The sequence below is a fragment of the Pteropus medius genome, unplaced genomic scaffold (assembly GCF_902729225.1).
Source record: "Pteropus medius unplaced genomic scaffold, Ma_sr-lr_union100, whole genome shotgun sequence".
Lineage (NCBI taxonomy): Eukaryota > Metazoa > Chordata > Mammalia > Chiroptera > Pteropodidae > Pteropus > Pteropus medius.
Window position 1 is genome coordinate 19,602,264 of NW_024342467.1, and position 72,089 is coordinate 19,674,352.

The 72,089-nt window shown below is 46.4% G+C and overlaps 2 pseudogenes; both read right to left on the reverse strand.

The window, feature by feature from the left end:
• Nucleotides 1-27,441: 27,441 nt before the first annotated feature.
• Nucleotides 27,442-27,557, reverse strand: LOC120602665 (uncharacterized; annotated as a pseudogene).
• A 40,297-nt stretch (nucleotides 27,558-67,854) lies between these two features.
• LOC120602518 (uncharacterized) lies at nucleotides 67,855-67,972 on the reverse strand (annotated as a pseudogene).
• Between the last annotated feature and the right edge of the window lie 4,117 nt (nucleotides 67,973-72,089).

The window sequence follows — 72,089 nt, forward strand, 5'->3', positions numbered from 1 at the left end:
TCTGCTTCCTGGAAAGTGAAGGGTTGGGCCGTATTCTTTCCAGTCGCCTCTTGCGTGAGCAGTTTCTAATTCTCAACCAGGAGGAAAATAATCTCATCCTGGTTTTGTGCTTATGTTGACTCGGGGCACAAGTGCTTGGACTGCCCCTCTCTGAAAATTCTCAAGAATTTTTAAATGTGCGTTATGTCTCCAGAGATTTCTCAGCAAAGTCACATCCAGCGGAAGCCAATTCCTAAGTCCTGGAATTACAGGTAACATGGCGTCTGGGTCTTTAGAAGAAATGCAGGTGTAGGGGGTCATAGTAGCCTTGCTGACGCCTCCCCACAGACAGGTTAGGCCCAGGAAGTGGGTCCTCCCAGCCACCATCAGGCTCTGATTTGCAGCCTGAAATCACTCCGGAGCTGTGACTTGACCCCTGGACTTTCCTGCATCTGATCAAGAGAAGGAAACAGCACTAAAGGAATAAACTCCATTTTCTGCGGAGGAAAAATCGTCCTGACAGCTTTAGGCTGCTAAAAACCCCAAGCTGATCGTGCGCCTGGGGAATGAGTTGTGGGGGCTGATGGCCCGAGGTGTGAGGGGGGTGGGCTCACGCCCGGCGACTAGAGCGAAAGTTTCAACACGGTCTTGGCTCAATGGGACAACTGCCTGTGTGACCTTGGACAAGCCATTTAACCTCACTGCGGCCTGTTTTTTCATCCATGAAGAAAGGAATTTGATCGAGCTCAGGAGGACAAATAGGTGTCATCATCACTGCGCTGACCGGAAGTGGCTTCCGGAGGGGCTTATGTGGAGGAAGCTCCCACGGTGCCAGGACAGTGCCCTGCGACGGGAGGCTCCCTGGACCCAGAGACGCCTGGGTTCAAATCCCAGAGCCTCCACTTAGTAAATTCGCACTCCTTGAAAACCCCGTTACATTTTTGAAACTGCCTTTCTCTATGCAAAGTCAGACTCATGGGCTTTTCTGCGGAAACTCGATGGTGAATTCAATGAGACAATATGGAAAAGCTTGTCGACCCAGAGCCAGGCACACCGTCAGTCTCCCAGAAAGGTTCATTGAATCCGAAACCTGAGCACCATGAGGATGCATAGTGACAGACAGGGAAGCCTTTAGTTACCTAAATAAGTCTTGTCAAATGTAGCAAAATCCGTACTTGAATTAGTCTGTGCCATTTGAGATCAATGCTAAGGGCTGTCGTTAACGCTGCAGGCATGCTAAAATCCAGAAAACATAAGTGCTCTCTTCTCATTAAAAAATGGGAATGATATCTACCCGTAAGATGAGTAAAAGTGAGTATTAAACAGGGTAAGATTTACCAAACGCCTGGTACGGGCTGAGGACCTGATAATATGGGTATGCGAGCGCCTTCGGCTGGAATCCTTATCTCATTCAACACTGGAGCACCGAGAAAAAGGCCACGCCACATCCCCACGAGAAAGAAAGCCTTAGGCTCCTCCTTTACGCTTCACCAAAAATCGCGTCTACCAAAATTCTGTCAATGTAACGGGAGGTGTCCGGACTCTAAATCTGGGGTCTGATGATATTGTGGCCTAATATTTGGGCGACAGCTTCTCAAATGTAGACCATTAAATGCTCGAGGGAACGGGCCTTCTTCCCGGCGCTGCTACAACGATGATGATCGGAAATCGCGCAGTGACCGGGCGCCGGGCACCGTGCGGCGCACCGCGGACACTCGTGAGCTCAGATAATCCTCCCGGTAACCCAGGGAGGCAGGTGCTCTAACCGCCCCTCCCCCAGGCCGGCTCGTGCGCTGCAGAACTGAGCCCATCGCCCTGAGCCTGCGTGCCTCTGAGTGACGGATCCCGCCCCTGTGGCTTTTTCAGGGAAATGACACCGGGTGGGGAAACTAGCCGGGCAGTTCTCTTATTATCCTCATGATCTTGGGCAAGAGACTGAGTCATATTTTCAAGACTGGGTCTCCTCATCATTAAGCGGGGACACTGATCATGGTAACGCCCGTCTGATTCCGTTACGCATGGTGCGCGGAGCAGGTTGAGCGCCGCGCCTGGCGCACAGAAGGTGCTTAATTATTGTCAGTCTCGTCTTTAGACGGTACGTCACTGAATTTTCACCCACGTCGAAATGATCGCAACGGACCTGGGAACTAAGGAGGCCTCGGAAATGGAAGCCAGTGTCTGTCATCCTCACAAACCTCTGTTCAGTGCTTAATGACATGGATGCAGGGGTTTTGTACATTTCTTTGTCACAAAAATATGATTTTCTAATCACAGAAAAGCCTCACCTCATGCTTGGGGTTTAGTGTTGAGGTGAAAAAAATAAATAAATAAATAAAGTTAAAATGATCCAGGAAGTAAACTGTTAAGATTTATACAAACATATAAGTAACACCCACAATTTAAGACCCAGTATTATTTTTTTTTCTTCATTGTCTGTGGGTTTATCTGTTAGTCTCCCCAAACTGCCTTTTCTTTTCATTAGACAACACTCTGCAAATTATTTCTAACTTAGGGTGATTTGCTGACCCCCGCTGACTAGGGGATCCCCATCCCCCCTCCTGTAACGCTCTGCTTCCATAACCAAATGGCCCCCCAGAGCAAGGCACCCCCACCTTCCATTCGGGATGATCTCTTTATCAATAATCCGACCCCTGGAAGGCGGGCGGGCAGCTCTTTAGTGCCCCGACAGCAGTGCAGATGGGGGCTGCGGATCCCCAGTGTAATCCCGGCCCGAAATGTTACCAGGAGCCCCACGGCTCTTCAATTACCTCCCTTGGCCTGTCAGGACCACAGCATCTCAAATTCAGTTAGCTGGTCTTTGGGTCTCAGCCAAGGCCCAGCCTCTGCTCCTAATGACAGCCAGCTGAGGGGACACTGAGAGGGGCTAAATTCAATTTGCAGCCCTTCTAATGAGATTAGGGGAGCAGGGTTTTTTATTTTCTCCAAAGTTTGCCATGGGCAGGATGAATGATGGCTCAGGGATGAGCTGTCAACATCAACAAAGGCTCTGTGCTGGGAGCAGGGGGATGGGCGACACGGGCGAGAGAGAACGAGAGATTTTCCAGACAGAGCCAAGGAGCCCTGAGTGAGTTGCCCAGCAGGTGACAATGTCTGGTTGGCAGAGCGTCACTCCGTAGACAGGATGCAAAGTCAGGAATGAATCTGAGGAAAGGCAAATGTCAATTGTAAGCAATATTTCTAAGTAGAACGTCCTTTTTTTTTTTTTTTGATCTGCTTCTGAATTCTTTCCCACCTCTTTTGACTTTCTAAGAGTCATTAAGCAGACTGTATTTCTTCAAATAAGTCAACTCAGAAGTATCTTCTCAAATAAAGAAGCCAGGCTCCGACTGGTCTACTGATTGGAACAGCCCAGGCCAGCACTGCTCGTGGCTGAATGGACCTGTGGGTCTCCAAGTCGAGAGTTCCCGCCGAGCTGGTATCGGGAGTCAGAGGCCCACGCTGTGTCGTGACTGGTGCTGAGGGGCTGGAAAGTACTTTATCAGATACAGAGTAACTTTGGGGTGGGGCGTGACGTGCAAAACCTGTCTAATGAGTGTTTCAGTTAGCACCTGCCTCTGAGTGGTTTCAGCTCAGACACAGGAATAGAAGAAACACAGCAGTACAGAGACGAAGGGAAAGCTCTTCGGGGAATCGGAAAAGGATGCGGCCTCTGTGGTGGGGAGAGACGGGAATCTTCATTTTTAGGAAGTGGCCCTGAGCTGTGCTCCGAAACAGGATGGGATCTAGAAAGGCCGAGACAAGGGACCCAGACTCCTGTGACTGAAGATCTCCATGCTTCTACATGCAGGCCCAGCTGTGCTCTGTCCCAGGGTCACTCCTGGTGGGAACTGCAATAGTCCTGCCACCCCAGGCCTGGATCTCATGCTCTGAGCACCGATTTGTCCCTGGCTCGTCAGGGATGATGCACGCATGCAGAGCTCCTGCCCGGCTGCCTGTCCCACCTCAGACTCTCCATCGATGTGGTGACGCTGCACTCCACCTGGGCAGTGGCCCTGACCTCTTGAGTTGCCTGCTCTTAGCAGTTCTTCTCTAGATGGTGGGACATGAGACTCACACACGTTGTCTCTTGTCCCCTAGCCACTGCCTGAAGTCCTGTTCCTAGTAGATGATAACCAGGGACCGTCACGTTACTGCCCTTTCTGTACTTTCTTTGAATGTGGAAACCAACCCAGATCAAGAGATTTACTCAGCTTTAGAAGAGGTCAACATGAGCCAAAACACCTGTGGGCCGCAGTAGACACTTATTAAGTATTTATCAGCTGAAAGGGCTCGCAGGGAAGGGAAATGTGCCTGGATTTGAGCACAGGAGCGGTGAGACTAGTGGCTGTAAGTGGGAAGGCACTCTCCGTGACGGGAAAGCTCAGAACCAGAATCGTGTCGTTTCATGTTCAGAGAGCAATAATTTCTCTCCTCTGATGCACAGTTGGTGGCTGAGTTTTGACCCCTATAGTCTACCAATCCCATGGCCAGCGCTTCAGGGCCTCCGGCCACTTGGAGCCCCAGCGACAGACTCCTCAGTTTACCCACTCACAGGGAGGTGCTGCTGATGTCCACAGACCAGGAGGACTATCCTGCTGGTACCACAGTCTGCTGTTGGCCATCAGCCGGACCTAGACAAATCCTATGAATCCCAGAACCCAGAACATCTCAGGAATGTCGTGGCAAGAACTCTCAGAGAATATCTTTCTAACAAAACAAAACACAGGACCCCTTCAGGGCCTATGAAGGATCATGTTGGGTTATTGGGTCTGAGTTCAGTTGGGTTATTAATCCACGCCAGGATCTCATGAGTCCAACGCTGCTGAGAAACGGCAGACGCTGGGATTTGGAGCCCAAAAGAGCTCAGTTCTATGCAGTCATGGCTGCTTTGTTAGTGTGGCTCCTTTTATGTTGTGAATCATTTCTGCACTTTTTTTCCTTCTTCTATTGACTTTTATTAAAATTCTTTGTGAACAGACTATTCTGTCTTAGGAGATTTTATGCCGTGAAGTGAGAGAGACATCAAGGCAAGACCTTGAACCTCTGCAGCTCTTCCCCACTCCGCCTCGGGAGTGGGGGCCTGTTTAGGTCCCCGTGAGGAAGGATGGTCGTGGGAGGTACCGTCTGGGGCGCTTTGCATGAGCCCTTGGGCTCAGTGCCTGTGGCACCTGAATAAACCTCCAGCCCACGTCCTTCTTTCCCACCTCAGATTATGACAGATGGAGAAATATTCTGGGGAAAGTTAATGGCAAGGATAAAAAACAGTCAGCTACCAATGCGTGACGCTTATTATGAAAAGGAGTTACAGACGGGCAATTTCTCTGGAACCAGAACTCTCCATTGTAAATAGTATTTTCCATCCCGAAGGATTTTCACACCTATTTTCTCATATGAGCCTTATGACAAGCCTGTGAACCTGGTATCCTGATCCCCATTTTAAAGGTGAGGAAATGGAGGCACCCAAACTTAAACGAGTCACCCAAGTCCATGCAAGGGTAAGCATAGGAGGCAAAGCCAGGGCCATCTGGTGAGGATACGCTGCTGTGCCCACCCGCCACCTCATCCTGATACTCGACCCGCGTGCGTAGGATGGACTGTCCCCTGCCCCCGATTTCCTTCCCACGCAGGGCTCCAGGCTCCTCCATCGATCCTCTGATGTAGACCTGTTGGCCCATCCTCAGGGGACAGCGCCCCGGTGCCAGCTTTGTGTTGACAGGGAGAGCACTCACTGCTGTGCTGTCCGCTGGACGCCTGGGATGTGGACACCTGGACTGGGCCCCACGGCCTGCTGTCACCAGCCCCCGCTGGCTCCTTGCCAGTCCTACCATTCCCAGATGTCCCCATCTCTTGAATCGTCGTCACCCAAATCCACATCAGCTGCTCACAGATCCGTTTTGCTCTCTTCCTTTCCGGTCCTCCCTACCTGCCGCACAGAGTTCAGTTACACTCTGGTGTGTCATTAGCTTTTCCAATGCAAAAGCCTCAGCCCCAGTGCCTGCTGGCTTTGCTAAGAACACCCCTCCGGCCGCCCCGCCCAGGGCAATGCCAGACCAGAGGATGGAGCCCTGGGTCTCTTCACTTTGCGCCACATTATCACAGAAAGGTGGATTAAGAGTTATCTCCGCTCTGCTTTCTCTCAGAGGTCCCTGGCAACGCAGCCACCTCGATATAAATACACACCAGAAACGTGCACAGATTCATACTCGGAGTCAAGGCTCTCAGAGTCCTGAGGGCAGACACTGCCAGAGAGCAAGGACATCCGGAGGTCCCCAGGATGCAAAGGAGTGCCAGCCTCGCCGCTTCAAGGTCAAATATGGCACCCATCAAATAAAACGCCTCTGATTCCTGATAGTTCTCTGGCGCCCCATCCCAAATGCTAGAGATCCTTCATCTCTATGGGTAGCCAAATGTTTCACAGTTGAAGGTTTTCATTCTTTACAATTAAAAACGGCCTAATTACCTCCTGCCTTTGTTTTTCTAACGCTTTTTTCTCCTTAGTATTGCTAATGTAGCTCAATTTGTTTGAAATTCTGTTGTTTCTGATCACTGGTCAATGAGATTAAAATCAAACGCAACGAAGTTGTGCTTCTGCGTGTAAGAATGGGCATCGTTTTAGGACTGAACCAATGTCAGGACCATAAGCACGTTCCTAGCAAATCGTTTTACTCTGGTGACTAAAATAACTAAATATTCAGGACACCGGCACAAAATTATTTTCATGGTTGGTACAAGTTCTGTAGCACGTCTCTACCTTCCGCTGGCCCTGTTCTGGGTAGGTCCGTAGACAGAACCACTCACAGATGTGATTCAGGCACATGTAGGAGACACATGCATTAGCTTACAAGACTGTGCAGAAGGCCGTCCTGCTTGGCAGCACAGGAATAAAATTCGCCTAAGTGTCTCTCATACATATGATAGTCCTCTTACATTTACTTGTGAGGCTCTGTCAGACATTTTCAAACTACAGAGGGCCTGGAAAGCAAACACAATAAAAAGATCAGAGACCTAAAATGCCAGGCCAAAGAGAAGAACCAGAAGGAACAAGATATATTCATTGTAAATATTTTAAAACTGTATTCTTATCTTGGTTCAGTGCTGTGTCCTGTCTTGTCTCTGATCATTGTAAATATTTAATGTGCTGTGTAGTGGCATCTCCTTACTGATACAGGAAAGATGAGTAAATCCGTACACGCAGGACGTGTGTCTTCACTTGCTGTGCAGACAGCCTGAGAGAGAGCACCCCATGAGGAGTGGCTGTGGATGGTTGCACAGGCTGTGCACTGTACCAGGGAGCCTGGCTGCGGGGCTGAAAAACAAGCCCTGCCCACCCGGCTCAGGGGTCGTGGGGTCAGTTCTGAGCAAAAGGCTTCTTTGTGCACTTAGCTGGGGCTACAGGGTGCTTTTTTATTTTGCAATTCAGTTTGCTGGTGCGAAGGGAATCGAGCAGAGTTGATGGGAAAAGTGCTCCTGTTTATTCAAAAACTCCAGAAATCTTTTAAGTCTCAGTATGATTTTCTCTCCAATAAAAGTATAGAACATTTTATTTCGTTTTCCCTTTTTTATTCTCTTAGCAGCCTAAACCTTGTCTGAGGGCTTGATTTTTCTTGCACACTGACCAAAGGCAGCTTCCAGAAGCAATCATCAACGATGAGGGGAAGGAAGGTGAGACGGTGAGGAGGGGAGGTGGCCTCAGAAGCCGTGGCTCTGTGCAGGGCTTTGTCCTGTCTGTCATCTCATCCCTGACACCTGAGTTCGTTCGCCCCTTCGCCTTTGGCTCCTCCAGACTTCCCATGATTCACCTGTGTGGTTTCTTCACTCCAGGACCCGTGGGTGCTTCAGCTCCACCACCGTGACCAATGTCACCTGCTTTCTCAGGTGCTGGAGGAAAAGCAGACAGAGGAAGCCTTTGAGATTCTAGCTGGACCCGTGGTCAAGAATAACCTCACAACTGAGCATACCGGAGACTCTCACGGGCGGAGAGAATGAGACGCCCTGTTTATGGGATAAAATACGATGAAGCCAAACAGGGTCCCTCGTGAGCTTGTCTGGTTAAAACTCTAGGACAGTCTCCCATGGTCTGATTTTCTAAATACTCTCAGGCATTTCCAAGTATCTCAGTAGCATAAAATATGGAGATACACTGAGACCTGAGGTCTGTCTGTCTGTCTGTCTGTCTATCATCCATCTATTGTTCACAGATTCCTTTGAATTCTCTGTAACAAACACACAGGCACGCAACACAGCAGGTCCATTTATTGGCACGTAGGGCGTGTCCGGACATCATACGGTGTGTTGCGAGCCCCAGGAGGGTGTAACTCACGGCACCAGACAACTATTTTATGTTCCTTTTTGAATTTGAAGGTCCTAAATAATGCATCCCCACAGTTTCCAGCTGTGTTTCTCAAATGGGATGTGGAGAATTATTCTATGGCCTCGGTTGTCTTTTTCTGGGATTTGAAGATCATTTAATAGTTTTCTTGCATCTCATGACATCTTTCTTATATGAGATGGGAGATTTCTCTCCTCTTTACAGTTCTTTCTCTCCTCTCATCCTTGGTCTTTTCTTTCAACCTAAAGATGTGTCATTCATTCACTTGTCACCCATTCAACCCAATGCGTATTAAGATCCTATTAGAAATTGTGCTAGGGACTAGGGGTGTACGCTGAACAAGACAGACACAGCTTCCGCTCTCATTGAGCTCACAGTCTAGTGGGGAGACAGAAAATACGCAAAACTTATGTGGATAATTGTGAGGTGGACGCCACGATGTGCTGTCCGAATCCCACATCGATGGGAGAATTATCGTCCAGCTGCTGGGAGTTCCGCAAGAACAGGGCCCTCAGCGAACACTTTTAGGGATGGCCTTATTCACTGAGGAGAGCTGCCTCACCCAGGGCCGTGCCCCCTCCCCAGGGCATGTCCATTTAAAAACGAGATCTCTATTTCAACTACTGAATTTGAAAACAGTAAAATAATATCTTGCGACATAATCTTTTTGGGCTGCAGTTGGGTTATGTGTCAAAAAGTCTTAATAAATGCGCACTGTTACTGGAATTCCACTTTTAAGAAGTTATTCTAAGGAAATAATCTGACCAATGTGTAACTGTTTAGTTCTGATTATGACTGTCTTTTTAAAAAAATTTATATCCCCAAATTGAGAACAATGTGCTTCTTAGTAACAGGAATCGATAGGGTAAATTATGGGCCTCGTATTTGATGGCCTGTTCACTCTATAATCAATGAAAAATGATGTGGCACACCTCAATTTATTAATCCTGAAAGATGCTGATAATACGTTCATCAAAAAGGACATGTTACGGTATAGACAGTAATATCCCATTCTTGTTTTAAAATACGTAAATGTATACACACGCATAGATATGTACATATTACATACGTATATTCTTCAGATATTTCTATTACCGGTTGGTGAGATTGGGGATTACATTGTTGATCTTTTAAATTTGACACCCTACAATATGTTGTGTTTTTGTTTTTGTTTTTAAAACGCAAGAGAAAGAGAGAACATCAAATAAAACCTATTACGTAGGCATTGGCTACGATAGAGCTTACGTACTTCTACCATTGTATTCTTCCATGCGTACTTTTTTACATCTATCCATTTCCACGTTTATATTGTGCCTCTAGCTATCATTCCCTCGAGGGCGAGGCGCTGCTGTTATCTTTGCGTGCCCAGCACGTGGCCCGGTGTTTTCCATCTTGTGGACATCGCTAAATGTTAGCATTTCGAGGAAAGGAGGAGCAGGGAGTAAATGGAGAGGAAGAAGAGAGGAAGGGAGGAAGAGGGTGAGGGAGGGTGGGGAAAAGGAGGGAGAAAAGAAAGAAGAGAAGAAAGAAGGAGGGAGACGAAAATCGAGGGAGGAAAGAAAGAGGATGGAAGGCGGGAGGGAAAATGGGAGGAAAAAATGTGGAAAGGAAGGAAGGCTGGGGGAAGCGGGGGAAGAAAATGTGGTTACAGGCATCGTTTCTGCATAAACCAACGTTTACCTCTTGGAGACGGTGCTGAAATCCCAACCAGAGCTGCTCCCATGCCCAGTCCACGTTTCTGCCATGTGGCTTTGTTTCAGACGCCCTGTGACGCTGTTGGGTCTACCAGTCTTTCAGGGCTCAGACGGGTGGGATCCGGTCCAAGGAAACCTTTTCCCACAAGGTACGGGTGCCCTTTGCAAATGTTTGCTAACATATCAACAGCTGGAGCATGCATCACACAGTTCCTCAATCATGAGCAGACATTACCTAATTGATAAGGACGTCCCTCTAGGCATAGCAGCCCCGTTCCCAGTTCTGTGCGACACACAATCAAACTCTGTTCCCTTTCCCTGTGACATCAACATTCTTGGCCAGGCCGTTGGAGGGGAACTCCTTTCCCACCCAAGATAAACTGAAATCTTGGGACAGAACCGTTCCCCGAGGATCCCCACAGCCACATTCTCCCACCCACTCCCATCTCCCGGGTCCGCTCAGGGCTCCAGTCCTAGCCACGAAGCTCCTCTTTGGGCCTCACTGACACTGACCCCAGTGCAGCTGCAGCTCTTCTCCAGCTCCCTGTGACAGCAGGAAACAGATTGGCGGAACCAAGCATTTGGTGTCAGTGGACGTCCCCACACGAGGCCCTGAGGTCTCTCCCTCTCCCTTCCTCTGTGCCTCCCCGCCTCTCGCCAACACAGTTGTGCATCGACATTGAAAATGTCCATCTGGTCTCTCCTGGCAATAGGTTCTTGGTGAGAACATATTTTCTTAACGCACTTGAGGATGGCCTGTGAACCCAAGAAGCAATTGGCCCTGGCCACCTATGGCCAACTCGGGGCAGGGCACAGAGGGAAGCACCAAGCAGAGAGCCCCAGTTACAGGGAAGGCCTCTGAAACGCAGCCCTAGACAGGCCCACCCCTGCCACTTATCCTGCCTAGTGTGCCGCGTCCCTCAAGTACTATGATCTCTATCTGGGTCACAAAAGCAATCTTTGCTACTAAATTGGTCCCTGGCCCCTGAAATTAAAGAAAAGACATACAATCAAGAGGAAAGAGAACAACAGAGTTTGATTTGGGAGGGTTTTCTTGGGGCGGGGGAGAGGGGGCTAGTTTAAAGCAATGAAAGGTTGATTTATCTCGTCTTCGTCTTATAGCATAATGGGGAATTTGGAGCCAAATAGACCCAAGTTCAAACACTGGTTCTGCCACTTACTAGCTTTATAACTTGGGGCAAACGTATCTCTCTCAGCTTTAATTTTCTCATGTGGGTCTTATATGGATTCAATGGGAAAACTTATATATATCCTGGCCTGGAGTAAGCGCGAAAGTTTTTTAACCGATGCGCATGAAGAGTTTTGCAGTCGATGCCTTTAAATGCATCCAAGTCTAGATGGCCATTTCCCTCCTCTTGTTGGCGTCCACAGTGAACCACGATGCCGCTAGCAGAGATGTCATAACCAAAAGCAGTGCAAACACTGCCCAGCACTTAAAAGAAACTGCCAGCACGGCCGAGTCTCAAAACGTCTCGCCCAGCGCTGGGCCCTGACGGACGAGGAGCCCGAGGCCTAAGGAGGGAGACTGAGGACACGATCGACGGCAATGGTTTTGACCTCAAGCCTGGTCATGTGTCGTTTGTCCCTGGCAGCACCCTGGGGGGGTGGGGGGAGGTGGGAGTAGTGCGCACAGACCCAAGTCTCTCATAGGGTGACCTTGGGCTCTCATCTGCCAGGCCTCTAGAATCTACATACTGAAAAACCCCTCCCTAATTTCCCCAGTTCCCTGTTGTCTTCACAGCTGGGTCTCCACTGGGGCAAACTTGGGGTTCGGCTAAAAATTTTTGCTAAAATATCTCTCTGTGAAAGCTGGTGTGGGTCCCTCATGTCCTTTGACTTGTAGTGGGTGGCCACACTCTGGAAGGTTGTGGGCCTGGGGGGGCGTGAAACTCAAACCCAGTTGGTGAGCGAACTCAACAGTCACATACCACGCTAGCCCCACGAGAGCACCTAGGGAGAGCCTAGTGAAGCCTGGTCACTGGTGGGGAAGTTGGGGGGTCAGCAGTCACCTCCATCAAGCCGGTCTCTGAACCCCTCGTGCAGTGCAGAGTGACAGGGGGGCCCTGGGCTTGTCCACCTCCTTTGGGCCTGGGAAGCCTTGGCCAATCGTGCTAGGTCTCCGTCTTCCCTTGTAGGTGGAGAAGAAGCGTTGCCTCCTTCAGCTCCGACACTGCGGGGTGCTCACCGTGCTGGCCTTTGCACCCCTCCCTGCTTTGCACAACTGGAGCAGAAAGTACAGGTCCCCTCGGCCCCACGCCCTTTAAGAATCTGCATCTCCAGAGGGGAGGGTAATGTGTAGTGTGTAGAATTTCACTCTCGTTCACCTGAAAACGGACCGCCAACTTTTTCCTGTCGCAGGAACCCATCGGAGACCAAAGCGAACTTCTATTTCCATATCTCATTCTCTCAAAGAGAACGCAGCCGTAACTCCACAGAGTAAACACGCACAGTCTAATCTTTCTTCGTGGTGGGACAGTTTGTTGAAATTGGTGAAATGATGCAGACCCCTCCGAAATGGTTTGATAAGAGCTGTGAGTCCAGCTTTGTGATTATTAAACACAGGGAGTATAACTCGGCTGCTCCTGATAATGTTAAAAAGAATGCTTTCTCCTACCCAAAACTTCCTCCCTACCACGTATGCAAGTGGCTTATACGTAAAAGAGCTCAGTTACCTACCACGGGCACGAGCAGACGTGTACATTCGACCATTCGACTTATTGTTTCCTTGAGAAAAGCGTCTGTGTCTCTAGAGAAAGAGGAAATCCCACTCCGGTTTGATGATCTCTCGTTGGGTTATTAGTGATGCCATGAAAGAAGAACCACAGTCTGATGGTTAATCCTGCACAAGAACCATGCGGAAAAAAAAAGTAATTAATGAAGTTTGGGGTATCGAAGTTTTCCTTTCTTAGAGCAGGCGTCAGCAAACTACATACCACAGGCCAAATCCGGCCCGGGCCTATTTTTGTGTGGCTACGAATTTACACTTATATTTTCGAATGGTTGATAAATTAAGAAAGATAACATTTCATGACACATGAAAATTATATGAAATTCAAATGTCAGTATTTATAAATAAAGTTTTATCAGAACACCGCCTCATCCATTCATTTAAGAATGGGCTGTGGCTGCTTCGGACAGACTCGAGCCTGCTAACCGAAATATTGACAATCTGGAACTTCATAGAAGATGTTAGCAGACCCCTGACCTAGAGAACTTTTACAAGTCTTTTTTTTTTTTTTTTAACAAATATATTTTTTCATAACAATTCACAGATGGATGAGCTGGGAATCTGAGTGAGAACAGGGCTTTAAAGAATGTTCTCGACATGACCGAGTCCAAAGAGAAGCCGATTTGTCACGAGGTGGGTCCCCTTCTAATCCCTCCACCACACACTGTCTCCTTCAGAAGCTTTCCCCCCACGGAGGGGCTGTTGAAATGCCCATTAAGAAAAATTGATTCCGAAGTGTGACATCATGTCCTCGAAGATACACGCTATCATGACAAGACGTGATATAACGTCCTGTGCAAAAATAAACTGCGTTGTCAGAGCCCCAGTTGCTTCAAGAGAAAAGATATGACTGTGAAAAGAAAATCGTGATTTATGGACCTGTGCTGTTCGGGGAAGGAACGTGCCGGCCGAGGGCGCGTCTCTACAGCAAACCTCGAATCTCGTGTTAGATGCTCCACGAAGGCTTGCTTGCCTCTTTTGTCCTTTTACTGGTGACATCTCCTAAAAACTGAGTTTCCCATGGTTACTTTATTTTTAGGCTTTTGCTTTCATTCACTCTGGGATATTTCTCAGGAAGGTCACTTTCGAATTCAACTTTGTACATACAATTAAAGCCACACCAGGTTGAGAATTCCCAGAACGTTTTTTTTTTTTGAAATCCATTTTTAATGAAAACACTGGAGGATTATGAAATCATCTAATTCATTTAAGTGCTGTAGGAAGTTTCAGAGAAAATAATGTGCAGCCATGTTCTATACATCACAGTATATGCAGCCTAAGAAAAGTCGGGGGGGAGAAATAGTTTGCCCCTTCTGGGGGTGAAATGTATAAATTCTATTATAGTTCGTAAATGATGTTTGTCCCAGATCCAAATTATGCGTGCTGTGTCCAGATAAGACCCTAATATTGACCTCAAGTGTCTCTTCCCGGCTCAGAAGCAGCCTGAAGAAAATGGAAATCAGAAACACACAGGCCAGTCAGAGACACACAGGTGCCTTCTCTTCTGACTGATTTTGGGTGACGACGCCAAGGGCAAAGACAGAGCAACCACAGAGAGGTGGGGACGTGGGGGCCGAACGACCTGGATCTGTGTTGGCTGAGGGAAGTGAGCGGGCACAGGGAGGGTCCATCCACCAGACACTGAGAGCCGTGTGCCTGAGACCCCTAACCTCGGCTCAGCCTCATACCCCCGCAAGTCACCACCCCTCCCAACCATCCAACGTAACTCATACCTCATTTAATATATATTTATGTTAAACACTCGAAAAGAGATTCCAGGTTATGGAAATCTCCTTGACACGGGGCTGCTTACAGCCACTTTTGAGTGACTTCTGTGTCAGCCTCTGCACGGGCGACTCCCCTGGACCTCATTTAATTCTCACTGTAACCCTCGGTGATGAGTGTCATCATCCAGACCTGGCAGATGTGTAAACTGAGGCCCACAGAGGTTAATTATTTGTCCCAAATTGCACCGCCGTAGATTCTAGAAATTCAAGTCTGTCCAGGTCTGCTGTTCCTTGCCACCACCCCCCGACCCAAACACACACTGCTTCTCTAATAAAATAAATCCGACTGAAACTGGGTTTCATGCAAGAGAGAATTTCCCATGAGGACACACAGGGGGACCTTGCAGAGTCGTCTCAGGCAGACTCCGACCTCTTAAGTTAATACCTTAAAATCCTTAACGTTCTGAACCCATCTGGCAGGCTAGGAGCAGACTGAGAATTTCTGGGCTTCTCTATCTTATTGGCCATCCTACCCAAGCGAAAATGCCCGCAAACGGCCAGTGCGCAGTCGCCCTGGACCCAGCTTATCCGGACCCGGAGGCTCCACGGGAAAAGTCTAACGGAAAACCGAAGCGCTGGGCCCGCTCGGCTTGACACTTCACACTTGCTCTCTCTCCCTCTCTCCCACGTTAATGGCCGATTTCCCCCAGGTTCTCTTTTCACCTCTTAACCACGTGTCTGTCACCTCAGCTTGTTAATGGCTTCTGGGCGTCTTGTGGTCCAGCGTATCGCCACGCCGTTCCGCAGAGACTCCCGCCAGCCTTTCTCCTTGGTATGGGGTTGCTTACAACTTGTAAATCAGCATATTACTCACAGCGAAATGTTTCCTGAAAAACTTTCCGAACAGCCTGGGAGCGTGGGTGACAGTGTGGCCTGGTGACATAACGCTTCCAGGACAGCGGCAGAAAGCAGCCGGTGAGCCAGAGCGGAGTCCGACGGCAGCATTTCAAGATGTCATCCTGCAAGGTGAGGTCACTCAGCACTTGGAGCACCGGAAGAGAGCACATTCCTCCGGAAGACAGAGGAAAAATAAGGAAACTTCTGCTGCGGGAACCCCCCTCAGGAGTCCGGGCTGGGGACCCTCTCTCTTACCCTGGGCCTCGAATGCCATTGTGTTTGGAAACCCGTCTGTTCTAGTCTTGGATTTATGCCTAGAGCGTTTTTGTTTTTGTTTTATTTTGTTTTGTTTTGTTTTGTTTTGTTTTGTTTTGTTTTGTTTTGTTTTGTTTTGTTCGAAGACATGGATTTTTCTGTATCGTCCCAGAACACGAGCCCCCTTTCTGCCCTGTGGAATTCCTCCTGCTCTCCAGGGAGACGCAGGCTGACTGTGCAGAAGCTTCGGGTTTTGGAAGGCGACTTCCCCAGCATCTGGGGCCTAGGCCATAGTGTCATCTGGCCCAACAACTGGAGACTGTTCGAAACTGGACTGAGCTGCCTCGTGAAGGGGTGAGCCTCCCGTCGCCAGGAGGGTGTGGCGAAGAGGAACAGCACGGCGTCCTGTCAGAGTTCTGAAAGAGGGAGTCTCTGCGTCGGGCGAGCGACCCGACCTCACAGATGTTCCTCAAGGATCCGCTGTGGAGAATTCCCGGGAAGGCGACGGTCGCTGCAGGCCACTCGCTCGTAGTTCTTCGACTGGTTCGTGCTCGGGTTCCATCATTAAAGAAAGACGCAGCCCGCCGTCTGGAGCCAGACCGGATGTCACGGCCATGTGCTGCAGCCTCAGACCGCGCTCCGGTGAGATGACCACCTCGCTCGCACGCCGCCCACGGAGTCGTTTGGGGAAAATCAAAATAACATAGCCCTGTAGAGAAGGTCCAAAGATGGACAGAACAATTAGATATTATACCAAGTGGCCCCTAATCCTCCCTTTAGAGATTAAAGAAACACCTGTCCCGTTGGCTTTGCAACAAAACAAATTCCATGCTTCACAGCACCAACTTCCATTTGTATAGAGATCAAATTATATTTTCACATCGAGGGGCAAAAAGTTGAGTCCATCCATGAAGCCCCTACCTGCCAGCAACCGGAACTGCAAAGCCTGCGTTTCCACTGCCATGTGTTTCAACAGAGATAGGTATGTAGTAGGTGCTCAGGAAAGACGGTGGAGTACACGGCATAGGTTTCTCTACGAGTTGTAGCGTTGGCACACAGGACTTCAGAACGTGGAGTAGGAGTCATCGTAAGCTTCCTGATGTTTCAGAAGGGCGGGCCTCTCAAACACGCTGCTATGGAGAGCACAGTGGCCTAGGTGGCAGCTTCTGGAGTTCTGTTGATCTTAGACTGAGAGTTCAGGTCCATCCACTCTATTTTGGTTTATTTATGACGATAGTTCACACCGGGACATGTCTGAGGGTATAAAGAGGAGCCATTAATAATGACCCTGGCATGTCAGGTGTAAACGGGCCCTGTCCCGGGCAAAGTGGATATTAGGTCATCTTTCTCCTTGACTGCCACATGTCAATCATAAGAAAGTAAATGGCCCAAGCTGAAAGCAACCTTAGAGGTCATTGTCCTCAACTCTCTTACTTTATAGAAGAGGACATTTGTGCCAGAGAGCTTGAAAGACTGTTCCCGAAGCCATATATACTTTGGTACTGCTGGACTCAGCCTAGGAGCCAGGTCCGCCTGTCCCCAGTCCAGGGCATGTGCGTGCCTGTAGTGTGTCCCTCCGTGTGCACTGCCGGATGCCCACAAGGCAAAGGAAGAGGCGCGACCAGCAAAGTCCTTACCTTGTCACATCAAGCTGAAAATGAGCCCTCATAAGAGTGTGTGGCATGGACTTACTAGGTGATTTTTAGATCAAATATCTAATCCTCCGCATCCTGTTTGTTCTCTCATGTGGAAAGTCAGAAGAAATAACTGGCCACGGCCTTCGACTTTGGGATGTAGTTAGGAGGGATGAGACATACGTCTGTAGGGAAAGGGGAAGTTGCACCCACCCACACAGGGCAGTAGGTATTTTCACACTGTAAAATTATACCCAATACACTGATAGACCAATCACTTAATAGTACTCCTGCGTCCTAAAAATGATAAAGTGACCCCAAATACCTAACTTGTAAAGCAAGGGTGACTTATTGAAGGGAAAGGCATAAGGGGAGACTAGAGAAGGGAGACAAACACGGAGAAGGGAAAAGACTTATTTAATGCCATCCTGCTTTTCCCTGAGCAATAGAAAATTCATGAAGAAACAGACGATATTGTTCATTTCAAAAAATTTACAGAAAAATCGAACACAGTCTTACTATCCCCTTAAACTGCAGTGTGATTCTTTTAACCCAATGGAGAAAAACTCCATGAACTAAAACTTCCAAGATGCTGTTGGTGTGATGAACAATATTGGGCGGTCGTCTCAGCTTAACTCACTTGTCCTCCACATGCCAACCTGACAGTCAGCTGCCGTGGCTCCAAACTGATGGGACATTAGCAAAGGCAGATGGAGTTGCTCCTCAAAGTATGGCGCTTTAAGAACTGATTGCTTCCAGCAAGGACAAGTCCTCTGCAAACTTTCCAGGTATCGCTGTGTGTGACATGTGCACAGCTTTCAAAGTAAGACTTTCATCTGGAGAGTCTCCTGGCTCCTTGCATCCCAGAGGCAGAAGGTTTAAGCATCCCAAGAAAGCCAAGTGTTGGACACATGAAGAGAGATTGGGGTGCCAGCTTCCGCTCCTCGGTGTCAGCGCCATTTTATGGGCGTCTCACGTAAACCTGTGGTGGCGAGTGTGTCTGAGAAGGGCACCAAGGGGACGAGAGCAGTCACAGGCAGGCAGCTGATTCTATTGTCGAGGACAGAAACCGATGATGAATTGTGAACTTGCGATCTTGCACCAAGCTGGAGCCACTTGGGTTGGTGCTCATGTCTCCTTTTTCTTAAGGAGAAGACGATTTGTTAAAAACCAAAAAGCTAAAATACAGGAGCATCACCTCTTGGCTACTTGTGACTTTTAAGAATAAAATAAAATCATTTGAGAAAAGATGCTGTGGATTTTCTTGAACTCAAACGTCTGCCCCCCACCTCCCCCACTCCATCCCCCACCACACACACACAGGTTTAGTTGAGACCAAGAAATGAGGGAACTTTCCATTGCTAGATCTTTAAAAGGCAACAAGAGTGAAGCCATTCTCAAGCCTGTGGAAAAGGAAAATCTTGTGTTCCTTCCAATTTGAAGCTTTTCATGCAGGGAAGAGGGGTTTGGGCAACGAGAACAGAAAAATGCAAGACCATCTTGGGACCAGAATGTCCAACTGATCAGGGTTACGGCTAGCAGTAAAGATGGCGAGGTGGTCGAATCAAGTAAATGGATTTTTGGAGAAGGGATTTCAACAGGCTTAAGGGAGTCATTGAAAAGCCTCCACAGAAGGGAGATCAAGAGATGAACAGGGGCCCGAGACGGCCAGGTATTCTCATGGGAAGAAATTCCACAAAACGCTGGCATTGTGACCGTTTATAAAAATGGATAGATAGATAGATAGATAGATAGATAGATAGATAGATAGATAGTAGATAGATAGATAGATAGATAGATGTAGATAGATAGATAGATAGAGATAGATAGTAGATAGATTTGTTGATAGATAGATAGATAGATACATAGATACATAGATAGATGATAGGGAAAAAAAAAAGAAAAAAATGGATATGGAAGGTAAAAGGAAGTCTAGTTGGGCATACCCTGGGCTTTACAAGAATACACACTGAAGTGGCCCAGAAATTATAAAATAGAATCATTCCCAGGGAGGACAACAAAGAAATTAGAAACGCCTGTTTAAGGAAGTCAGGAAATCCGAAGCAGTATCTGAGATGTAACTTTTCAAGAGGCATAAGAGGAGAGGAAAAGGGAAATGCCATCCCTTCAGTAGATGGGAGAAGAAAAGAAGGAATGGCCACTGCCCCTCTCTAGATGCTGGCATCTGGACGGCTCGTTGAGCCCGTGATGTCCCCCGAACATGAGAATGAGTGTCTTCTCGTGTCATCTCATTTGAGCCACCTCACAAGTCAGTGGAAAGGTTTGGAAGGTAGGTTACCCAGAGGGAGAAAAGGCATGAGCAAGCTGGATGCCAGCGCGTCTCTCGGTTCATGAATGCCATTTGATTTGCACGATCAGAAGACCTGTGCCACGGGCCCCCAGGGGAACTGCCCAGGGACCTGCCAGGTGGGAAGCACAGCCAACCACGGCAGGATGGTGAGGCTCTTTAACCTCAGTCTCTACGCTAGAAAACTCCCAGCAAGGCAAAAATAATGCTAAATTACTTTGTGATTCAGCACTCAGAAGTAATCAGGGGATGGAGTAACATTTCTCACTCATGTATTCATTCATTCAACAAATATTTATTGAGGATCCTATTATTTGCGAGACACTGTCCTAAATATGAAGATGACCAACAAAGTGTCATCAAAGCAAGCCTCTGTCAGACCAATCTAATCAAACTTCGTATGCCAGGCTTGATATTTGGGTTAGATTCATCCCTGAGATTGCTCGTGATTTGACAAGTTTTCCGGTGGTGCCTCGCAGATAGTAACCCGCCCATAAATGGACAAAAATCACGTGTGCTCACGCCCGGAGAATGTTCGTGCGTAACGAACGCATCAACCCACACAGCGAAAAGGGTCAGACCGTGCGTCTCGTTTGCTCCTGCAACCACTCTGTTAAGCAGGCAGGACAGGAGGAGTTCGACAGATGAGGAGACCGGGATTCTGAGAGGTCATGTACGATGCCCGCAGGCCCGCAGCTGGGGACCGAAGAAGTCAGACTCGACACCAAGCAACGTGGTGTTGTGAGGTTCTTCCAGAACGGGTTTTATCGCTGTCATAGGGTGGAACGGGAAGACAAACACTAATGTGCAGACCACAAAAGGCCAACGTGAGGAGGTAGACACCCTTGGGATTAAGGCCACTTAATCAAACACAGGATGCGCAGTTCAGTCTGAACTTCCGATATGTCCCACAAATTGCCCTTCTTTGTTTTGTATTGTGTTTTGTGGCTAAATGTGGTACCGCCTTCTGAGATCCACCGGGAAGTTACAAACTGTGTTCCTGGGCCACACACTCCTTTGGGGCCAGGTATCAACGTCCTCTGAGAAGGAAGGTGCTACTCCCTTACATAAACCTTGGGCTTGCTGAGCCGACCTGATGAAGTAGACATAACTGCTTTTCCACAAACGGAGAAACGAGAAGATGAATAAGACTGACAGCTGCCACGTGTAGGACTTGTGCTTCCGTCCTGGGGACTATGCTTCAGGATTAGCTGTGATTTTCTCCATGGTACAGTCCATTACTGAGTGGATAAACTGAGGCCCACACAGAGGGCGTGTGAGGAGCTGGGATTAAAACCCATACAGATGGCACTGTCTGCGCTCTCTCCATCATGCTCCGTAATGAAAGATGTGCGTTCTCCAGAAACTTGCTACTTCTAACAGTGTTTCCTAACGAGGTCCAGCAATGAGGCCTCCACCACAGGCAGAGACGCCTGGAAGAAGGAGGGGCAGCAAAGAGGCCCAGGAGGGCTGTGGAGATTTGACCAGCGATGGAAAGGTGTCCAAATAACAAACGCTGTCTTGCCCCAGGCACCAGAATTGCCCTTTGGGGAACAATGGAATGGATTAAAAGGTTCACCTTCCCGGGCTGGTAGCATCTCCCCCTGGGGATCTTGCTGCCACACTCCCCGGTGGCCTGTCCTCCCCATGGGGTCCCGGGCTTTAAGGTCTCACTCTTCTGCCCAGCTGCCTTTTCGCCAGTTCCCACCAGAGCCCCCAGCAGTCACAGTAAAATAATTTGCCCGAACTCTAGACATTTGACAAGAGATCAAACGGCAAGGGTTTTCTCGAGCGCATGGGGGGCGGGGAGAGACGGGAGGACTGTGGAGGGTCCCAGAGCTTTCTGGTTCCTGTTGCCATCGATAAAAGCAAAGGGTTATGTCCTTTTGATTCTCAGACTTCATTTAAGTCCTTGGCTATCCATCCTGCTTCTTGAAATGCCCACCACAGAGAGGATCCACTTTCGCTTCACCTCTAGCCTTCATGGAATGAGGTGAAGCAAAGGGAGAGAGCGAGAGAATGAGACAGTGCATTCAAAGTCAGACTCATCCCAGGCCGGACCTCCCTTCCGCCCCCCCACGTCTGCCCGCCACTCTCTCTAAAAGGCTTTTTGCATGAGCGATCCATACAAATTCAATTTGGGACTCACAATAGAATGGCCACATAGAACCAATGGATAGGCCGGGTTAAAAATTAAATATATGGATCAACTTCGGTTGACAACATTACTCTCTTGGCCAAGGGTTGAAGGCCAGGACTAACGGTGGCCTCGAATGTTTCAGAGATGTCCTGATCATACCTGAAGACAGTAGGTACATTATGAAAGAACCCAGCAGCAGCTCAGAGGCAGGAATGAATTTGTGACCTTGGGCCAACTCCATAGATATGAAAACATGCCTCCAGAAGAGGAAACAACAATGAGAAATACTTGTCTGTGCGCTAGTCTCCGTTAATGAACCCAACGCATAAATTTTTATATAAAACTATGTCATCGTTCAGTGTTGGGACAGACTTTCAGTTTGCTAAGTCTTGTTATGGAGAACTTGCTACATGTCGAGTTTTGTATGCACGATCTTGTTTAATCCTCACAGCATCCAGAACTTGACACTTTCGTGTGATGCTTTTCCCTGGAAAATGACATGACTGACTCTTTCATTTCATGTGGGTAAGATCAGACTTAAATAAGCATCAAGGACGACTTTGAAAGGAAAAAAGGTCAACTGATAAAAGAAACATTCGGCTTGGTGTGTGTGCACGTGTGTGTGTGTGTGTGTGTGTGTGTGCGCGCACGCATATGTGTAAAGAGAAAGATCGGTCCTCCGTTTGCCTTGATGCTAGTGCTGGCTTATGGAACAAAGTGTGGATATATGTTTTTGTTTGTTTTCTGGAACACATAGAGAGTGAGTAGTTCACAATGTATAAAGCGATTCTGTGCTTTCGTTAGAGCTTGACGATGTGTCTCTTATAGGTGGCCCAGTGCTGCCTACGTCAAAGACGAGGAAACTGAGTTCGGATGGGTTGGAGGACTTGTGAAATATTTTGATCTGCAAAGACAGAGAGGCGTTTGACCCAAACCACCTCTTTCCGGTGCCCCGCAAGGGGGAAAGTGTATGGTCACTGGAGATGCCGGGGGGCGTCTGACGCCCAGCTCCGCAGTTGAACTCATGTGGCCCTGAGCTTGTCCCTCTGTCCCTGTGAGCATCGGTTCTCCTTCTGCCTTGTTGAGAAGATCAGAAATAACGTATACAGAGTGCCTAGCGTGATGTCTAACCTGGTCTTCAATAAAATGTCACAAATCCAGAATCTGTTGCTAACCAACTTACCTGAGGCGAAGGAAAATCTTGTTGGGTATGTTTTCAGATAAGAGGTATTTAAAGTGTGTGGTGACAATGTTCTTGGACTCTAAGACCTGGAGAGAAATGCTCTACTTTGTGAGTTTTCCCTGCGGGGTCCTGCCTGACTTGTCTTTGTGTCAGGGTTCAGCACCCAGCGTGGCTGTGCTTTTCATGGGGCCCCCTGCAACCGCCTCCCACCTCGCAGGCAGCTCCTCCCACCTAGCTGTTCAGCTCACCTTCCTGAAACACCGAAATGTGCCCATTCTTCTCTACTAACATCTTTCTTCCCCTTGATGCTGACATCCTGACCTTGGACCAAGTTCATGTGTTCTCTATACTTTGGTACTTTCCCAGGAGGCTCCTCAGTTCCTCCTGCAAATAGTGCCATCAGGTCTCTCCACCGCCTTGACAAATGCCTTGACAGGTCCAACTGCAAGGCAAGCATGGCTGGCCTCCAGCTGGGACACCCCCCTCCCCACCATGAGGACAGTACGGATTTTCCTTACCACAAACGGTGACACTTCCATCCACTTTCACACTAGCAGTCCGCTCTTTCCCCTCAAAGGAAAGAAGACCCCCGAGTTGGAGGCCATAGTGGGATGGAATTGTACACGTTTTCTATAGCCTGGGGTGGGGACACCTTGATGTATGGTCACCTAGTGCTTTTGGAAATACTTAAATTGTCATTGTTGGATTTAACAACTTGATGTATGGTCTTCTGCACCATTAACTCGCGTTTCTAAAATTCACCACAGCATGCGAAATCACACAATAAAAGCAATAGGATTTTAGGGACTGTCCTGCTTGCACAACACTCGACAACTGATACATTAAAAAAATAGGAACCTAGTAAAAACAATTCAAAGTATATAAAAATACCACAGTAAATATGATGCTTTATCTTGGAAGGGCCTTGAAATTTGCTTGTGGAATGGGCGTGGGAGGGGTCGCAGCTTGTGGAGTTAGTGTGAAGTGATGGACAGAAGACCGCCTGACACTGGGCGGAAAGTTGTCATATTGGATGTGGATGTGTGTGTTTCACACACACGTAGCGAACCCAGGTGGTTGGCAGACGTTTGACACATGTGTGTGTGCCTGATTGTGCATTCCTACACAGTTGGTTTCAGCTGGGTGAGGTTTTCTGCTTTGCCAGGTGTTGGACGAAATCAGGCACACTGTGCTCAGACTGTTGCATTGGAACAAATCTACGTTTTCAGAACAAGTGCCGTAACAGAGCTGACTGTACCATTCGATCAGGCCAAGGTGCCTGCCTTATAATGACGGTTTCCCCGCCCTCCTTATATCTGCACTGTCGTGGATAAGATTTGGAAAGATCATTTAAAAATAGGAAGCATCTGTTTTTAGAAATGTTTTTCCAATTTCACCAGGACTTTGCCATTGCCTCAGAGTCCTCTCCCAAAGGGCACGAGAAAGTCCAGCTTGCTCACAGCCTGCCTCTTTGGGACCCGCTGCTTCATTTCCCTTTACGAATCCTGCTTTCATTCAAGTCCTTGGTTAGTTTTGACATCTGAACTCCATTTCTTCCAAAATGAATTAGCTACGGACTTGAAAAATATAAAGCCAATTCCACATAATCTGGAAGCTGGCAGTTTCTCGTCGATAGTTATCGTCTGCACCGTACTTAGAAAAAGGTGCCCCTTCTGGGTGGGCACGAGCTTGTGGCAGGGTGCACGGTGGATGCATCTCGGCCTCCCTCTAGGTGGCCCCAGGTGAGGTGCCCTTGTGCAGAGGACACAGCGCGGGTAAGCCGATGTGGCTGCCTTGAGCTGAGCTGCTCATGACTGCTGGTTCCACCATAATGAGCGTTGGGCCTGGAGATTCCAGCATAATGAGAGAGGAGGAGGAGGAGGAAAAAGGAGAGCCTGGCCTGAGACCCCGGACAGACGCAAGCAGGACAGTCCCCTGCAGAGACTGATCCACCCAGATCGAGGCCTCGTGTCACGGGCTGAGTCACGGTCTAGGCAAGGGAGGTGGGTACCTGCACCAGTGCTGGCTGCTAGGCTGAGGGAGGAAAGCTGGCAAGCCCAGACGTCGGGGCCAGGCAACCACGTGCCGCTGTGTCCTCTGGCCTTTGGCTCCCAGGCCTGGGAGCGGGGCATCCATTCTCAGCCTCTCTGGGCAGGGCCCTGGGACTGTGATGGGCTTTCAGGCTGAGTGAGAGCTTGTTAGGATCCCCAATTCAGGATCTCCAGGAGGAGGGATGAGAATCTGTGTTTTTAACCAGCCTCTCCAGATTTGTACTGCAGGCAAGCTTGACAAACTCTGATCTAGGCCAGTGATTTGCAGATTATTTTTAACAGAGATGCAGAAGCCTGGGCTGCTCTAGTGAAGTTGGGGAGGGGTCCTCAGCCTCACCCGCCCACGTTCCTTCTCCTCTCTTTCTTCGAAGGACCGACTCGTAGAGAACTTGTCCAATGGTTGAGGCCCAGAAAGGGAAGTGACAGCCACTTTGCGAGCCGGGGGGGCGGGCACTCAGGTCTCCCTCTCTATCTGAAGCTGGGAGGACTTTTACAAATCAGAGAAACAAGCAGAGGAGGAGGGGAGGTCTGGCTCTGAGCCGGGCCCCAGGCAGTGAGCTCAGGTTTTTAATAGAGTTTTTGTAGCAGGGCGACCACATACATGTGACGAGCAGAGACGATGTCAGAACAAAATCTACACGAGGCTTAAAACACCAGGGCCCTTCCCCGAGTGAGAGAAAGGCGGTAGTTCTGTGTTAAAGCGACAGGTGCGTAAGTGGGAAGGGAAGCCACCCAGTTTCACTTGCCCGTGGAGATTTGGGATCGGCGTTTTAAGGAGGAGGCAGAACATGAGGGGGATTCGCTTCGGTTTCTCTGACCCGCCTCGCTCCAGGGGAGAGGTCTCTCTCGCAGCCGGCGTTTGTGCAGACTGGAAACCCGGGGTGTGGCAGGGGGCCCTGGAGCGGGGGTGCAATCTGTTTGCCCAATCTCTCAGGCCTCTTCCCAAATGGGGCCGTTGATACAGGTGGGTCAAGGTTAAGTACCTGAGGATTACTCTGTGTTTTATCTCAGCAGCAAATGGTGCTCAGATGAATGGAGGCCAGGTCAGGAGGCAGCGTGGGGTGGGAGGCGCCCTCGGGGGTCACAGTCCTTTGCCTTCTACCAGTTATTATTGTTTTAAGAGGAGGGAAATCAGATAACAAAACAAGAGAGAATGAGAATGATGTGGGTGGGGAGAGACAAGAAAGAGGAAGAAATTTCTGTTTCCGTGCACGAAGGAAGACAAGAAAACATGATTGAACAACGTGTATTTTGATGTTTACCTGAAGGTTGTTTATTTAGCTCTGTAGTCTCTTTAGAAGGATACAGAAAACCCCACTGACCCTTCGCCACCAACCCTATCCTTCAGAGCCCACTCTCCCCTCCTGTCCGGTTCCCGATGACGCGCGACACGGACAGGCCATGTCTTGGATGGCTGTGCACAAGTCAGGGTCGCCTGGGAATGGCCGCAGCCCACAGGCCTGGAGCAAGTCTTCCGGCCTCCTGAAGGAGGAAGGGACGGGTTCCAACCAGGAGCTGACTCCGCCAGCCTGGGCTTGAGCTCTGAGCTGTGCTGTGGTCCTCTGGGGTTGGTTCCGTGTGTATCTACTCTGGAGATCACTCGAGAAGGGGCTAGAAGGAGTCTGGAGTGGGCCTCGGTACCCGGTCAACATGGTCTGAGGCCACCTCTCCAGGTCTCCCAGGAAGACAGTCACAGGAGCCGGCAGGTAGAAAATGCTCTGCAACACCAACGACCCACAGAGACGGCTGAGATTCGTTGCAGAATGTTTCTACAGGCCCAAGAGAAACCCAGGTTTCACCTAATGCAATAGAGACTGTTAAACACACACACACACACATCACGTCTTCCCCCAGGATCTATTCAGAGATTCAGAAAAGCCAGGTCTAAACCAACCCAAACGTGCTACCAGCATCCTTACCCTCCTCCGTGCATCTGGCAGGCCACCAGAGTCCCATTTCCCTCGCGGCCCTGTCTTATGTGCCACCATATTTCTACGGAATCAGCAGCCCTGGCTGTTCAGTGAAGGAGGGAAGAACCGAGAGTGATCTTCCCACGGTTCAGACCTTGAGTGACACTCGTCACCTTGCCCACAGCAGTGCTTCCTAAATCGTAGCCTATCTATCTATCTATCTATCATCTATCTATCTATCTATCTATCTATCTATCTATCTATCTAGTTTTTATTTGTGCCCTTTTTAGTTTTGGAAACTTCCCATTTGAAACAATTAAAGGAGCCTGCATGACTATGATGAGCAAATGCACGGTTTCCAGTTGGACCCCATAATGCACTTTTATAATGCATCCCCATTATTACTTTCGGGAATTCTTAAAGGAGCAGGATCTACAAATATGAACCTATGGGAGTTAAGCCCAGAGAGAAGGCCTCTCCGTTAGACGCCTTCGTTCTTGCTGATTTCATTATCTGCCACTCTTACGGGATAACAAAAACTGTCATTTTTTTCCCTTCAGTATTTGTTAGACGCTGGGGCTTTACAGACATTATCTCTCACCTTCTTTCTTTATTTTTTCGTGTATCATGCACGTGCAAGAGCCATGCTCATCTTCTCTGTATCATTCCGATTTTAGTACATGTGCTGCTGAAGCGAGCATTCTCTCAACCTCGTTTTAAAACAAACCAAAAAAGCAAGTATCGTGACCACTTTTAGACATGGCGGCTGAGGAGGAGGGCGTCCCCCCGCCTTCACCCCTTCCTGAAATTCACTCCGCTTTCGTCCGTGCTCACGGTGGCTCCCAGCTCTCTCCTTTCCTCAATATCCCGCTCCTTTGTATATTTGGCTTCTTTTGTGCGGAGCCCCATTCCCTCTTGTCAGCAAAGCATTGCTCTCTCTTCGACACTGGGTTCTGCATTTTATGGGGAGCCTTCCTGGACACCTTCACCCCTCTTCTTCCCCTCGGCCTCTCAGCCATTCGTTTCTCCACTAGCTTTCAACGCCATCACTGTAACGAGGCGTATGTTTTAGAGCCTTCTCTTCCACCGCATGTTCCTATGTGCACCCAAGATGTTTTTCAGTTGTGGGTCAATGAAGACTCATTTCGAGAGGCCTTAAGCAAAGCGAACAGAGAGAGAGGAGTTGGGCAGCAGTTGTTTAAGCCGCCGAGTTTGGGTAACTTGCTACACAGCAATCAATAACCAGAACGAGGCCTACCTCAGAAGATGGTTGCAAGGATCTAATGAGATTTCTGTAGAAAATGCTCAGTGATAGTTGGATATAAGAATAGCTCAATTAATATGGCTAGTTAATTAATAATTATTCACATCTTTCTAGCCTGGCTGTTATCTTGGTAATCTCTAACCTGAAAAACAGTGATTTTTGGCATTTTTAGAGGTATACCATTTAGAATGTAGGTCGCTAATCAATCAGATTAAAACGGGAGCTTCCTGCCATCTCCAGCCCCCTTTGGAAACTTGACAACAAACCTCTTAATGTCTATTATTTGGAATCAGATGAAAGTGCTCACGATGCAATCTATGTGTGTAATGCCAGCAAAATCTGAGTTTTTGATGAAGAGTCATCATCACTTGGCCATTCCTGTCCAAAAAAAAGTATAATGGGAAGATGCAAGGCCAAAACTTAGCAAAATGGTCTATCAACATCATCACATTTTAAAAATGTGTTTAAGGTCAAATATTTTATGTTCTTCCTATTAGTTCTTTCCACACCATCTAATCGTCCAGCCCAGCAAAACTCTAGTTTGTGCAAATCACAAAATAATAGGCTTTTCCAAGACAATACAGCAGAGACAATTTGATCAAAGTCACGATCCATTGGTCAATCAAAGATATGCTGTGATTCTCTGAGTCTCATTAGTCAAATTGCTTCCACTGTCCCCTACTCCTAATTGGAAATTAAATGTGACTTTTAAGACATTTACACAAAGGTTTGAAGTGATTAATTCCTGGCTGTATTCTCAGACTTCTGTGCATAAATTTACATACACAATGAATACTGCTTAAATTGAAATAGAGTCAATTTAATTTAACACATTTATTGAATGCCCAATATGTGCTAAGTTCCAGTAATATCGTGGTGACAAAAAGTAGCCCATGAAGTTATCCCAGTTTTCCCATAAATTAAATTGAAAATCTATTTAAGATTCTGAGCAATAATTTATGCTAAGTCTCAATGCTTATGTAATTTGCAAGAAGGTATTTTGAAGACTCTAAAATTTTTAAGTATTTTCAACTATTTCAATAAATATATGTTAAATGAATGAATGAATATTGCCTTTCATGTTCATTAATGGACTAAAATTGATGACAGCATAAATCGTGTTTCTGTTAACACATTTCTGGAATTATACCATTCTTTAACAATGTCACCAAAGCTGAGCTTATGATTGTCGTCTGACTTTGTGGATAGTTAGCACTGCACAATTTCGTTGACTGATAAAACTTTTTCCTGGGACTCACTGATGGATTCTTTTTAACACTCCTTTATTTTGCAAAGAGCCCCGAATAAAGCAGCGAAGTAACTCAATCGTGAGTGTGAGGGCAGAAATATCAACACTACTATAAGCTATTAGCTTCTCGGTCGCGATGGACACACAGCCACTGGTCTATTTATAAACAGACTCCAGTGAGAAATAGACATGATTCAAAGCTGCCACGTAAAATAGAGATCATCTAAAGTTAGCTATTTGCTCTCACTGGTGTGATAGGCTTTTTAAAATACAGGAGTGAGAGATTCACCTGGGAATTTCTGTTCCATGCTGGCAACTGAGCGGAGCTTGAAGCTCCAGCACCCTAGAAGCTGCCGCTCACACAGGGGCGCGTTTCCACACGCCCTCTTCCATGTCACCACGTAGGCCCTGCCTCTTGACCAAGCAGCACACAGCACAAGGAGTGAAGCCTGTCCCTCCCTTTTATACTTTCACTATTTAAAAGTGAAGAATTGTGACAGCCTACGGAAGGAGAATGTTGTCTCTCCTTTTCACAGAGCAGTTGTTTTCCGTGCAACATCTCGAGAGCCTCTGACAGCTGTCGCCACTGCCTGTGGCTTTCTAAATCTGAGTCTGTCTGTCCCCATTGCCCTTCGGAATCCTTCCAGATTTCCTTGGGCTTCTTGGCTCCTTGATGGTCCATCCTGACATCTGCTTACCCTTATCTCAAATCATGTTAGCCGATAGGCATTTCTTGGGAAAAGTTGTCTAACAGATTTTTTTTAAAAAACTCCTCTAACAACTATCTAGTATTCATGAAATTATCTCGGTGGCCTGTGAGATTGACAGTCCCAAGACTTCCAGAAAGAGAATCGCCACGTTCTCACGATGGATTGTCTCCTGCATCAAACAGGGCGTGATCTTTAAACCTTTTATTTCAGCTATAAGGAATCCATTATACAGAAATACAGACTCTGCTGTCTGAGAAACCTGTGTTTGAACTCATTCCTGGCCCTTAATAGTAATATAATTTTTGAAAAGTCACACCTTTCTCATCTGTTTAATAGGGACACCACCAGCAACCTCGGAGGGAGGTGAAGTCCACAGGTGTGCCCTGCCCAGCACATGGCCCCAGGTGGGTTGATCGAGTCCTCCACGGGCACGGAGTCCCTTCCCCCAGCTCTGGTGTCCTGGGAGGTGAGCGGACAGCGCAGGGATGGCCGGGATCGCTCAGTCGCCACCTCGCCCCTGTCACGCTCTGTCTCCGAGGGACTCTTTCCCAGCAGTGCCCTCTCCCTCTCCTCCACTGCTGCTCCTGCGGTTCAGCAGACTGTCATGTGTCTTTACGTGACATGTCCGCAACCCTGACCTCCACCTATGGGGGTCCCTGCAAGGGACCCCGAGGAGAGAGAAACCTAAATCAGCCAATCGAAACCTTCCCAACCCTGGCCGGAGAAGAACAAAGTATAAATGAACGTCAAGCATTCTATAGCGAATGAAAGAATTCAGTCTAAGTTTGAAGATACTGATCTAAATCAAGATATAATCGAATATAACAAAGGTAGAGAGGGTCTTTCAATTCAGATAACTACTTTTAGAATTCTGCAAAAGCGATTTTCTTAAAGAAATTTCAGAAGCAGGAGATACTGCCCGACCTATTAAATAATAAACATGAAGCAGATTAGCAACTTTCATCCTCTAATAAAACGTTGTATTAGAGCAACTCATCTTTTTTTTCATCTTGGTACCTTTTCTGAAAATCTACATTTTAAAACTGAGGAGGACCAGTTCCAGCAAATATGATGACTTCATTCGATGTCCTTTCAAAAATGTGGAAATTAAGTTCTGGCGTGTTGGGAGTAGCTAATGTTTGGTGAATGCTGATAATGCAGAACGCGAATGACTCTGTTCTAAGTGTTTTACGTGCTCTATTTCGCTTTCGCAATAACCATGTGAGGGTTGTAAATATTATTATTAGCCCAGTCTTTTATGGATGAAGGAACTGAGGCACAAAAGGCCAGATAATTTGCTGAAGGCCATGCGAGTTGTAAATAATGGAGCTGGATTTGAAATGAGGAGTCAGGCTCCAGAACCCACAGGCTGAGGCAGGCTGCCGAGGGCAGTGACTCGAGGTGTGCCCTTCACACCTTCCAGGTGCCCGGTCCTTCCCACAGAGCCAGGTGGCCCCCACAAAGACAGTGTGTCTGGGCCTCACCGATAACGCTGCTGCAAAGAATCGAGAGTTGACATCACAAAGGAGCGAATGAGGTGAAGGTGTTCGTCTTTCTGCTGGGACCCAGTTGCTTAGAAAAGGGAAGAAAAGGCCAGGCCTTGGAGATCTTTGAGTTCTCGCTCTCCGGGCGGCATACTTGTTTGAAAAGTGTGGGTTTTATTGTGGAATGCTCTCTGCGGCCACAGGATTGAGTTAACGCTTGGAAAGAAAAACAAAAACCATGATCAAAAACCATGCGGCTGGTTTCTTGATTCCTGGTGAGCTCTACTGAGGAGAACTAATAATAATTGAAAACTAGCTGAGGAAACACTGAGGGGAGAAGGTTTAAAAAAAAAAAAAAACTGCATCAAACTGAATCTAAAATGCTGAAGGGAAGAGTCGAAAACCAAAAGAAAAATAGTCACTATGGTATGTAGGATTTGACAGATTTCTCAAAGCCGGCCAAATAATTGTGAAGGTACTAGTTCAGTTCAACAGCATTTACTGATTACTATGCGTAGGATTGCTGTGCTGGGTGCTGTGACGATAAAGATTAATAACCGACACTTTCCTCAGGTCTCGTAGGGCAGAGGGCACAGTCAACGTGCCAAAAATGCCGGGCCGGCTGCATTTAGTTATGTGTCTGAAAAACAAAAGTGAGATTAAAAACACAAACAGAAAGGAAGCAGAAGTAAATCAAAAGAGGGGGTTAGAGGGGTGAATGATTCTGTCCGTAGTCAGGAAAATATGCCTGGATCCTAGCTAGATTTTGAAGGATAAGTAGGTGTTTCCTAAATAAGCAAAATGGTAGGGACTGAGTGGGGAAAAGCATCACAGAGAAATAAAACAGGGTGCACAGAGCCACAGGGGTGTGGACTAGCGTGGTGCAGAAGGCAAACGATTAAGGTTTCGTATTTGCTGGAAGGGAGAGCATGGAAGGGAGATGCTGGTGAGGAAGATGGAACGCGAGAGTGGATTTGAAGGGTCAACATGGAGGCAGAGAAGTTGGTCAGAGGGTTACGTAACCGCTCTAACAAAAGATAAGGGAAGGTTAGACTAAGCCGGTCTCGGTGACAACGAAAAGAATGTGGAGCAGATTAATTGGAGAGACTATTAGGAACTAATAGTGACAGGATGTGGAAGTAATTGCACGGCTGAGGGAGAAAGGGAGAGTCTTGAGGGTGACATCAGTGGTCTTGTCTGCATGGTGACTACGGAGAAGATGGTGCCTGAAAGGTAGCTGAGCCTGTCTGTGGAGGACAAGGCATGAGAGCTGAGGCTGAGGACCAGGTCTTGCAGAAGGAAGGCCAGGAACAGGTGGGGACTCCACCTAGAAGTGGCTGGTTTCAGGCAGAGACTCTAGGATGAGAGCTTACAATTATCTTTTGCTATTAGAAGACCTGTCAAAAATGCAAAATGCAGAGTACACAGTAGTGGACAGACTTTAAGGTGGATCCCATGACCTCACCTCTCAGTAGTCACTGTATAACTCCCTCCCTTTGAGTGTCAGCAGGACCCGTGACTTACTTCAAACTAATATAAAATGGCAAAGGTGATAGATGTCACTCTCACGACTATGGTGTATTATAAAAAGCTGTCTTGCTAGTGGTGCCCCGTAGCTAGAGGTTCTCCTTGCTCACTTGATGAAGTGGCCGTGTGGAGGAGTTGCAGGCAGCCTCTAGGAGTTGAAGAAGGCCTCCTGCTGACAGCCAGCAGCAAACCAGACCCCTCGGTCCTACAGCTGCAAGGAAATGAATTCTGCCAACAACATGAGTGAGCTTGGAAGTGGATTCTTCCCTAGTCAGGACCTCAGATGAGAACAGAGCCCAGTCAACTTCTCAAAGGCAGTATTATGAAACCTTGAGAAGACAACTAAGCCACGCCCAGACTTCTGCCCACAGCAGGCCCACACTTGTGTCTTTTCTGCTCAGCAGACCCAAGCTTGACCTCCAGTGGTCCCAGGCGCTCCTCCCCATTCTCTTCCAAAGCTGTGTAGTTCATGCATCTACTGGAAAAGGAAACTCTTGTGTTCCAACCCCCTCTTTCCCCTCCCTAATACAATCGTCCACGCTCATCCACGGTTCCACTTTCTGTGGTTTCGGTTACCCACAGTCAACTGTGGTCTGAAAATATGAAATGAAAAACTCCAGAATTAAACAATTCACAAGTTTTAAATTGCACACTGTTCTGAGTAGCGCGATGAAATTTCATGCTACCCAGCTTCTTTTAGCCTAGGCTGTGAATCTCCGTTTGTCCAGTGTCTCGACGCTGTATACACTCCCTGCGCATTTGTCACTTTGTAGCTATCTCGGTTATCACATCATCTGTTGTGGTATCAGAGAGCTTGTGTTCAGTAACCCCTACTCTACCTTATAATGGTAACGCTGACAAATTGGATATGCCAGAAGGAAACCATAAAGTGTATGTATGTATAGAAAAAAATAGTATGTATTACAGACAGATAGACAGAGGATAGACAAATAGATTAACAGATGGATGGGTGGGTGGGTGGGTGGGTGGATGGATGTGACAAACCTCAGCTCAAGAAGAGGAGAAAAATACGTTCAGCTGCTTTTAAATCAAAACTCTTCATTTCTAGCCATGGACTCCTGGGCATCCTAGAACTATGACACGCAAAATGTCAGTCAGGAATATATAGGTTTCCCCTTTATTGTCTCTAGGCACATCTTCCAAAGACATATTTAAAAGTGACGATAGATGACAGATGTTTGTTTTGTTAAGTGCCAATTGAAGAGCTTTCTTAAAATGAGCAAATTAAAAGACAGACATCATTCCTGCCATGTTGAATTTTTCAGATGGGCTGTCACATACTTAGTCCCTGAAAAGACTTCTAGGGAGCTTGAGAAAAGGCACGTTTCAGGAGGTAAGCACAGAATCTTGTCGTGTTCTTGTCCGAATACTAACAAATTAATAAATTAAGCAATCCAGGCCTGCAAAACGCCTAGCTAGACATTCAAATACCATGGCTCCAAGCCTCTCGGTCTTATCTGCATTCTTGAAGTTTAACCAGAGCCACTGGCAAGCTGGCTCCCAAAAGCTGATCCCTTGATGTTAAGATGCCAAACGGGGTAATAAACGCGGGTCGACTCCATGGATGAAGGGTGTGCAGCTCCTCCTGCACACAGCCGTGACCTCATCCCGCTGTGGCCCGTGTCTCCAAAACACAACTCTCAGAAGCCAAAGACGCTGGCAAACGAGGAAGCAGGGGACTCTGTCAGGGAGAAAGGCTGCTTTGTTGTAAAGTCCCTTCGGGCGGGAACATCTGCCAAACTGGCCACATGAAGCTGAGGACATAGACATGGAGGAAGCAAACAATGATATACGAAATGTTTCCACCAGTCTCGATCCGTAGAGAAAGCTGTTTCTAGATGAGGCCTTTCATCGACTTCCTACAGCGAGACCTCAAGGCGCCTAAACCACGCTCTGTACCATATGGACCATCTAACACAAACAGCATCTACTGACACAGATGCTCAGTTTTCCAGGAGCTGTTAATTTAGGCCGTGGGTTAGCCTCTTCCCTTCCACAGTTGGCCTGGCTTGTACCACCCTCAAGCTCTTCCCTGGAGGAGGCTTGAGCAAGGCTCAGCCTGGCTGCCTTTCTCTTGAGATCTGTAGAATTCTAAAAAGTCAGTGTCAGAACAGGCGTTACCCATCAACCCACTTCAATCTTTCGTTTTTCAAACGAGGAAAATGAGGCACAGGTTGGGGAAGTTGGAGGCTGAACCGGACTTCAAATGTAAGTCCCAGGATTTCCAGTCCAGTGTTCTTCCCATCACGCCAAGCCCAAGTTTAAAACGTAATTACGTCAGGAAAGGCTGAAACCGATGGTAAATGAAAAGTCTGGGGACTCGTGTCTTCTTCATTCATCTGTCCTTCGCTCAATGTCTCCCCATTTCGTATATATCCAGTCTAAAGTTGTTGGCCTGGATGGTAACGATAAATAGATTCCATTACGAAGGCCAAACTGAACAACTGTCAGTGCCTGCCCAGATAGCTACATGACAGAATTAGAGTGCCATGGGGGATCGATTGGTGATGTCTTTCTTGGCCAAAGGAAGGGAGAAGGGCCAGTGGCCACCAGCTTGGACATAAAAACCCACCGTGATCTGATTTCATTTTACCCATCTAATCTCATTTTTTCTACCTTCCAAAGAAGGGTCCTGTGCTGGAATCAGAATCTGACATAACCTTTCCCCTGAACCACGTCTATGTCTTTCTTACTTCTGCTTCTGAGCTTCCTTTTTTGGTGCTTTCCTGCCTGGAATATGCTCCATTATTCTCTCCATCCATCAAATCAAGTCTCAAGGCCTATTTCTGCCACAGCCCACATAGACAGCAACTGAATTTGATGGACCACACAACTTAGCATTTAATTACAGTCTTGCTCTGTGCCCGGGTTACCTCCTTGGTGCTCATTTTTTCTCCCCAACTAGGAAAGTTTTCTTGGTACCCACAAGAATAGTGGGAACACAATAGGTTTTCAACAATTGATATTAGAAGTCAATCCGAATAGCAAATTTAGTTTTAATTTTTAGAATATACATGTATATCTTATTACGGATAGAAGAGAGGTAGGACTTGGGGATCCCCTCTCTTTTGCCTACCCCTTTCTCATTCATTCAGCCATGGCCTTCTAAACTCAATCAGAATAAGGTTCAGATGAAAGCAGTATATTCTAAAAACCAAACTCGACTCCATGCCTAAGCAAATTGATTTAACATATGTTCTCGGAACTTCAATAAGTTAAAGAGAGAGATTGTTAAGCCTTCCAAGTACAGTATGAACTCAAGCTAAACAGATGTTAACTTTCATTTATTCTAGAATTCGGTCCTCAGAACTTAGCAAGGAAGTCAGATATAGATAATACCCGTGAAGAGTTTCGCTCTAGCTCTCCATCCAAAAATGTTTGTAATCTCTTCCCCTTAGCAAAATCTTGCAAGCTTGTTCTTACCAAAAACAAAACAAACCAAAAAAAAAAAACCAACAAAAAAAAACGCTCGCGATTATCACTAATATAATTTTTAATAAAAACAATACTGAATTAATATATGATTTATGTAGTAGCCATCTCTAAGAAACTCAGGAATTTGTGATAGGGAGCTGCTTTCGTGGACATCACCCAAGCTCCGCTAGATGAGTAGGAAGCTCCGCTCAAATAAATCATGGTAAATCACCCAGCATCTCCACCCAGCATCCCTGGGTGTGGGAAAGTTCGATTCATGGACATTCAGTTTTTTTACGGTTTGAAACCTTAGAGAGTGGGCCAGTTCAGACTCTCCACGTCATGAGCGTCCAGGGAGAGGAAAGGAGGTCCTCTCCCACTGGGCCAGAACGGAGCAGGGTGACAGAACTTGTCTCCAGCACACCCACCCGCCACAGCCCAGGGACACATGAAGGACCCAGGCTCCCTGGAGGGGGCAGGGCATCTGAAGAAGGGGCCTGGATGGCAGGGCTCTGCGCTCCCCTTGCCTCAATCAGAGTTCGCCGGCCTCACACCACACCGAGGGTCTGCGTGACCTGGTTACATAAGAGATCCTTCCGCTTTTAAGAAATGAGGAAACTACCCATCGAATGGATGCCTCAGAAATTCCATGGTACTGAAAACGCCTATTATCCCGGGAGCAAAAAATATAGAAGATGTACAGACTAGAAGCAAAGCTTATTGCGTTACCTATGCGGGTAACATTTTAAAAACATTGGCTGAGAAGGCTGTTTGACAAGGTGGTTTCATAAGTTTTCAGTCTTCAAAGTCTGATGAAATTTCAGAAATGAATATTTTTGGAATCAATGGAAACTTCTTATCATACCAGGTAAGAGCATTGTAAACACACCGAAGAAAAACCACCGAAAGCAAAACTTCCTCCTAGCTACTGCCACCGTCATGTCGCTCTTTAAAGGGGAATATTTATCGCCAAAAACATGAGAAGGACATGATGTTGGAAGAGAGGACAGTCCTAAATTTAAATGAAAAAAGTTTAGTTCCCTGGAAAATGCAGCTCATGGCCTTATTTTTCTCTTTGGCTATGAACAGGTGAAAACACCAGCAGGGCCTGGCCCTAGTGGGCGGAGTGGATGCAGAGGAAGTAGGGGGCCTTGTTTGGACAGGCCACGTGTGTCCCAGGCCCTTCTTTTTCGCCTGGGACTGGCTGGAGGGCTTCTGAGTGTCTGAACGTCTGGAGACTCACTCGCTCCTTCCGTCAAGTCTGGCTGGAGTCTGGGAGCCAGAGTGGCAATGTTTGTGGAGCCAAAGTGGAGATTGACTCATGGTCTAGAGGTGACCTCTGTCCACCCTTCCTTCAGGCATCCCCCGCCCCTCCTGGCCTCACTCCCCAGCAGCTCACCACCTAGATGTTTTTGTTCTGGACGAGGCCCTTCCTGCCAACACAAGACCCAACGCAGTTCCCCACATACCCACCCTCACCTCCCGACCCCCCACCCTGCCCCCACGGATGCCTTCCCCTCAAATGGACCTGGTCTTTGTTGTCCTAATTAGATTATCTCTGCCTTAGAGACCTAAAGGAGGGTCCCCAGCAGCCCTGGCTGGAAAGGCAGGTCGCATAATCCCTGTTATCAAGAGGCTTGTCATTTAGCATGTAGATCAACTAATTCTTTCGATACCAGGGGAGCAATCGTGCATCTTAATATTGATTTTTTTGGAGATACAATCGCCTGCATTCCTGAGTCAGACTCACTTACCGAAGCTAAAAGGTTCCACTTACTATATTATGAAACTATCCCCACCCCCATCACATGCTCCAGCCCAATTTAATGTTACAAAGCAGGACAAATCTGAAGGGCTTTGTGTTTTTCCACTTGATCCGCTTTCAGAATGAGCCTCCACTTGAGGAAAAACAGAGAAAACGGTTCTGGCTATTTTAAGAGAGTGCGTGTGTTTGTGTTTGGGGTGGGGAGTGCTACTCCCCACCGCCCACCAATCTGACCAACTTCCTCTGTTCCTTAAACTTCTCGGTGCGGTGATAGTGGGCTCTTAATTTAATGAGGCTAGTTGATCAGATTTCTACATTTCATGATGAATTAGGAGGCTAGGCTTTCCAACCAAGCTGGGGTGTTTTCTTACCAAAACCTTTATAGGGCGGTGGGAGGCAGAGGCAATTAGCAACCGAGGTCCCCATGTTCTACCCAGACATTTCAGTGGCCCCCCCTAACCGCGAGGGTGTCCGCTGCAATAAGGCGCATCACCATCCACTGGAATATCCTTCACGATGGCTCTCCACCAACTATTCAGGATCAGCCACAGGTTTGACGCTGCTGCAGAATGTCTGCTAAATCCTTTGTCCCAAGCAGTCTTACACACAGCAAGCCTGTGTGGCACGCTCTGTTAACCATTCCCATCTTACAGATGAAAATACTGAGGCTGAGAGAGAGTCTGTGATTTGCTGGCGTTCTTAAAACCTGTAAGCAGCAGAGACAGATTCCAAGCCCAGGTTCCTCTCTGACTGCTAAACTAACTTGAAAACTGATCTTCACGCTTTGCTGGTTGGTAAGGGGTGAACCTCATCTTCCATTCTCTGTCTATTCCTCTGTTATGATTGCTCATATTCCAAGGTCTAAGAGCCAAGGATAAAAAAGAACACCCCATGCAGGGCAGGAGACAGGCGAAAATAGATAAACACTATTCCATCAAGCAAGGCAATGGCTGCGCCACACAGAGATGACTGGAATGCAGGAGGAATATTGGGGAGGCGTCTTTCTTAAAGATTTCACAGCAGATTTTAGGATATAAGTTTGTTTGTTTTGAAAAAGATGCCTAAGAGAGAGTAGAGTGAAAACAGACTCATTAAAAGTCTGTTGCGTACACAGGCTAAGGGAATCACGCTGCTTCCCTTTGTATTTGCATGAGCTCCTCTCTCCCAGGTTCTAGATGCACATCGATGTACTACTTGCAAAGTGAAACTAAGTCTTTAAGCAGGAGAGCAGATGTAGCGGACTTCAAAACACTCTCAGTGGAAATCTGCTGAGCCTTGGGGACGAGATATTAATACAGGATTTTTTTGTAGTTACTCTGTGTTTAAGAAGGGAGAGTCATTGGCACTTCTTATTGTGTCATTATAATGCAGTGTGTGGTCAAGCACACGTGTAGATTTCTGTCCTAGAACCTCTAAGTTTTATTGCATTGTGTTGCTTACCTATTTCTCTTGTGCGATCGGACTACAGAGGCTTGTGGAACATAACACGAGGGCCCACTTCCGTGTCTGCGGCATAGTAGGCACTCAAGAAAAATGTTTTTAAGATAAAAAAAAAAATGAATGCCTGGGTGAATTAACTAATGCCTGTAAAACTTCTCCTTGAAGCAACTGCTATACCCATTGTACATACCATGAGCATATCGCACTTTTCTGGAACAATCTTTGAACTATTCTGTTCGCTTGTCCCCACCAACCACCAAAATGGCCCATTTTAATATTTGAGTGCCACCTATCAGCTTGCTTCTTATGCCCAGAAACAATTACCAAGATTCTCTGTCGGAATCACGTGCCCCAATTTTCCTGCAGGGAAACAAAGTTACTATAGCAACAGATAAACTATGTTCTTGGGTGAGAAGGTAGACACTATTAGAGGGTGTGAAAATAAGGAGTTAGAAGTACTATCAATAATTTAGGTTCTAATAGTTTTTAGAGTTCTCATTAAGGAACAAGAATACTTTACATGACAACATTTATTCACTTAATAATGAAAACTTATTAAGTGTTTCGAGAATACTGAATGTATATTGATGGCAGGACATCTTACATAATGCTTTGGTGAGAATTTGATTGAAAATATTTGACTTGTCCGCCTTGCTCATCACCATATTTATATTTGTCCAACATGAATTTTTGTCATTTTAGGGGCTTAGATGTTAAGGGAAGCACAGTCTGCTAATAGTAAAGAATGACAGCCCGGTAGTGGACATTTGTCATGTGGTTGCCTGCTCATCAACTTTTAAGTGACCCCCTTTACTAGCTGAAATGTCCTCGTCTTTCAGTGTAGAAGTTATAAAGGAAGTTACTTGCCTCCTTTGCAGCTAGAACACAGCATGTGACCTGGGTGTCCAGCAATCAGGAGCACCGGGGCAAAATTTCCATATGGAAGATCCTGTTGCAGAAATGGCTTCAAAACAGGAGGAAGAAGCTGGTGCAATAAAAAAACAAACTCTGGTGTTTAGTGCTTGGCGGCGGCAGAGGCAGTGGTTTCCACATCAGGACATTTTCTCTGCAGGGTTTGGGCGTTGCTCCTGGGAAAGAGCCCCCAGCTCTTTCTCAAGCCTTCCGCCTGATCCATATCCTTCGATAAATCCTTCTCCTGCATAAACTAGTCAGAATGAATTCTGGTTGCTTCGCAATTAGGAACATGGACTATTATAAAATATGACATCCTAAACATAATCTTGACAGTCACACAGCACATTATCTGAGAAGTCCAGGATCACGAACATACGGCAGATTACCCAGGAACTGCTGAGGTCTGCCAAAGCTAAGTCCACTGCAGTACAACAAAGGGACAAGGTGGGGTTAATTTTCTAAAGCCAACATGTGGGGTAGAGTCAGCTTTCTGGAGCACCTTGCCAGAGACTAAGTTTGTTCAGTTGAAGGGTAAAGTGAGGTATTAATTCCTTGGATGACAGAGTAAGAAAGAGGTGACATGAAGTAGGAGAAAGACTGAAGGATGAAGAACAACATCTTCTCTACTTTTCTTCCCCAAAACTTCGGCTGGTCCCAGGGAGGTACGTACCTGATGGGAGGAGTGAATGTTGGAGAAAGTCTAATGACAGCTTGTGTGTCATCTCCGTCCGAGGAGGGGACTGACCCTCTTTGCTTGTCTCAATGTCGTTAATATTTTTTCAAAAGCCATCCACATTGGTCCTAGGCAAGTGGTCCTTTTCACGTTCAAATAATTAAGAAAATGTCTCGATTGGCATTCCTCGATGTCCACGTAGTGACACAACAGCGTGTCACAATCGATACCCTTTATTTCACTAATGTTAGTAGGGTTGGGATATCTAAATCGATGAGTGGGTGATGTGATTTTGATTTTTATCTTTTTAATTTTTCTTTCTTTTGGGGACTAGAGGCAGGGGAGTGGAGAAAGTATAATTTGAGATTATCTTTGTAAAATGTCATTCTTGGGTAATGTCTGAGGAAATGGTGGCGTTAGTACCTCTGAAAATATTTTCCCCAATCAAATCAATGAGAAAAGTGGCCAAAACTGTCAGTCTAATGAAACCTACAGAGAGAAATGGGGACCCGGGTCTGTCTCTCAGACCTTTAACCTCGATGACATGGGTGACCTGCAGAAGAAGCCAGTGTCTTTCCCCTCAGAGCTGCACATTCCTGTGGCCCAGGGCTCGGAGAAGCTGAAGCAGGGCGTCCCGTGGGAGCCGGAGGCACTGCAGTTCTGGCGGCTGAACCTCTGACAAGGTGAGCCAGCAAGTCATCAACAAGGTGCATGAGCTGCCTCTGGAGTGTAACGACTACCGTGTCGCTGTTACAAACGTCTCCTGTGGCCCACCCTAACCCAGAACCAAAGCGGGAAGGCAATTCTGGGAAATTCTGTACCACACGCAGGCACCCTAGCTGGCCCGGGTTGGGGGCGGTGTCCACTTTTCCTCCTGCCCTTCTCAGGGCCCTGCCCAATTACAATGGATGCAGCTCAGTCGCTTTGTCACCCACCTGTCCCTCACTCTTAAAATACACAGGAGATAATTTAGAGTTTACACTCAGAAGTCCATTCAGGGCTGCTTTTCCAAAACTAAGCTTTCGCTCTGAGAAAACTGCCCATTTTATTCATCAAAAGAAAAAGTCAGTGGATCTTTACTCTCTTATTGTCTGATGGTAAGTGAGAATCAGGATAAATGAATCAGAATTTCTGTCCTGACAAATCCCCCTGTATCTATTCCGATTGCTCCTGTCACCATCTCTGTCCTCGGTGTGTGGAGGAGGGATGCCACGAAACAAAAGCGACAGTTTAAACTTTTAAAACAATCACAATACACTTACCAACTTGCTTCCTAAAAGCTGTCGAAAAAAGTTTGGTGGTTAAAACAACCTAACATTTACCATAAAGAAGAGCAATTATCCAAAATCCTATTTTCACATCTATTGTAAAGGCTAACTATGTGCTTTATCAAGACAATCTGCTTTTATTCATGCGATGACTGGACATGTGTAAATGATAATATGAGTTTATGAGAAAGCTTGGATTTCACACTTCCATTTTATGGTATGGATCCAAATTCATCCAGTTCTAACAAGAGTTGGTTAAACTTACGGTTTCCCTAAAATAACAATGATTTTTTTTTTTTCACAAATAAAACATCACAAAGTCTACTCTTGGAAGTGTATAAATTGTCTTCTTTGCTGTGTACATTTAAGTGGTTTCACTTGTGGACCTGATATATTAACACTCTAGATGACTATTTCGATGAATTAGTACAAGTTTATCAAGGTCTTTGAGTCTTGGAAGAAAAAATAAAGTAATTCAAGGATTCTGTCCAGACTAAAGAGTGTGGCCTAATAGATCAAAAGCCTGCAAGAAACCAAGCTGTGGAAAAGTAATAATGTAAATAAAAATGTGATTTCAATCCCTGCTTGGCAATGTCTTCACTCAGGCCACCAAGGCTCGGTGCCATCAGATGCATTAATGCTGAGACACTGGTCACTCGTGGGGCGGGGGGAGATGGCAAAAGCTTTTTTGCCTGTAGATCTGAGGAAACTGCTTATAAGCCTGAAATGCATTCAGCCGAGGCATCAGACATCAGTTACTGAAGAAGCAGAGGCGATGAACTGCCTTTAGCGTTGACCTGCCCTCAGGGGATAAACGCATGGCAACGTGCTGACTCACTTTACCAATGCAGAGCCAACCAGTGTCAAAATGCCGCAGAGCTACCGGGTGATCCAAGGCTGGGGCCGGGTCCCCATGAGGCTGCCTTAAGGTGGTGTGATTTCTGAAGTGTCTCCAGGGGTGCAGCCCTCTCGACTCCCCAGCCCCACCACTCTCATGGTAGGAAGAGCAGAGTAACCTCTGTCCTGGGTAACAATAATGCATGATCCTCAAAGACCAGTGCATATAAACATGTGGGTGCCACGCAGTGGACTGAAGACACAGCAAGGTATGGGTAATAGCCGAGAAGACGCTGACAGAGAAATCCTGTCTGCTGAGCCATTTTCAACTGCCGAAGCTCCAGAAGGGTTTTGGGTTTTGCCTGGAGAAAAGCATAGGAATGAGGATCTGAAATCGGGGATTCAAAGCCCTTCATTCAGATCCAGAAATCTTCCTGGAGCACAGAATTTTAAGAGCACAGGATTAAGAGCTAGGGCACTACAATCAGACAACCTGCTTTTGGATTCTGATCTGTCACCTAATGGCTGTGCAAAATTGTAAAAGATGCTTAACTTTTGTAACTCGTTTCCTCATCTACAAAGGGAACTTAATAGTAATGTCAACCAGAATAAATTAGGATTAAGTTGGCCTGCAACTACCCGGAAACCTAAGCTAATAATGGTTTTGGAAGTCTTTTTCTCTCTTATGTAAGATGGCAGTCCAGGCCTACTATGGAATCTCCACATGAAGGGGCCAGTATTCCACCCAGCTGCTCCACCATCTTCAGTGCTGGCTTTCATCTTTTGGTCCAAGATGGATGCTGCTGCTCCAGCCCTCACACTCATATTCCATACGGAGGAAGCAGGCAAAGAAAGAAAGGGAATGGCCTTCCCCTTCACTGACATGTCTTACAAATTGCATGGCACTCCTCCTCACTTTCTCTCATCCAGAACTTAATCATGTGGCCATACCTGGCTGCAAGAGAGCCTGGGAAATATCTGAATGACCATGTGTCCAGCAATTTAAAAAGTCATATTACTTAGAGGAAATAATGGTACTGAAGAATGCATAGGATTCTCTGCTACCCGAGCTCTCATGCAATTTTGCAAGAATTCAGATAATGCTTTGCACAAAGGCCAGGCCAGAGGAAGCGCTCGTGAATGGCTGGGATTGCTGTCACCCCTCACTCCAGCCAGAGCACCACCACTCGCTTCTAGGTTGCCAGGAGGGGCCTGGGGGTGCAGAAGTATGGCGGACGCAGAGGGCTATCAGGGAGCAGGGCTGGGAACAGGGTGAGCTGAGTGAGGCCCTTGACTTCAGGTGCCAAATTTGGGAGAGGGTGCCAAAAACTGGAACTCCAAAAAGTAATACTTTTATAAAATATTTTTTAAAAACAAAATTAATGCAAAAAAATCCACGATGAAGAAAATATCAAAAAATATCAAAAAATTTTTAAAAGACGAGCTCCAATCCTGCACTCGAACAACCTACCTCATCTGCTTTCCCCTAACCCCGGCCCTCTTGAGACCCGTCTCTCCCGGCAGCCTTTTCTCAGGCCTGAGAATGGTTAAAGGGAGTTAGTTTAAAACCTGGGAGATTTTCTGCAATAATTAAACAGGATCCAACAAAATATAACACCTCTAAGGCATATGGATATCTTCAATCTATACATTAGCTTGAAAAAAAACAGTACTTTTTTTCATTGAAAGATCCATACCACCTAAATCACAAAGAAAAATTTAAAGCATTTAAAATTGTAACACTAAGAAAGAACGTTAATAAATACTTTAATGTGTATCTTTCCAACATTTAAAGCCACATTTTTTTTCATTTAAAATTGAATCATTCAGTATATAGTATAACTTGCATTTTAATTTAACAATACTTCTGTATCATGACATGTTCTTCTACAATATAATTTCATATATTTTATGTATGTAGGTATGTTCTACACTGTGTAAGTATACCAAATTCAGATCGTTTCTAACTTTTTTGCTTTTACAAATAGCTCTGCACTAAATATCCTTGTAGTTAATTTTCTTTTTTTTTGCAATTATATATTTATTCACTTGGTAAAAAATCCTAGAAGAGGAATGGCCAGTCAACCTTAAGATTGCCAGACAGCCTTCTACAGTTTCTACCAATTTATATTACTTCCAGAGTCACGTAAGAGTACGTGTTTCCCACACCTTTGACAAATGCTGAGTATAATCGATTTTTTTAAATCTCTACTGATTTAGTGAAAAATTTAAAGAAACTATTTTCTTTCACATTTCAGTGCTAATGGAAGTCAAGAATTTTTTATTTTTATTAGCATTTGAATTTTTAAAAATAAATTGCCTGAAGAGGGAAACTCTAGATGCGAGGGTTTCTGTTTCTTCATTTATGCCTCTAAACTCCTACAAGAATGCCTGGCAAAGACTAAGTGTGCAATAAATATTTGAATAAATGAACGTGTCCAACAATTTGTAAGAGTTCTTTATCTATCAAGGGAATTAACACTTAGGATGGGTTTCGAATATTTCTCTCAATTTAACATGTACCTCTTGGTTTTATTTGTTGTGTTCTCTGATACGTAGAAGTTTTTAAAAATCGAATTTATCAATGTTTTCCCTCTTTTGTCAGGATAATGCATATACCATGGTTCTGTGTATTTATGTTTATATGTGTCTATATACACAATTTTTCTAACTTTTATTTATTTTTGTTTTTAAATAATATATACCTTATTTTACTCTAGAGTGTATTTGGTTTTAGTTTTTCCAGATAGGCAATTGTCTTATGAAAAACATATCTTTTCCTCCTCTCAATGTTTATACCTCTTATTTCTGGTCATAGTAGGCATTTTTGCCTTATTTTTTGACTTAAAAAGAAATTCTTATTTACTTTTGTGCTATTAATTTTTAAATATTAATTTCAGGATTCTTAAGTTAATTTTTTTTTTCTGTTTCTCCCTAAGAGTTTATTTTTTTCCAAATCAGGAATAGCTTTTGAATTTTATCAAAATTTTTTGACATTAATATTTTTGCCATTTCAACACTAATACTTTTTTTGCTCTAGTAATATGATTAATTATATTAATAAATATTCTAAAATTATGTCATCCTTATACTTCTAGAATTAATTCACTTGGGCAGAGTATATTTTTAAATATGGCTCTAGTTTTGATTTGCTAATATTTTACATGGCATTATTACATTTATACAGTTGTACAGTTAATCTATAGTTAGTTGTCTCTTTTTTAGGTTCTAATATGTCAAGTTTTGACATCAGGGTTATACTAGTTTTCTAAAATAAATGGTGAGGATTTTTTTTCTCTCTCTTTTAATAGAGTTAATAACACAGGAATTATATGTTCCTTGAAGGTATGAAAGAATTTGTCAATAAATTTCTCTGGATTCAGTACTTTAACAATAAACCTATAACATTTTTTCGACCTTTTCCATGCATTTTGTTCTGTATAGACTCTGACTTATTTTGTATAAACTGGACCATTTGTATTTTCATTTTTAAAAATGCACTTAATTAGGATTTTTTAAATTTATCAACATACAGATGTTCTTAAAAGTTTTCATAATCTCTCTTGTACCTTTGCCTAAATCCACTTCTCATTATTGATATTTTATATTTTTTTTATTTCAGGAGTTGTTTCTCTTTTCTCTCTTTTTGTTTGCTTGTATTTGTGGGGAGTATGCCAGTGTAACTGGCCCTGTTGAAAGAATGGATTTGGGATTCATTATCGCTTCCCTACTTTTCTAATTAATTTTGCTTTAAACTTTATGCTACCTTTCTCCTGCTTCCCTTATATTTCTCTCTCTTTCTGGAATGAGTTAAATGCTTAGATTATTATGTTGTTGTTTTTAATTAAAAATGCACTTGAGACTCTGATTTTCTTTCCTGCCTATAGCCGTATTAATTTTGCTAGGATATGCTGCAGGGACAAATACTCCCCAAATCTCATTGGTGTACAACATCCAAGGCTTATTTCTTTTTCACATGACATAGCCTTTGCGTGTTGGCTGAGCTCTGATCAATGTCTTCTTCGTTCTGAGATGCAAGCTGAAGAAATGGCCTCCTAACTGAAATGTGCTAGTCTCATGGCAGAGGAAAGAGCAGTGGCTCTTACAGCTTCTGTTTGGACAGGACATTTGTTACTCCCCTTCGCATTCTAATGGCCAAGCAAATGTTAAGTAGGGGGTTCGGTGGTGGCTGGGGGAGGGGGGGAGGATGGGGCATGGGTATCAAATCACCATCACAGAGAAGGTAGCAAATAATTGGGAAGAATAATACAATCTACTGCAAAAGTTTGGCAATGACCCAGAGTTGACAGGTAATGTTCTTACTGTCATTTTTTAAGTAGTCTGCAACTATGGTTTTTATTTTTTTCATTCACTAATATTTGGAAATGCATTTAAAAACTTTTCAAGTTTTAAAACATTTTTCCTTGAAAATTTTTAACATTTGTTTTTGGTTTTATTACATCGTGGATAGAGAACATAGACTGTACAATTTCTATGCTTTGGGATGTCTCGAATTCTCTTTAGTGCCTTAATAAATGATTAAATGTTTATTATATTTATTTGCTCTACTTAATCTTCTCCCTCGAATTTTCCTTTGCCTGATGTTAATATCGACAACTTTGTTCTTTTTGCCTATATTAGCATGTATTTTTTTTTGCCTGCCCCTTAAAATTTTTATTTTCAAGCTTTCTGTGTCACTTGAATTATGTCTCTTATAAAGGGAATATAATTTTTAAATTCGTTTTTATGTAAGTATAGTTGGTATATAATATTTTATTAGTTTCAGGTATATGATATAGTAATTAGACATTTAGAGAATGTAAATTATTTTATCTAAAATATTTTATTTAGATTATTTTAACTAAATCTAAATATTTCTGCCTTTTGTGATGAGAATTTAAAAATTAATAGTGTGAATGTAATAATCTTGTTCTCATCGTGTTAGCTTTTCTGTTATGTATACATGAGTGTGTATACATGTGCTTTTCCATTTCTTTTAAATAATAATAATAACAAATAATAACATATTATAACTACAATTTTCCCACTTATAGACAGGTATGGCTGCATGCAGATGTACGAATCTATGCTCACTTGACTTGGGGAAGTCATTAGGCCAACCAAAGTGTCTGTACATCACGACAGTGCACATATGTAGCTAAACCTTACCTGAGAACTGGAAAAAGGAAAGTATAAACTTTTTTTTAATATATGAAAGACATTCTCTCTCTGAGAGTTGGATTTGATAGAAAAGAGAGAGAGAGAGAGACAACAAGGGCCACAGGGCTAGTTTCTGTGTAAGACCCGGCATATATTCATTTGAGTACTTGCAGTAGTTTTGAATTGTTTTAGCCAGTTCTCTCTGTTCACCCAAGACCCTTGGCTATTCGACTACATTTACATTAATTAAAATTTTTTAAAAATTTCATATTAAAACTTTTAACAGCTTTATTGAGATATAATTAAAATACCAAAAAAATGTACATATTTAATGGATACGATCTGATGAGTTTGGACATGTGGACACGCCCATGAAACCGTCACCACAATCAAGGTGGTAAACTTATCCACCACCTCCATAAGTTTCTTCATGCCCCTTTGCTTTGTTTTATTTGGGGTCAGGGTAAGAACACTTAACAGGAGAGCTGCCCTCAACAATTTTTTTAACTATTCAATACAGCGTTGTTAATCTTGACATAAAAAATTGCCACCGCTGGTGTTTGTGCCCCGTGGGCCAGCTGTGGTCAACTGAACTTTGATTGGGTGGTTTGACTTCAGAGGAAAACAGCCTGCCCAGAAAAGTTACAGAGTTCGTAGGTGGACTCCAAGCTGGTACCCAGCCTCTGCTTGCCCGCCTGCTCCTCGAGCTCGCCTGCTGGCCTCAGTAAGATAAACTCTGTAACGCCTGGGACTTACCCATGGTCTGAATCAGTAGCAGAGTCTTCTCCACCCACTGCTTCTTCAGAAACCACACACTGCAGATGTTCTGACTGTGCCTCTGTTTGGACTGTCATCATTTTCAGGCAGGTGTGCCTACGGTGTTAATGAGAAAAGAAAAATCCAGAGAGAGCTTGCGGTGAAGCCCCGAATGAAGATACCTAGCCCAGTCCAAAGGTTAGCGAGAGCTTCCTGGTGGGGACAATGGTGCCTCCTGGACTGGTAGAGAAGGAACAGGGGGATTTCAGGATGGAGGTGGGAAAAGAAATTCCTCAGTCATCTGATCAGACGCCAGTGCACAATTTTCAGTCACTATAGCTGTGAACATGAACTGTGTCTATGAACATAGCTAACGCATAATCTTCAAAAAGTTAAACTATAAAAGGAATATAAAATATAAAAGGAATGTGTGTTAAAGATTTTATCTGACTCATAAATTAATGGGGGAACCCACAGGATGCTAAGACTGTTTCATCGAAGAATTTGAAGAAGAGCGATGTGTACAGGCAGTCGGGAATGCTAAAATAAATTTGCTAATAGATGCAAAACTGGTTGATATCAGAAAGGGCAATAAAATGTCATATTCGGGGTTATTTTTTCTACATCTACTGGATGAAATTCACTTGCTTTGTTCTGGACAGTGATCGTTTTCATTGTCACCAAGTTTTCTACAAGTTAACTGCTACCCCAATGGTTGGAAAATAGCCTAATCAATAGAAAGCCAATCAAAAAGTGCTCACCTTATAGAGTATGCTAGACAATGTCCAGCAAGCCACCGAAAGGACACCTGATAGTCTCTTTTCCCCATTTGCAAGCTTTGGACAATTTTTCCTAGTAACACCTTTTTAAATTGTGAAAAAAAAAAAATTGATATTGATTTCTAACAAAGTCATTAACTTTACCAAGTGGATCAAATGTGTGAGGCCACTGTAAGGTCTTCAGACACATATCTGCGCCTCTCTGCCTGGACTCAAGTCTGGCCTACATTCTAATAATCTCTACTGCGTGTCCCAGGAAGGTCATTCGGGTTTACTCTTGCTATCAAGGGTAACACATTCAGCGAATTCTTAAGCTCTTGTCATCTCCCCTGCAGCCTTTTGTGGTCCTTTTAACAGCCGGCTGGGCTGAGCAGGAAGAGACAGGTTGCTCTGGGCAGTGTTCAACAGCACAGCTCTTTGTCTCTCGTTGTCAGCCAGCCCTGTCACTACATTGTTGTTCAGGCGGCATGCCTTTGATGGACTATCTACCCCTCATGTCTCAACACTCCAGGCAGCATTTGGAGAAACAGCAGCCCCACACTGTTACTCCTGGTACAGAATAATCCCGTCATAATGCCATGTGCTATCAATTTAGTGCCACATATTTGTCGAGAACGCTGTGAGGGAGTCCCGAAGGGGTAAAGCCATGCTCCTTGCTCTCCGAGAGCTGTCCACCTGTCGGGGAGGCAAGCACACAGAAGAACAAATGGCAAAGGGGAGCGAGAAGGGCACCGAAGGAATATTGGGCCCAAATTCCTACTCTACTACTTGCGTGATCTCAGATGAGTATTTATTTATATAACATCATTACTGAGGTATAATTTATGTACCGAAAAATAAACAAGAAGTATACAGCTCAATAAAGTTATTTTTAGGAAATGTATAGAGCTGTGCGAACATCTCTTTGATCCAATTTCAGAGCATTTCCATCACCCGAAAAAGCTCCCTTGCGACCACTTGCAGTCGATCATCATTCTCGCCCCAGCTCAACAACCGTTAACCTGCTTGCTGCTTCTACAGATTTTTCTTTCTGGGAAACTTCATATAAATGGAATTGTGTAATATGTACTCATTTGCGCGTGGCTTCTTTTACTTAGCCTACTGTTTTGGAGCTTTGTTCATGCTGTTAGCATGTATTCACTCCTTTTGATTACCGAATTATATTCCATTTAATAGGTATACCACTTTTTGTCTAACCATTCACCAGCTGATGGATAGTTGGATTGTTTCAGTTTGGGCCTGTTATGGCCATTCGCATATAAATCTTTGTGTAAATATATGTTTTCTTTTGCGTAGACACCTATGAGTGAATTCGTTGGGTTGTATGGTATCTGTTTAACTTTTTAAGAAACTGCCAAACCCTTTTCCAAAATGGTTGTATCATTTTACATTCCCACCAGCAATGCGCGAGGGTTCTAGTTTCTCCATATCCTCATCAACACTTGCTATTCATTAGTCCTTTTAACTATAGCCATCCTAGTAGGTGTGAATGGCATCTTACTGTAGCTCTGATTTGCATTTTCCTAATGGCTAATGATGTTAAACATATTTTCATGTGCTGATTAGCCATTCACACCTGGTCAAAACATCTATTCAAATTGGGCCCAGGTGTGTGCCCCCAGGCCCGCTCCCCCAGCTGAGGCCTCGCTGGGGACACAAGTCACCACATGGTCTTATAAGCTAGCCAGTTAAAAACTGAGACTATGTTCTCAGGGAGTCAGCAACCAAACACAGATTCTAGAGCCGAGGGCCACGGAGCCAGGAACCCCCGGTTATGAAAAGAGTCAGGAGCTAATAACAGCTGACAGCTGTTTGAGCTCACTATACACCAGGGCCTGGGGCAAAGTTTTATATGAATTATCTCTGCTAGTAATCTTGGCTATTCCCAATGAAGCAGGTCTTATTATTGTCCCCATTTTGTAGATGAAGAAACCAAAGCTCAATGACAGTAAGGTACTGGGTGCAGCTGGGGACTGACTTAGACAATAGGACCGAAACCCTTGCATGGTCTCTGCTGGCCGCATCCCAGGCTGGGCTCACGTCGGTGGCAGGAATCGCTGCCTGTTCCTCTCAGCCTCCTACTCCCCCAGCACAGGGCCTGGCATCTATACAAGCACCTAAGAGGTTGTGTAGAAGAAAAGATGGCAGAGACCAAATCCAAAGCAACTCCTAATGTCACAGAAGGAAGCTGAGCACTGTCTGCATGAGACACGTTGAAGACAGACCCGCAGGTGTACCACGATCAGCCGTGAGATAGGATGTGGTACTATCTGGCTAAGAGGAGGCAAGAGTTCCAAAGTTTGCAAATCATCTGCTTTTTAAATATCAATTAGCTCAGGTCCAGGCTTTGCCCTCTGTAATAATAAATTCATTCCACCCACTATATTCCTCTGGACCTTGTAGAGCCAGTCCCAAAACTGACCCTTGGGGACCTGTGCATGATCCAGTGTCCACCACAGGAGAGAGAATCTTCATACTTGCTGCTGCTGGGGACAAGTTGGAAACTGCTTTACCCACCTACATGACCTCACGGAGCATGGTTAGTTCAGGGTCAGACCCCATCGGTCTCTTGCTAGTTGCATGATGGGCAAGGAGCTGGATCCTCCAGGCCTCAATTCATCTTCTCTAAAATTAATAAGAGTTTTTACCTCAAAGAAAGCCACAGGGCTGTAGGGAAGTTTAAATAAAATATTGCCTTTAAAGTCTCGAGCACAGGGCCTGGTATTTCGGGAAGGCTCAGAAAAATGTCGGTATTATCCTTTTGCTTCTCCAGGTGCTGGTTCCGAAGGGAGTGTCCCCTCCCGGCATATCACATCCTTCCTCTTCATTCCCAGGCTGGATACGCAGGACGCCAGTGGGCTGACCTGCTATTCTTATCCTCTGCAGAGAAGGAATGGAGGGACTCTGAAGATAAGGCATCCCTAATTCCCTTCCTTCCTCCGTAATGCTCCACCCTCGCTTCTTCCCCCTTTCAGCCTAGTAGGTGAGGAACTGAGTGTCCTGGCATCTCTCCAGATGTAGCAGGAAGTTATGAATGAGGATCGCACAGGAGAGTTGACTCTCTACAGAGATAGGACCCAAATCAATCCTCAAGGCTGGGCAGTAACCACAGGAAACTTGGAGCCATGAGGCCACCACTTAACACTTACATATCGCTGTCTGTCCAGACCTTTAGCAAACAATAGCCTAATCCACTAAAGGCCTGAGGGAGGTATTATTAGTCATGGACTATCTGATGGGAACAGACACTCGGGGCCAGAATCTGGTCTTGGCACCTCTGGTGGGACTAAGATCCCTAAATGGGTCTTTGAGGAATGAGTCACAGTACATTTCCAACAACTGGTTAATATCTACCAGTGCTTAGCAAATCAGGCCTGTGTTGAAGTGTAACTGCCCAAGGGACCGATTTATGGAACTGCTCTAATTAGGATCTTGTAACACAACAAAGGGACATTAATAAAAAAATTTAAAAGTGCCGGTTTCAGAAACTAAGGAGTGCACATATGCGTGGTCTATCTCTTTGCCAAGCTCGACAAATGCCATTCTGTCACTGCAGTGGGCTCCAATGGGACAGCAGCCACCAATTAAATTAAAACATTGATCCATCTGCTGGAGCAGTGCGTGGAACCTCTCCACCCACGCCCATTTTTGCCTTTTCTAGACTTTCCACCCCTTTAAAGGCCTGAAGTTAGCTGAAAGTCAAGGCTAGGAAAGCTCCTGGATCAAAGCACAAACCCTGGATGACCTGCTTTTGAGGGTTCAGAAATAAGCTGTGACAATTAACCAGCTTTTGAAATTATGGTCCCGCTCTGTCCACCTCCACTGTGTCTTGAACACACATCTTCCATTTGAAATCTCCTTAACCACAAACGAAAACAGCTTTCCCCATAGTCATATCTTGCCAAGCAAGCTAGTTTTGCCACTGAGCGCATAGTGCCACAATTACTTCAACCCCCAGCTTAAGTCAGTCTGTGTCATCTTGAGTAAGAGACTCAATCACTCCGCCTTGCTGTTTCCATCTGGGAAGAAGGCGAATTAACTTATGGGGTTGCTGGGAGGCTAAAAGATGCACGTCAAACGCCGGGAACACGGTTAGAGCTCGGTGAGTGCGATGATCGTTATTACACTTCTACTATTATGATAAAAGGAGACTTGAACGAAGGTGAGTAACCTAAGAAATATTGACAAACAAGTTTTCACAGAAGGTCTTCTCACAGCCAAGACAAAGAACGCCTCTCAGAGTATCAAGATGCCTATGTGAAGATATCCTAGGATGCCCCTGATGCAAAACGTCCTTCGACCCCAATAAAAATCGGGGCTTAGCTCATTATCTAAGTTTCCATTTTTGTTGACCATGAAGAGCGGAATTCAGAAAGCAGTGGTCACGCCGGGGGGCTGCGGAGGCCTGCTCTGATAAGCCCCGTTTGTCGCACGTTACCCACCCACCTTTCTCCCTTGTGCAGTGACCACAGTGTCACGATTCTCCTGAGGTACCCACCTCTCTCAGGCCATTTGGTGCTTCGTATATAAGGGGTCTCTAAAAGAATGCCTTACGTATCCTCTCCCAAAAGTTCTAAAATAATTTATGAAAACTGTCAAGGCCAATGTTATACATACACAACAACTTGTAGAGCATATCATTTTCCAGCCCAGATGAACTAGACCTTCCCAGCAGGGCACATTTGGGTGAAACGGTAAAACTCCGAAGTTGCTCTGTGATACGTATTGTTTGTGAGCTATCGAATGCATTTGCCTTTTCATAGGGCTCATTGCTCATCAGGAATCTAATTAGACAAAATACTTTCGGGTTGCATGGTCTTGTAAAGGATGAAAATAACATACTGATTTGAATTTTTTTTTTGAAAGCGATATATATAGCAAAGCATCTTCCTCCAGAGTTTATGATTATTTTTATGCCTGAGATTCTTTGAGACACCAGCCTGCTGGGAGCCCCATGTAAACCAGCCACTAAGAGAGAAGTGGTTTGATATCCACCCGCTAGTAATCTGAGTCTGTGCTTGCAAGGGCTCCCCAAAGCCAGGTCAGAGGCGAAACTTCAGAGGCCAGTCCATGTCTCATTTGTGCTTAAAGACCAATCATTTTGCATGCAAAGCATGGATTGTCCAATCCAAAGCAGCCGATGGGCTAACCGCAGATGAGGAAAGAGACTGAGAAGAGTGAGGTGACTTGTCTAAGGCCCCAGAGTTTGATAACAGTAAAATAGAAACAAGGTCAGGATGCCCGCTAAAAGTCTATCCCTAGCCTCTTCTCCCGCACGTTACCCACTCACCTTTCTCCCTTGCGCAGTGACCACGGTGTCACTTTTCTCCTGTTTCTCCAGGCCTTTTGCTTTCTCTGGGTGCTTTGTTTGTCCATTTAAAGCACCCCAAAGTGTCCAAGGCTAAGTTCACCTGAGTGGCCTCTCAAACAAGGTCCTCTGCCCTTACTAATGCCTGGAGGTGGTCTCCACCCAGCACCTGTCATGATGCAGTGCTTCTGGGGCCTGTGTGTCACTTTGGGTTCCCCGACACATACCTGGGCCCAAAACCCTAGGTCAGAAAGCAGTCTGTCATTCTAGTTGAGTGATAGTCAATTCCCTTGACTGTTTACAAGATGGGTGTCTGTTTGAACGACCATCTCAGAAAGAGGCGCAGGTGGAGAGGGCGTGGCGTGGGGGAGGAAGAGGACCCTGTTTCCGCCACAGTCCCTATCGCAGATGCTACTGTCAAGAAACCAGGTAAGAACCCTGAGCCTCGCCACCTATGAATCCAGCTCTAAGATCACTGAAGGCCATGAGGGATTACTAGACATCCGGACTCCTCACCGCTAAGTCAGACAGATAACCTTCCTTCCTTTCTTCCTTCCTTCCCTATTTATGTAGGTGCTGAGTTTAGGGGAAATAAGGAAAAAAACGTGATACCTGATCTTAAAGAAACGACAGCCATTTGTAAGATACAAGTTCTGCATTTGTCACCGAACCCTCACGACAGGCCTTTAAGAGAGGTGTCTCACACATGTCAGCATTTAGGAAATTGCTGCTTCGAGGTGACGGGACATTCCTGGAAGGTCACGTAGCCGGTGAGTATCAGGACAGGAATCTGAACCCAACTCTGAATGCAGAACCCAAACTCTCAGCCACTAAGAGAAGGCATTAGAACCCGCTTTGCTTCTTTCCTACCGTCTTTTGCCTCCTCACCCCGCCCCCTGCCCCCATCCCCTCCACACAGACAGAAGCTTCACGAGGAGCTTAGCTTCAGTAGTTCATCTCTAGTACATGGAACATCTGGAGTATTTGGCAGGTGTAGTAGAGAAGCCATTGGTTATCAATGCCTTACCCTCGGGTCTCTTTGCGGTCACTGGAAGTCTGTGAATCAGCCCTTCTGGAGTCAGAGGTCCTGTGGAGGACAGAGAGCGCCTACCAGGCACTCGGCCCCAGGCTCTCAGCCCACAGTCAGGACTGGCTGGGAGCAAACAAAGTCAGGGTGAGTCTTAGCAATAATACTGAAATCCCATAGTCCTATCTCACAGCTTCAGAGGGTCATCATCATAGACATGGAGCAGGTGACCACTGTGTTAATGTTTCATGACACTAAACTCACCTTCTGGGGGTTTCCCACGACTACCTAGACCTTGCAGCCCAGAATCACCTTCGCCCTCAGAAGCAGAGGCTGAAGCCTGTCCAGCTACTGTAGGCCGGGCCTCCACCCGACTAATACAATCACCCATTTCCCTCATAATTCCCTGGGGAGCGAGTAGAAAGATACTGCTCTTCCTACTTTACGGACAAGGAAACTGAGGCACAGAAGTACTATCATCTGCCCAAGGTCTGACCGCCAGGAATAAACAGACCTGAGACCTTCTTCTTGGTCTTCTGATGCTTTCTTGTTCTTTCCATTATCCATGATGGCAACACGAATGTAAGTCGTCATTGTAACGTGTGTTATTATTCTTAAGTCTTCTAAAAGGGACCCCTATAAAAGCACTGCCAAGTAGTAGCAGCAACTACTACATCATCATCAGGCTACCTGCTAATGATGTCCCCACTTTCTCCCCAATTCCTCTCCTCTCTGGACCCTGCCCCTCCCCCACTCCCCATCCATACGGCCACCTGCCTGGGGCTACTCTCGTCTGGAAGTGTCCCATGCCCTCCACTCCTGTCTGGGTCCCCAGGAGGGCCGTACCCTTGGGGATTCTCACTTCTGATACATCTGTCAAAGTAAGAGGAATTGGTAAATAGGGAGAAAAGGGAATTCCATGCGGGAACAGCATCTCATCTCCCTCGTCCCTGGAGAAGAGAGAGGGCGGTTTCTGGTTTCCATAACCACCACACTCCGAAAAGAGACTTCTTTTACATACACTTTGCAGGGATGACTTAAGTAAGTCTTGACGACTCTTTCCCTGGAGACTAGACTAAAAGTATTGTTTAGAAATCTAATATATGGTTTATTTACTCAATTTGTGCTGAGCTCCACAGTTCCTTCAGGCCAGCCTCACTCGCCCATTACTCTATTAATGCTCCATTACTGAAATTAGTGCTGTAATTGGAGGGGGAAGGGTGGAGGAAGGGGGCGCTCCTTAAAGGCACAGGTCTCATTTAATCACATCACGGGCAGAGGTCCGGAACTGGTGTGGGGGCCACACGAACATTTGGGCCAAAGAGACGCCTTCGCAGTGAGGCGGCAGGAAATGGACATGGGCCTGTGGCCTCCGCCCATCAGCGCGGGGCCGGGTGGGGCCCAGGGAGTCAAGGCCACGGTCCTTTGGGGCAGCTCCGAGGGCTTTGATGCTTTGGTCCCCATTTAACCCCTCACATCAGCAATTCCAAACACACCCACTCGGCCCCCAAGTCTACCTCTGACCCCTCATTCTTAGCAGACGATGTCAAGGCCATTTTTCTTCAGCTTCCTGTGTTTTCCTCGTTACTGCAATAGGCCCGTGAGCTCTCACTCCTTCCTCCTTCCTTCTCCCTGCCTGGGCCAGGGCCCCGCCCCCACCCTACCTGCGTTCTGGGCCACGCCCACTTCTGTGCCGGAAACTCGCAGCTCCCGCTCTGCATCTCCAGGGTTTCTTCTCCTCCACGTGCTGACTTATTTGTCTTCCCTGAGGTAAAATATAGTCGGCTACCCCTTAAGCATCCGGCCCATCGCTTCCTCTCCTAAATAAATTTCTCGTGAGGGGCGCCACACTCCTTGCCTGTGAATCCTCACGGCCCGTTCATTTCTCAACAATCTGAGATCTGGGGTGCGCTCTCTCCCACCTACGGAGACGGCTTCCCTAAAGGTCACTGGTGGTCCAACCCAAAGGCCAGTTCTCAATCGTCAGCTTCCATGGGACACCCATGTGGCATCGGGAATTGCCAAACATTCTCTTTCTGGAATGAATCTTCCCTTTGGCACCTGTGAATAACGTCTTTTCCAAATTCTTCTTTCTGACAGAATATGATCTTTCTACAGCTGTGATGCTTGACATGTTTTTAAGTTACAAATCTCTTTGAAAATCTAATAAACATACACACATACATGCCTACTCACGGACCTATAATAAAAGTCTGTAAATGCCAGGTTAACCGTCTCTGCTTCTTACATTCTTTCTTGGTGATCTCGATCATTCCTATTTTTAAAATCATGTATTTAAAAAATTCCCAAATCTTAACCTCTAGCCTTGATCTCTCTACGAATTCGTGATCTCAATACCTACATTTTCAGCTAAGGTACCTACGGGTACCTTAAACACACCTTTCCCTCACCTCCACCTTTCCTCTTGTCTGTCTCTCTTAGTGGGTTGGTGATACACTTTTAGTTATGCAGACTAGAAAGCTTGGGGTCATCATTAATCCTCCGGTTTCCTAAACCTGTCCCCAAACCCATCAGACGGTAAGTCCTGCTGATCCTTCCTCTACTGTGTCCCTCACAGCCATTCCTTCCTCTTTGTCCCCACTGGCACCACCTCGGATTGGCTCATCCTCATAACTGGTTTCCTTGCTCCAGCCGCAGGCTGCCCGATGCATTTATATTATACCTTATACCGCTGTCGTGAATCAGACATTTAGAAGGAGCAGAGTCCAAGGGTCTTCGACATGGGAGCGGTCCTTCAGGGAAAGCGTCCAGCCCACTGTCTTGTCTTCAGTGCCCTCTACATGCATCTGAATAGTTGCTGTCCAGCATCTGCTTGAATATCTCTGATGAAGAGAAGCTGACTTCATCATTAAATAGGTCATTTAACTTTGGGGCACTTCTAATTGTGGAAGGCTTCATTCTGACATGGAACTAAAATCGGTCTCAATCATGTCACTCCTCAGCTCTTCAGTGCTTCTCCTTGCCTACAGAACTTCCCAACCCCTCATCTTAGCACAGAAAGCCCTTTGTAATAGGCTCAAGTCTCTCTAGCCACAAGGATTAGCTAGATAGTGGCCTACGCTGCTAGGAACTACATTTCCCAGGCTTCCCTGCAGCTAGCTGTGGCCCATGACTAAATTCTTGCTGATTGACAGTAAGCAAAAATGAAATTTTTGCTTGGTGCCACTTCCAGGTGTGGGCCTTCAAACACCCAGCATGTGGTTCTCCAGTTTCTCATCCTCTTCCCTAAAGCTGGAATGTGGAGAGCCCCTGGATCATAAGGATGACGGAACCACCCTGGCAGCTGACAGACCCAAGGAACCTGGGTCCTTGATGGACCACCCAGAGCTGTACTTCCCTGACCACCTGGACCACACCCCTCAGGACTGTCACATGGGAGACCAGTGAGCTTTTACATTCATTAAGCCACTGTATTTTGTTCAAGTGCCTTAGCCTTGACTCTCTCATCACTCCTCCCTTGAAGGCTCTATCCCAACCACACCGAACTCCTCACCGTGCCCAAATGTGGCATGTCTTTCTGCGTCTCTGTCCCATCGTTCGAGCCCGCGCCTCTGCCCAGCTTCCCCACTTTCTCCACCTGGTTAACTCCACTCACCCTCCAAGACCCAGCTCAGATGTCAGCTCCTCCGTGCAGCGGCCTTCCTCGCCCAGATTTAGTAGCACGTCTCCTGTTAAACCCCTTTCCACATTTTAACATTTACGAATGTTTTTGGCTTCTAGGAACAACGACAAAAATTCAACTAACTGAGGCTCAAACGGAAGGATGTTTATTTCCTTAACAGGAAGTCAGGTGATAGGTGGTCCAGGTCAGCTTTGGTGGCTCAGTGAGGCCACCAGGGACACAAGCACCAATGTCTCTACTTTGCCATCCACAATGGTTGTCGATAGCTCTCCTCCGAGTCACAACGTGGCCTCTCCCATTCGAAGCATCACATAATTACACACCAACCTTTCAAGAAAGACGAAGGGATGAAGAAACAAAAGGTTTTATCCTTGTAATACCTTTCGTCGGGGAGAAATTCTCCTTTTCAGATGTTGTCCAGAAGACTTCCCCTAAAGTCTTCCTGGCCAGAACTGAGTCACTGGAAAAAAGCATCAGACTTACAGTGACTAATTCAGACCCGTCATAACTGATCCACCATGGCAGAGCAGGTTAAATGGGAATAAAATTGAAGATCCATTAGCAAGAAAGAAGGGAGCATGGCCATTCATTAAGCATGTAAGCAACTATTTCTGCCATGACATGGTATTGTAATTTATCAGGTTATTTGTCTAGACTGGGAGTTCCTTAAAGGAACAGAGACTGTCTTTTGGAGCCATCGTGTCTCTCATAATAAAGGTCTTTAAAAGATGTTTTTATGGGCTAAACGAAGAAGCCCACATCACCTGATTCTCCTGCTTTCCCAGGTTCTTGTCATTCCTGTCAGAACAAAAAGTTGACTTGACGGCCTCTGTGCAGAGAGAGAGCAGAGGAGGCTCACTGCCACTTCACCTTCCCGTGAAACTTAAACGGAACTAACCGCCGCCATTCCCAAGAAGCCTGGGCTATTTTAAGTGCGTGTGGGTGAAATACTATTAGTGTCTCACGTCTCTCTACCCGTTATTGCTGCTGTTGAAGTTAGAGGCAGAAGTGCTAAAATACAGCTGAGAAGGGTGGTCTCAGGGCATTTCCGGCCAAGTCAAAGTTGGAAAGATAAGAAATCCCACAAGGTTGTTCTGATCAAGCCTAAGGCTGTGTCTTGGGCTGACTCAAGGTTTTTGGTGAAGTGGCCATCCTTCAGGGCGTTCTCTGCAGTCAGGGGAGAGCTGCAGAGTCGCACCTTCTCTGGGCAGAGTGACATCTTCCACCGCCAGGGCGAAGCCCTGCTAATGATTTTTCAAACACAGCGCTTCTGAGTGGCCCGTGTTGTTCTCTGGTGGGAGCACATCTCGTAGGCAGTGATGAGGACAGAATGAGATCAGCTATGTTGAAAGTGCTCCCTGAGATGAGGTTTGCAACATGAGTCCCTAGCCCAGCGCTGGCCCCGCAGTAGATGTCAATAACTGTTAATTGACTGATTGCCATACAATCGAACGGTCCTTAATATTCCAACTCTAGGAATCAAGATAGTGAAAAGGCAGTCCACTATGTATAGAGTCCAAAAGTCTTATTTTAATTTAGATATTCACCACGGTGTAAGATGAAGGTCATAGAGCTTTCTTATATCCCTCTATGGTGGGAATGACCGATATAACTTGCAAACTACCAGAGGAAGAGCTTGAATTTTGTGATTTTTCTCTATAATCAAGAGGTCAATCACCAAGAAAGTGTTAAAACAGAAAGTAAATCATCCTATTTTATCCCTTGATCAGTGGTTGGCTTAAACAATTGAATACAATCTTCGTGATTAAAACAATGCAGAATTGTGGACCTAAGAGGTTATTTAATCCAGCACTCTCATTTACTACGTGAAGAACCCGGGACCTTAATACATTAAAAGGCTAATCCAAAGATATCAGGCGTTCTTGTCCCTAGACTGTCCCATAATTACCTCTGTTGTGGGCCTAAGGACCCCCAGCTATGCAGATGCAATAGGCTATTAATTAGACCAGAAGCCATGGCCCTTCTAGCAAGAGCCCTTAGTGGCCCTTGAAAGCTGCTGCTTGCACCCTGTGCTCTGATGGGAGAACAGATTTGTATGAATCCGATGGCATGCGGTGCAACCAAATGTGATGACCTTAGGAGGCATGCAGACGGCCTGAGCTTCTCAAGCTCATGGTATTCATGATTCCAGAGGACTGAGACATGCCCACCGGAGGCCCGTCCTTGATCTGGCTTCTTCAGAGAGAAACCGAGCCTGGCCACCCACCAGGGACCAGGAAGAGTCCCCTGGCCGGGCCCGAACACCTACCTACCTTCTCCTCCAGCTGGGCCTCTCCAACCCGGAGTTTTGGGGTCCCCCGTTCTATACTTCTTTAGCCAAGTCATCAAACTGTAATTTACTGAGAGCTAATATGTAGCAAGTACAACATAAGGCTGGGGATACGAAAATGGTTAAGCCATGGCCTCTTCCCCGGAGAAACACGTTCTGTGGTTTGGAGACAGGCCTGGGAACGGCTCGCTCTGGTTCCCAGTGGTAGGCGCCGTGACTGCCACCTCAGCTCCTCCTGCCTGAGAGGTATGCGCAGTGCTTTTTGTCTGGTGGACCAGGGCGGGGCGAGCATTCCAGGCAGCGGGAACAACGGGTACAAAGGCGCAGAAGCAGGCAAGAGTGATATTGTTTGTGCAATTCCGCAAGATCTACTCTTCCATTTACCATCTTCAGTTGGATTCCAGTCCTGCTATCGCCTTTGGGGTTTCTCTGCATTCTTTTCTTATTTCAGCCAGCTACGTTTGCACACTGCCTTCGTCCCAGCCCACCTGGCCTCACAGCTTCCTGTGCCTGTTTCGCAGAAGCGGACAGCAGCAAGGTTTATTCCACCTCTCTCTTTTTCTAATAGAATAACTTTAGATCCGTGAATCATTAGGTAAGCTCCCCCAAATTTGCATACTTTCCCATAATTCTTAGTACCTTTCTATCGGCCCCTTACTCTTCTTCTCGTTTCCTTCATCCGTGAGAGCAGAGATCGCTGTCTAAACCTGGCATTTTCCACAACCTCCATCAGTGCACATTCCGGTGCTGTAGCTCTCCTTCTAGGGTTCAGAGCCAAGAACCAGCCACCAGGTCCTTTTGGGGGCCTTTGTCTTGGGTAATGCTACTGGGCCAAAGCTAGATTTCCCTTGCTCCAGTTATCAGGTTCTCTGAATAAGATGCAGGTTTCATTTCTCCTGTATATGATTTAGAAAATGAAAGATTACGCCCCTCATCTAGAATAGTGTCCAGGGCTCTTGCAGACTCAACCCTGCTTCTGATGCTTTTCTAAAGGCATCGGAGGAACCGAGACGCAACGTGCTTCCTGAGGTTTTCCCTCTGATTGGTGGGGACTGCGGCTTTTGAATGGGTGCAGGTAATGAGGAGCTGACGGCAGTGGGCAGGGAATAGCATCCTGGGGAAAGGAGGACTCCAGTGGTTCAGCTGGCTTTGGAGATGCTGGAGGAGAGACAGCTTGTCTTCCTAATCCTTGTCCCTGTGACTTCAAGACAGGAACATTGGTGGGAAGGCGGTTAGCTTGTTTCAGCTTCTCTCTTTAGATGTGGGCTGTTTTTGTTAGAGAACGTGTGCGCCAACATCGTTCCTTAACCCTTTCCTGCTGGTCAGGTCATTAATGACAAGTATCCCCAGAATGTACCATATAACCTCTCTTCCGCTTTGTTAAGGATCAGTATCTGCTTGTTTGTTTGTTTGTTTGTTGCATTTTTATGAGTTTTATACTGCCATTTCAGGGGAGAGGGACTATAGCAGGTACCATACACCAAGTGAAATAAAAATATTCTAACTTCTGATTCTAAATTTTGCTGATTTTTTTTCTGTTGGCTTTTCTTTCTAACTAGATAGCCATTATAAATTGTCAAAATGATGCAGAGTTTTAACACAGTGACAATTTTTAGGCTATTAAAATATGTAAGATGATGTCTCTACATTCAGTGGCCCCGATCTGTTGCATTTTTAAAAGTCCTTTTAAAATGTCTGGCTTTCTCCTCCCTGATCTTCGGGTGGGGCTGGCTTTTCTCCTGGGACCCTCGAGGGCCACCCTGTTCTTCATGTGAAACCTCTAAAGCGCTGGGGCTGAAAAGGACTATGATTATTTCTGACAAGAGAGTCATACAATCTCAAGTTGGAAGATTCGAAAAAGGTCTAATCCAGTCACCCATCCCCACCTCTCACCCTCCCTGGCATACTCAGCCCTCGTCTTCTGCTTGAATACCTCCAGTGACCGGGAACTCACTACCTCTTGGTACAATCAATTCCACCCTGGGCAGCTCTAATGGTCAGAAAGCCATTTCTTCCAACGAGCTGAAATGTGTTTCTCCTTTGCGTCCCTCCGCAGACTCTGGTTCTGCCACATGGGGACGCAGAGCCTGAGTCTGTCATCTCTTCCATGAGATGACACTCAACCGAATGGAGACATCACGCTCCTCCCCCACCCCACCCCGCTGTCTCCTCTCCGAGGTAACCCTCCGTCACTCCTGCCGCTCCTTGTACCTGCTTCGTCGTGTCCTTTGGCTCGTGGGAGTTCTTAGTTCATCCGATGGGAAGCAGGAACACAAGGTCTCATAAGCACCAACTGGTGACCAGGCCAGGGAGAAAATGCCCATGAACTGGTGCTGAGTGTCATCGAAAGACAGGTCAGGACTTTCTAAAGACGACAGGCAGAAAGCGCTTATTCCTAGCGGGAGCCGCCATCGTCAATGAGATGCGACAGCCGCTCATATTGGGAAACTGAGGGAGAGGACAATAAAAAAGTCAATTCCAAAGACAGGGACGGGTGAAAGGAGGCCCCAGGGACAGTGCGGTCCAGGGAGCTGGGCAAAGCGGGACATGGTCATTGCCCCTTGGCCTGGGGGGCAAGGGGAGGGAGTGGGTTACAGCAGAACGCGGTGCAGAAGTGATTACCGGCAAAAATTTTTCTATCATCTTTGTTAAACAAACGTGAACATTGACAGAACTTCTATAGCTTACATTTTTGAACCCTCGCTTTCAGATATTAATTGGCATCTAGTAGACGGCTAAGCACTCGCTGGCTTGACTTCGGCACCAGACGGGGAATGGACCGAGTAATCGGGAGCGTGAAGAGAAGTGGGTTCTGAGACTTATTTTAAAGGGGCCTGTGGGCAAATGCCAGCACGCAGGATGTCAGTGCCCTCCGCCTGGTCCCAACGTGGCGATTACATGTCCCTGTTTGGCTCAGGTCTGAAGCACACCCTGGCTGGGAGGCAGCTGGCACCAGCCCAGGCACGAATTCGTGCCTACCCCTCTGGGCCCCATTTCTGGCAGGTCACCCGGGCTGTGTTGTCACCTTGAAACATTCGAGAGAGCTGTGAGCTTCAGAAGGTGAGACGTGTGGGGCTGGGGGCTGGGGGCAGGAAAGGCCAGCCCTGGAGGGTGGCTGGAGAGCTTTTGACAGCCCAGACCAGAGCCCAGGGTCCTATTCCTGACGGCGTGAGCGCCCAAGCAGGCGCCAAGCGGATAAGAGTGTAGACAGCGAGGCCAGCCGTGATGCTTGCCAGCACCTGCAGATAGCAGGCAAATAATTGGCACATGTTTAAAAAAAATTAAGAAGCTATTGGATGTGAGTATTTTCTAACAGTGTCTGGCGGGAGTGCCCGGGAGGAATTTAATCAGCGAGAGTTGTTTAAACGGGGCTTCGCACACGGGCCCTGGCGAGGCTGGTAATGAACTCCGTATCATGTGCCACTCCTGTCTGCTGAGGACATTCAATTTGTTAATTCTGCAGCTGGTGAGAGAGGTCAGATAGGAAAGTGACGATTGTTTTCTGACGTTCCAACCCCTGCTCACATCTTTCTAATTAATCCTTTTAGGAGCCACGGGTAGATTAAAAAGGAGAAAAGGTGAGGGAGGCAAAGTGTGAGAGAAATGGATGGAAAGACAGTGCTGCCTTTGTCTTCTACACGGATGGGATGTGGGGGGCGGGCGGGGGCGGGGAGAGAAGGCCAGGCTTGGCCTGCTGCCCATTGCTCCTCTCACTCCAAGGGAAAGCAGATGCTGCGGGGAGTTAGGACCCACAGGGCCATCAGATATTCTCCTCTGTGACGGTTTTAAACGAGGGGCACAGAAGGAAGAGCCCCTGGTCTCCATCACTCAGTCTTGGACAGACCCTGCCCGCGGGAGCTGCGGAGCTGTGGGGCAGAGGGGACGGTCCTGCAGGGTGGGAATGCGACCTGCAGTTGAAGGCCCAAGGTCATTGGAATCCTGTAAGACTGTCCCCCAGATGCCAGGGGGCCTGATTAGGTGTCCCGCGAGTCCTATTGCTCTCGCCTGCCTGTGCAAAATGCTACCGGTGCCCACCTGCCCTCCGCTCACTCTTCCAACTTTGTTTTCCCCCCTGCTTCACCTTGCTCTCTGCCACAGAGGTGGACTCCTGTGGACCCCTCCCACGGGCTCCCTGGACCCTGCGCCTGGTTGATGGGTGCCCCTCTCAGAGGGAGAAGGAGCAGGAAGTTGCCCAAGGCTGGCTGGCTTCAAGAGACAGAGGCCTCTGCCTCCTGACGACCCCCCCTTCCAGGTTTCTACGGCCCCCTTCCAATTCCTGCCCTTCCCCTCTGGTTCCCCTATACCTGCCCACAGCTTGGTAATTAATGTTTTTGTACATAAATACCCTTCTAATTACCCTAATGCGGGGCCCCTTCTCCCACTAGGACATTGGCCCCAGTGGCTGATGGATAAGGCAGACCTGAGTTTGCATCTGACCTCTTTCTCATATGAGAACATGAGAAAGTTACCTAACCTCTCTGAGCCTGGATTAACACTTCTGTAAAAAGGGGACAATGATACCACCCCACAGCATTGTGAAATAACCTGAACCCAAATCTGAGTGGTTGCTTTGTTGGGGCCCATTTCTTGGCTTATAAAAGTCTCAAGGTTAAGGGAACCACGAAAATCAGTAAAGGGCATGAAATAAAAGAATGCAAGGAACGCGAGAATCTTTATCAAATTCAAAATAGTCACGTATTTTGCTGCCGGCGTGGCTCCAGCCAGGTGGTGCCACTGGACATAGGATTCCTCTGTTCTGGTCGCAGGAGAGCCCAGCTCGGAGCATCCGTGGCACGCGGGGGTGCAGCATCTCGTCCACCCTATATCCTGGTGGCTCCTCCCATCCTTCGGTGCTCACTCATGCTACGACATATTCATCCTGCACACATTTGCCAGATTATCTTCTATGTGCCAGGGGCTGCGCTAAGTCCTGGGGAATCAGAGATGAACCAGACACAGCACCAGACCTCAAGATGCTCGCAACCACCTTGGAAGATGGGTCCTGAATCAAATGCCACCAAACACAAAAATGGAAATGATTAATTCTGCTATTAGTGTGTGTGTGTGTTGCAGGGGAGAGGCTGGGAAGAGCTTGAGAACAGAGACGAGGCCTGCGGGCAGAGGGAACAGTATGTGCAAGGCTTTGAGCGTGAACAGGGAAATCTGCCAGCAGTCCACGGGGGCCGAAGCCCAGGGTCTAAAGAGCTGAGGAGCCTCCACTGGAAGTAAAGACTGGCTCAGATGCAGGGAAGGACCTGAAAACCAGCGCGAGGAATCCGGCTTTGATTTTGAGGCACAGAAGTAGTAAAAATTCTTTATGCTGAATGTCCTGCAAAGAAAACCGTGGTATGAACTCATATACATATACATATATATATATATATATATTTTAGGCGAGGCAAGCCTTGGTTGATCTCACAGATTGCAAGGAACTTGTCATCTTACAATCCCTTATTTTTTATTTTTTACGCCTACAGCACCTGTCTTCCTAGGCGGTCTCCCATCCAAGTACTAACCAGGCCCAACTCTGCTTAGCTTCTGAGATCAGACGGGATCATGCTTGTTCGGGGCGGCATGGCCGTAGACCATATGTATTTTTTTAATCTACTGTCTTCTGACAGTAAGGCCCTAGGCCACTGGGCTGGCAGGAGATTGATTTGCAGCCATCAGTGAGACTTCCCTTTTCCTGGTTGCCACCCAGGATGGTGTGGTGTCCCAGAGTTTTGCCCTAAGCCCCACCTCTGGGGCCCCCACAGGCCATCCCCTTGAGGCCTCCAGGAGTGCCAAGGAGGGCAAGTGGACTCCCACATCATTTTGATCCTCAGAATCCTTGCCCTCCCCCCCACGACCCTCCTCCTGTGCACACAGCCTAAGCTGCCACAAGTGTTTACAAAATGCAGGAGGAATCATAGACATGCAGCAGTTCTGGTTTATTACTGTCTTGCTAAACCTCCCCAGGGCAAAGAAATGCTAAGGGCCTGACGACCAGCTCGAAACATGGGGAAATGCAGAAAGAGCACACAGAAACAAGGATGCCTGTGAGGTAGCCCACCATGCATGCTGCTGGCCTTTGATGCTCACTGCTAAGTAGGACACTCCACATTTTGAGGCGACATCGACTGAAGCAATTATCCAAAATAACTGGGTCTCCCATATGCTTTTGGTAGAAGCATCCAGATAACTGAGATGACAGTCAAAACTTTTCACTTGAAATTTAGAACAAATTCATAATTATCATACTACTAGACAGTGAACTGATTCAGGGCAGAGTGTTAGCTGTAATGGTCTTGAACTTGAGAGTTTGATCTTCATCTCTGAGTTATATAACCTTGAACAAATTATTTTAATCTCTTGAGCCCATTTTCTCACCAATAAAATAGGACTCACCTTGTAGCATTGTGAGGACACAGTACATAAAGGGACCTGGCAGAGAGTAGGCATTAAATAAACGCTCCCTGGAGAGGTGGATGATGGAAGGACACATTGACACACAGACAGATGGACATCTCAGCCCTTCAATTTAATCTACTTGTGTAGTACAAGTATCAAATGCCTCAAAACATTATTTAAATATACATTGTCAGTCATGACATCATGTGAGAACTTTGTACCTTACAATAGCATCTATGCATTCTTGAGCTGTTGGTCAAATGTAACTTCTAAACTAGGGTCTAAACTGGAGCCTCTGTCTTGTCTCTACAGATTATTATAAATAAAAAGAAACACTGAAGTTGAGAGAGAGGAACCCAGGGTCAGTTAGCTCTTTATCAGGTGCAAGGAGAGCATATTCTTCCATTCATTAACACCCACTTAGGCCTGCCAAGAGAATGCCAATCAACTGCTATTTGCCTGGGGTACACACAGAAGAGTTAACCAGAAGGCAGAAGATTGGGTAAACAGTAGAGAGGGCCGAGGAAGAAAGCTTAGACTTGCGGACCTGTGTCTATGGGGGAATTGAAAAAGCCAGTACAGGTCCAGGAAAGACACATGTTCAGAAAATATTTGCGAAGACTTTAAGCCTCTACCTTAGATTGATTCCAAGACTCACGTCTACCCAGCTAATAAGTAGAGGAATACCCCAGCACAGAGTCAATCTGCAAACACCGGGACAGGTGACTACTTTTCAAACGTTCCATTTCCAACTAAAAATAAAATAAAATATACAAAGAAACAGAAAATGATGGCCTATTGAAAGAAACTAAATATTTCTCCAGAATTCATCCCTTAGGAAACACAGAGATCAGACTTAATAAACAAAGACTTTTTTCAAAAATCAACTTTTAGTATGTTCAAAGAGCTAAAGGAAAACATAGACATAGAACCAAAGGAAATCAGAAAGATGACATATGAATAAGATAAGAATTTCAACCAAAAAAATCAATTGCAGAAGGAAAAATGGAAAATTCGCAAACATATGGAAATTAAAACTATGCTCCTAAACAACCAATGGGTGAAAGAAGATATCACGGGGGAAATTAGAAAATATCATGAGACAAATGAAGATGAAAACACAGCAAACCGAAACTTATGGAACGCAGCAAAAGCAGTGCCAAGAGGGAACTGTACACCTGCAGACACTTCCAAAAGATACATGTCAAACGGACAGCCTCACCTTACAACATGAGGAGCTATAAAACACACACACACACACACACACACACACACACACACACACTCTCAACCAAAACCTAGCGAAAGGAAAGAAATAGTAAGGATTAGAGCAGCAATAAATAAAATAGAGACTAAAAAAACAATATAGAAGATCAACAAAACCAAAAGTCGGCTCTTTGAAAAGATCAAAGAAATCGATCAGCCATTAGCTACATTGATGAAGGAAAATAACTCGAATTAACCAAAGTCAGAAATGAAAGAGGGGACATCACTACTGATTTTAGAGAAGTAAAAAAATAATAATAAGTAAAATATGAACAATCGTATGCCAACGAATTGTATAACCCATATGAAATGGACAACCTACCAAGGATGAACCGTAAAGAAAAGAAGCATTAGCAATCCCACCGCTTATTATCATTCTGATGTCTGCATGACCAGATAGATGTGCAAATAGACAGATACCTTATCTCGTTTAACCTCCATGACAACCCTATAAAGCAGATGAATGATGATCATCTCCACGCTCCAGATGAGGAAACTGAGACACGAGAGGTCAAGCACCTCGCGTGAGATTATGCAAAAAGCACGAGGCGGCACTTTGCACGGTGCCCTATGCTGCTCGTTACATAGGGTATCACACGTGATCCACCCAACAACCCTACAACATAAATCCTATTACAGTCAGGAACACTGAGACTTGGACACATAACCAAATAGGCTGCCTAACTTGCTCAGGGTCAAACACACAGTGTGCGCTGCTGGCAGATGCAAACCCACGTTCTCTCCAGCCCTGGGCAGGCTGAGATGTTGGGACTCAGGGCAACGGGAGTTCTTAAGTCTCACAGAGGAAAACAAAAACCATGCCATTGCAAGACATAAAAGCCATCCCCGCTTCCATGTGGGCTCCCAGCCCTACGAGGCCCCGAGAGTGACACGGTGGCAAGCACCAAGGCCCTGGGACTCTGCCACTCATCGGGGGTCTGTGGGGGTGGCCTGAGCCCAGAGTGCAGAGCACAGCTCAGCTTCCTCAGAAGGATGGTTAAGAACCACGGGAAGAAACCACACGTGTAAGGAGAAAATCTCAGAGGCTTTAATAAAAACATGGGCTTTGAAATCAGGAAACAGAAGAGCTCCATCAGAGCCAAATCGAGACCCACAAACTGAGCGCCAGGAAGAGTGACCCAGGCGGCCACATTAAAGAGCAGCCTGGCTGTCTGCTGGCGGCTTTGTGGGCGGCCGGGGCTCCCTCTGGCCCCCTCAGCTCTCTGCCCTGCGCCCGCTCCCCCACATGGGGGTGGTGGGGACGTGCTCTCATGTGACGGATGGCTCAAGCCAGCCTGGAAAGAGAGCTCCGCGCTGGAGCAGCATTCAGCGCCCGCCTCTGTTTGCCTTGCGAAAGAATAGCGATAACGTATCTTCTCCCGCGGAAAGACTTTACGTAGCACCAACGCTTTGCCAAGTATCCGCTGAGCCCTTCCTGTCCCACCCCCTCCATCACCTGCCCCTGCCTCCCCTCTTCATGCTTCCCTTACCCACCCTGAGCTGCGGCCACCCGGACTCGCTCCAGCCGCATCCTTCCCCTTCTACCCACAATGCCCTCCCCACCTTGTTTGTCTGGAAGATTCCTAACGAGACTTCAGAACCTCAGCCAGCTCACAACCACCTCCTGTGGAAAGACTTTTCTGAGCCACAAGGCTTCCTCTGTGCCCAGCGCACCTACCCCAGCCCCTTCTGCATCTTTCTGCCTTGATATGTATGCTGTCTCATCTAGCATCTGCCTGTCCCCACAGGCCAGGAGCTCCATGACGCCGAGGACTGTCTCAGTGGATTCTCAGGGCTGAACGTGGCCTGGTTCTGTGTGCACTGGTAGGTGAATGGGGAATGTGAAGATGCCATTTTAGCCTGGTAGAAGAGGTATTTCTGAGACAAATTCAAGTCACCACTCCAGAAGGCAAAATTTGCTGAAAACTTGAGTGACCTACCTCAAAAAACAAGGGATTCCAGAGGACGAGCAAATCACCCGAGCCTGGAAGAGAAGCGAAGGATGCACGGGAACGAAGCCAGAAGTGGAGCAGAATTTCCACAGGCA